Here is a 72,089-nt window from a genome sequence, read left to right as displayed (position 1 = left end):
CACTCTACCACTTCACAGCGCCACTTCTGGCTTTTTTCTGAGTAGTTTATTGGTGATAAGAGTCTCACAGCCTTCCTTGTACTCATGAACTTTCCTGCCCAGGGTTGCTTCAAACATCAATCATCAGATCTCAGCCTCCTGAGTAGCAAGGAATACAAGCATGAACCAATGGCACCCAACTGACCTTTTGTATTTCTTTTGTATTATATCAGCATATATTTCTCATAGTTGCTGTAAGGATAAAATAAAACAATTCATATAAAGCATTTGGCATCCTCGTTGAAAGACAACTCAGTCACTAACATGATCTTCATTATTATTTCTCAGTTTACAATATGCTTATTATAAATGCAATATAACTGGAAACATTATCAGATCATAACTTGTTAACCTGATGGCTCTCCACATTTCAGAGGAAAACACTTCGTGTTTGCAAATACACTGAATTTCTTCATTCCCCTGTCTCTCTCCAACAGAAGAAAATAACGTATGTAGAAATAAAATACTAGCTTCAACTTGTACATATTATCCAAGATCATGTAAGTCATTACAATGTGTTTTTGAGAGTTGCCACTTCAGTGCTCTATAAAAAGCTTCCTGGAAAAAGTATTAACAGATGGCCTCTTACTCTCAGAGACTGTTAGTAGCACACCAGATGGCAACACAAATGAGAAGATTCAACTTAAATTCTCCAATGTGAAGGAAATGTGACACTAGGTTTTTAATAGGTATGCAGCATTAGAGGTAGCAAAGAAATGATCAGTTAAGTTAAAAACTCATTTTTTTGCCTTATTCCAATGTGAAATCTAGTCTTCATTGTCTTACCACCTTGTCAAATACTTCATATAAAATACTGGAAATGTTTTGACCAACACAAACAGAAATTTTATTTGAAATGACTGACAAATTTATGAGGTGCAAGGCTGGTCGAAAGACGGAAAATACAAGGCAGTGCCCCAGGGACGCAGACACTCATTCTTCCAGGATCAGCCATTACCTTGCAACATTTTGCTCTTGTTGTTAGAAATATTAGACCTCAGCTCAAGTGTCAAACTTTTGACAGGAAGGTAATAACTGTTCTAAGATACTTACCCTCTTTCCAGATGTCTGACTCACCTACTGGTAAATAAAAACATGGACTGGTTAGAATTTCCCTCCTCAGGAATTGCTACAGTACAAATTCTCCCAAGGGGTTTTGTGATCCAAATCAACCTGTTCCATGAGAGTTCAAACAAGGTCAAAAGAGCCTTCATATCAGATGGCAAAAGGACTCCTTCCTTGCCACATTGGGTTCCATGAGATATCAAAGAACCTCCACCTATCACTGTTTCAAAAGGACCACAGTCAAGTTGGCATTTAGCTATTCTATTCTCTAGGCCACTACAAGATGGCACAGTGTACACATGGATTCTTGGCAAAGTGCCAGGAAATAGGGCCTGCAATATGAACAAATAGCTTTGAAATATGCATATATATTCTGAGTTAATCATTTGGGGAAAACAGTGAATCACAATCCTGTTGACTATACAACACTTGAGCAGAGAGTTAAACCTGAATTTTAGCCTTGATTGCTGCTTCCCTCTTTTTTCCAAGTCAGCTCTTGTGTATGGCTAGAATACACAAAAAATATGACTGCCACAAATTGCATCAAATGTATACTGGAATAATTCAATCTCATGAATCCTCTGTACGTGTGGAGCTAAAAAGTGTTAACACCCTGTCTAAAGAAACAAATGTATAAATTGGAAGACAGGGTAACTAGCATGGAAAATAGCTTTAAAAGACACCAATTTGAATAAATTCACTATATGCATCTGTGAAATTATCTCAATGAAATTCCATATATTATTAATATATGCTAATTCAAAAATAAAATAACTTAATGAGGCCCTTGTTGGGAGGTACTGCTTGGGAATCATGAACATTGTTGCTTCAATGGGCATTATTTTTTAAAGGTTTTGTTAATTTTAACTGATGAGTAAAAAATATGAGTGTTTGTTTTGTTTTTTGCCTTTTCTACGGCTTGAACTCAAACCTGGGCACTGTACCTGATTTTCTTCGTTCAAGGCTAGTGTTCTACCACTTGAGCCACAGTTCCACTTCCAGATTTTTGAAGATTAATTAGTGGTAAGAGTCTCAGAGACTTTCCTGCCCACACTGGCCTTGAACTGTGATCTTTAGATCACAGCCTCTTGAGTAGCTGGGACTTTAGATGTGAGTCACCGATACCCAGAAATTACTGGTGTTTAAAAAAAAAAAAGTTGTCATTTGTGTCCATTACAAAGGAAGAGAGATCCTGAATGGAGGGTCACTGAAGAGAGGATGTTTGCTCAGGAATAGGGCCAAAAGATCATTCCTCAGTGGTGGAGTGAAACATAGACGCCCTCAAGTCAGATATTTCTACAAGCAATTTTTGGCTAAATGATTCTCTTCCCATTTGTTTGGGCACTTAAAATAGAAATAGATGTATTCCCTTTTGCGTATATACTACTGTCCAATGTTTCAGTAAGTTTAAATCTATCCCTACTTTTAGAACCCTGAGACAGCTCAAGACTGAACATCAGACCCTGCAACTACAGGGTTTTTGTTTTGTTTTTCGCCAGTCCTGGGGCTTGGACTCAGGGCCTGAGCACTGTCCCTGGCTTCCTTTTGCTCAAGGCTAGCAATCTGCCACTTGAGCCACAGCGCCACTTCCAGCTTTTTCTATATATGTGGTGCTGAGGAATTGAACCCAGGGCTTCATGCATGCTAGGCAAGCACTCTACCACTAAAGCCCATTCCTAACCCATGTAACCACAGTTTTTAATCTGAAATGCAACATCATTCAGGATAGCTCTCTAGAAATTCAATGAATTCCTTGAAATTATATGTATAACATATCTATGTGTACATATGAGTCCTTGGCATGTAGGGAAAAACACGGGCTCACTTGAATCCCCAAATAGTCAATGACTAACCAAGTTCAAAAATTAACTCTTTAGAATATGATGGCGAATAAAGGAATGATTCCAGAAAAATACTACCTTCCACTAGCTGTCCCACTTCAGTGGCACTTAGGGGCCTAGATAGCACCACTGAATTCTCCCAAATCACAATAAAACGGTGCCTAAACCATGCCAAGAAGGATCATTTCTACTATTCCCAAAAGTTGTTGGGAAAGGTTTTAGTTATTCCCTGACTTATTCATCAAAAAAAGATAGCCATTCTCAATGTCAAATGGTTCCTCTCTAGTCAGCTACTAATTCTTTATCACAAAGATAATTTTTTGTACTGTTGAATCTTAGTGTAATTGTGTCCTTTCAGAAATTAAAAACAGCGATCTGGTAGAAAACGAGTTCTGCTCAATACAAAGAAATGTCTAAGTTTTACTAAGTACTATATTAGGATTTTAAAAAATGGTAACATTATTCTCACAATAATTAAATAAAAAATCATTGTCAGTTAACAGCATAGGACAATGTATGCATGAACATACAAACCATGCATCTGTCCTTGTACACAAAGAAAGTATTTCTGTAAAGTCAAATAAGCTAGTAATAACATTGCATATTTATCATGGTGGTGAATGCAGGCAAAATCCCACAGAGAGAGCCTTCCTTTTGCCTTCAGCATTGGCTGCTATCCAAAATTCACAGACTATAAACAATGAAAAGCTTTCCATGAAGAAAACTTAGGGATAAAACTCACTTGGGGTCCCCAACTTTCTAAGGAAGTGCTCAAGCCATAAGTCAAAGTAACGTTTTCATCAGCCCAAGGTGGCAGGCAGGATAAATGACCTGGCCATGAATGCACACGTTGAGAGAAGACCATGAGAGAGGCCCTCAGGAAATACCTGTGGAATGTTGACTCCTTTCCCAACAGGCCTGGGCTGGACAGGAAGGCCCCAGTGAAGGTGTTACAGCACAGTGGGAAGCTAAGCTCCTCCAACCTTGCCTCATTCCAGTGAAACACAACGGCTTCACTGTTGATTTTCTGTTGAAACAAATTTCTCTTTTTACCAGAAGCCTAATCCAGGGTATGTGCTGCCTGCACTTTTCTTTAATACAAAGCTAAGAAGGTTGAAGATGACCTTAAGACAGGTCTAAGCATACAAGTCTACTGGCCTAGTCCAGGAGATTAAAATTTTCTCTCTGATTACTGCTGCTCCAGGTGAGCAGATGTCCATATAACTTTACACTATATTTTTCTGAGGTGTTGACGTTTTCCAGCTTTTGAAGATGTAAATTTGTGATGTGTGAAATGAAAAGTACAGTACCAGCTTCTTTGAAAATCTAAAAGAAAAAAATCCATTAAAAAATTCTTTCCCCCTGAGGTCACTGGGTTGAATCCGCCTTGGGCTGGTAGTTACCAAACTGCATTACTCAGACTTAATTTCTAAATATCAAATTTTCAGAGTGTTGAGAGACAAGAAGAGAAGGTGGTGCTTAGTGGAAACAAGCAGGGAGATGGGTTAGCCAGAACTCTCAACTGCTCAGATGACTGAGGTACATGTACCACAAAAAGGGCTTCATTATTTCCAGTAGGTAATGGTGTCTAATTCACTAGTAGCTTTTGAAAGTGACTCCTCTTTTAGTCTTTTTTCAAGGTGTAAACTACTGAAAACTGTTCTCGGGGTACAGAAGAGGAAAGGGTTACCTGCTCCTGTCCAGGGACTCACAGCCACATCCTGCATAGAATTTTGCATGCTTCTCACCTCTGAGACCAAGGTAAAGAGTTGGAGGTAAAATTACCCACAACTCCAAAGTTGGAGCTCAAAGAATTCTATACCACAGAAATCATCATCCCATGAAAAGAGCTCCAATGGATAGTTCATGGGTACTTTTTCATGTTTAATGAAAGCTTTTTCTGTAATGCATGTGTTAAATATAGGATTTGTTTTATTTATTGTCAAAGTACAGAGGGGTTACAGGTAAGGCAAGTACATTTCTTATCCAAATTGTTACCTCCTCCCTCCTTTTACCCCCACCTCCCCCCACCCCATTTCCCTCTCCCCATCTTGAGTTGTATAGTTGGTTTACGCAAATTGGTTTTGTAATTACTGGTATTGCAATGGTTTGACTTTTTATCCTTTGTCTCTCGATTTTGGTATTCCCTTTCCCTTCACTGGTTCCAGTACATGTCTATACAGTATCCAGGGCATGAAGATCAGTTACAGTGCTAGCAGGGGTAAAACCACAGGAAGGGAATACAAGATAAAAAAAAAAAAGAGTGCATTTTCCATGGCATGTTGAAAATAACTACAACAGTGATATACCACTTGTTTCCAAACTGTGGAGTTCATTTCGCTTAGCATCATCTTATATGTTCATAAGGGCATAGCTATTGGGCTCTTGTGATCTTCTGCTATAACTAGCCTAAACATGCACTAATTATTCCCTGTGAGGGAAACCATAGTGTCCCTGTTTCTTTAGGTCTGGGTCACTTCACTTAGTATAATTTTTTCCAAGTCCTTCCATTTCCTTACAAACGGGGCAGTGTCATTCTTTCGGATAGAGGCATAGAATTCCATTGTGTATATGTACCAATTTTCCTGATCCACTCATCTACTGAGGGACATCTGGGTTGGTTCCATATTTTAGCTATGACAAATTGTGCTGCTATAAACATTGTTGTGCTGGTGGCTTTAGTGTGCTCTTGCTTGTAGATGCCCAAGAGTGGTTCTGCTGGGATGTAGGGGAGCTCTATGTTTAGCCTTCTGAGGAATCTCCATACTGCTTTTCAGAGTGGTTGAACAAGTTTCCATTCCCACCAACAATGTAGTAGGGTTTCCTTTTGGCCACATCCCCTCCACCATTTGTTATTATTAGTTTTCCTGATAGTGGACATTCTTACTGGGATGAGGTGGAATCTCAATGTTGTTTGGATTTGCATTTCTTTTATGGCCAGTGTCTCTTGGCCATTCTTATTTCTTATTCAGAGAAGTCTCTTTTTAGGGATTTAACCCATTTATTAAGGGGGCAGTTGGTTCTTTCAGCATTTATTTTGGGGGGAATTTAAAAAAGAGTTGAGAGGATATTTTAGAGATGATATGAGAAAGAAGTGGTATGGTAAGATTATAAAAACTAATATAGCTTTTCTTTACAGATATAACACTTTCAAATAGTCAAATATTTATCAATATATTCCATAGGCATCTCAAACTTAATTCATCTAAAATATCATTATCTTCCTCCACAAATCTGCTGTTTTTCCTCTGTCTCATAGATTGGCTGTAGCATGTACCTACTCACCTAAACCAAATATGGATAACAATGAAGGGTATGAAAAGAGGAGAACTAATTTTCACAGTTTAAAGATTTAATAACTGACATATTCAAATTTGTCTTACAGACAAAAAAGCTCAAAAAATTATATAAGTATAGGGCATTATCACTATCTTTACCACTAAAACAACTAATATGGATTCAATATTAGTTCTATAAACAATATAGTGTTTATGTAAACATGTGTTTATAAATTATAACTAAATTATAATTTTATAAACATATGGTACTTATATATAATATAAATAGCATATAATATAAATAAGATGTAATAGTCATAAACATAAATATAAGTGGAAAGAGAGACCCACAGAGAGAAGGAGAAAGATACCAGACAGATGATTCGATGAAATCATGGATGGATGGGTTTATGGATAGATGGATGAACCATTGGATGAATGCACATATGAACGCAGAGATGAGTGGACAAATAGACCAAGGAACCAAGGAACATACAGATGGATGAAAATATAGACAAAAGAGGAGCAAATGGAAGGGTAAATGGGAGACAGTAGAGGTGAATAGATAGATAAAGATAAAAGAACAAGTAGAAAAATAAATTGATAGGTAGATGGGTAGGTGGAAACATGGATAGATGAATGAATGGATGAATAAATACGTGTCCAGTTGAATAGATTGACAAATGGATAAAAATATGAAGATTTGGATTGATGCAGGATATAAACAGATGACTGATGGGTAGATGTCATACAGATGTATATATATATAGACAGACAGATAACAGAGAGATATACATCAGACATAGATGCACAGACAGATGGACAGATAGATGCACATATGGACAGAGGAATGGATGGAGAGAACATATGAACAAAGAGACCTCTGACAGAAAGACAGATATACAGATGGACAGTCAAAATATGATAGTGGATAGACGAATGTCAGACAGACACAGAAATTATGAGAAGGCAGATAACAGGTGAACACACAGACATCAGACCAAGAGCTGGATGGAAAGATGGACAGAAAGACATGTGTACAGACAGAAGGATGAATGGACTGACAGACAACAGATGGACAAATAAACTTCTGACAGAGATAAATGGATAGATGGACAGAGAAGCAGATATATAGACAGATGGGCAGAGATGGATGGACAGATAGACAACTGAGGGACAGACTGATGTCAGACAGATGGAAGTATGGAGAGACATATCAGAGAGACAAATGACACACAGATGGAAAGACAGACACAAAGACAGAGGGACAGGCAGACAGGGATGGATGGACAGATAGACAATTAGACAGATGGACAGACACATGGACAGATGGACAGACAGTTGTATCAATGTACAGAGAGACAGGCAGACAGACAGAAGGATGGATGGGCAAACAGACAACAGTCAAAGGAAAGGACAGATTAACAGATAGAAGACCACACTGACACCTGTATGGACAAATGGACCAGACTGAAATAGAAAGATAAGGCAAAACATTCTCTATTGTAACAACTATGTTAGAATAACCAGTCCATATTTCAGTATGAGGTTAGAGCCTCTGGAAGATCTCTAGGAAATAAAAATGTATGATTCTATAAACCACTCTCCATTTCTTAGGCTGAAAAAAAATTTATATACTCCATCGATGACTGTAAACTTCATGAGTGTTGCCAGTGGAAGATCTCTTATCTAGCTTGCAAAATGATATCCTTTCATCCTCAACAGTAGAAAGAAATCCTGTAAACCCCACTCATTATCTCTCCATGATAGGATCTGTACAAAGATACATTTTCTGTAGTTATATTTGCTGCCTTTGAAGAAAAATTAACTTTGAAGATTCACCCATTTTTAAAAGTTTTATAGATCAAGCAGATTTGGTGGTATCTCTACAAGCCAAGTTTGGTTACAAGGGGCCATCACTGATATACCACAAATCACTAACTCCTACAGGATTAGGGGCTGTAGATTTTCCAAGATAAGAAGCTCTCATTTTATATATGGTAAATCAGGGCGAAAGATGTAGAATGACCTGCTCAGGATAATCCCACAGTCAAGGGCTCCCAATCCACTGACATTCTTCCCATGACACTAGCATGGAATCAAGTTCATTCGGATGCCACATTAGTCATAAAGGAAAATAAAGCAGAAGATATCACAACACTTGACTTCTAACTACACCATAGTAAGAAATACATAGTAAGAAAAACAGCATGACAGTGGAGCAAAAACAGACAAATATATGAAACTCACAAAATAAAAGACCAGAAGTAAGCCCATATGACTACAGTCAGCTGATTAATAACAAACATGACAAAAATGTATCTTGGGAAAAAAGACAGCCTCTCAAATGCCACTTAAGGAAAATGGACATCCACATGAAGGAAATGAAAATAGAACCTTGTCTCTTATCCTGTACTAACATGAATTCAAAGTGGATCAAGGGTTTTCATGGAACACCTGAAACTTTAAAACTTCTACCAGAAAGAATAGAGGAAATGCTGGTATATATTGGCATAGCAATAACTTCCAGTAGCTCAGCAAATTAGAGCAAGGATTGAGGGTTGGGAATATGGCCTACTAGCAATAGTTCTCGCCTCCTATACGTGAAGCCCTGGGGTTTTGTTTGTTTGTTTGTTTGTTTAAATTTTTATTGCCAAACAGATGTACAGAGAGGTTACAGATTCATACATTAGGCATTGGATACATTTCTTGTTTTGTTAGATACCTCCTCCCTCATTCCCCCCTCCCCCTTTCCCTCTCCCCGCATGAGTTGTTCAGTTGATTTACACTAAACAGTTTTGCAAGTATTGCTTTTGTAGTCGTTTGTCTTTTTACCCTGTGGCTCTCCATTTTGGTATTCCCTTTCACTTTCCTAGTTCTAATACCAGTATATACAGTTTCCAATGTACTCAGTGAATTGAGCCAGACACAAAGAAACATAGACTCTATGTTCTCCCTCATAAGGAATAATTAACACAGGTTTAGGCAAGTCACAATGAAGCCCTGGGTTTGATTCCCCAGCACCATATATATAGAAAATGGCCAGAAGTGGCGCTGTGGCTCAAGTGGTAGAGTGCTAGCCTTGAGCAAAAAGAAGCCAGGGACAGTGCTCAGGCCCTAAGTCCAAGGCCCAGGACTGGCCAAAATTCAAAACAAAACAAAGAGCAAGGATTGAGGGCTTGGATTGCGGCTTAGGGGATTGTGGCTTAGTGCTTGCCTAGCATGCATGAAGCCCTGGGTTTGATTCCTCAGCACCACATACACCAGAAAAAGCTGGAAGTGGCTCAAGTGGTACAGCACCAGCCTTTAGCAAAAAGCTCAGGAACAGGGCTCAGGCCCTGAGTTTAAGCCCCACAACACATAAAATGATGCTAAGTGAAATGAACTCCATGTTATGGAAACGACTGTTATATCACTGTTGTAACTACTTTCAACATGCCATGTGAAACCGTAGCTTCTATTGTTGATGATCCTCTTGTATCCCCTTCCTGTGGTTGTACCTGCACTATCTCTGTATCTTATCTGAGTACATTGGAAACCGTGTATACTGGTATTAGAACTAGGAAAGTGAAAGGGAATACTGAAATCGAGAGACACCGGATAAAAAGACAAATGACTACAAAAGCAATACTTGCAAAACTGTTGGTGTATGTACCCAAGGCCTAACGTATGAAACTGTAACCTCTCTGTACATCACTTTGACAATAAATAAGGAAAAAAAGTTTAAAAAAAAACTGTTTGGTGTAAACCAACTGAACAATTCATGGAAGGAGAGGTAAAGGGGGAGGGGGAGGGGGAATGAGGGAGGAGGTAACAAACAGTACAAGAAATGTATCCAGGGGCTGGAGATATAGCCTAGTGGCAAGAGTGCCTGCCTCGGATACATGACGCCCTAGGTTCGATTCCCCAGCACCACATATACAGAAAACGGCCAGAAGCGGCGCTGTGGCTCAAGTGGCAGAGTGCTAGCCTTGAGCGGGAAGAAGCCAGGGACAGTGCTCAGGCCCTGAGTCCAAGGCCCAGGACTGGCCAAAAAAAAAAAAAAAAAAGAAATGTATCCAATGCCTAACGTATGCAACTGTAACCTCTCTGTACATCAGTTTGACAATAAAAAGAAAAACAAAAAAAAGAGCAAGGATTGACAAATGCAATTGTATCAAACTAAAAAGTTTCTGTAAGGGAAAGGAAACAGTCACTGTGCTAAAGAGATGGACTACTGAATTGGAGAAATTCTTTGACAGCTATACATCTGATAAGGCACTAATAACAAGAACATACAAGAAGCTAAAAATCTAACAACACAATTAATAAACGGACAAATGTACTGAACAGAGAGTTCTTGAAAGATAAAATACTACGGATCAGAAAATTCATGAAGAAATGTTCAGTATCCCTGGCCATAAAAGAAATGCAAATCAATACCATCAAATAAAACAGAAACGAACTGAAGTACAAAGTATATGAAGGTAAAATTGTGATAAGTCAGCAACTAATTGGCTAGTGTAATAAAAAAAGGAGAAGTAAGAAGAGGAAGAGGAGGAGAAAGTTATGGTAGTTATTGTAGGACTATATGAGATGAAAGATGGCAGAAACAGAAGAACAGCAGAAACTCAAAATGTTTAAGGGGGCTGGGATTATGGCCTAGTGGCAAGAGTGCTCACATCGTATACATGAAGCCCTGGGTTCCATTCCCCAGCACCACATATATAGAAAATGGCCAGAAGTGGCGCTGTGGCTCAAGTGGTAGAGTGCTAGCCTTGAGCAAAAAGAAGCCAGGGACAGTGCTCAGGCCCTGAGTTCAAGGCCCAGGACTGAAAAAAATGCACCCTTAAAAACGTCTTCTCCCCCCCGGGCTGGGGATATAGCCTAGTGGCAAAAGTGCCTGCCTCAGATACACGAGGCCCTAGGTTCGATTCCCCAGCACCACATATACAGAAAACGGCCAGAAGCGGCGCTGTGGCTCAAGTGGCAGAGTGCTAGCCTTGAGCAGGAAGAAGCCAGGGACAGTGCTCAGGCCCTGAGTCCAAGGCCCAGGATTGGCCAAAAAAAAAAAAAAAAAAAAAAACGTCTTCTCCTGACATGTAGTTAACTGTATCCACTATCATTTCCTTACCACAAGAAATTCACATGGCCAGGATGGACCCCTATGGGTACAGATGTGTCATTTCCCCCAAGGTGAAGAGGTGGGCTCTGAAGGCCATAAAGCAGTAAGGGAGGATGCTTTATCCTCTTGCATGTAATTGCAAATGGAGAATAACACACTACCATAGCCAAAGCACAGAAGTTGTTTTACTCATTCTATTTATAAAATAATATTTTTCCTTTTTCTTTATATGAGTCACTGAGGAAAAATTCCTCATTCCTCTGCTGACATTGAGGGCTTCTTGAAGCCTCTGTCAACAGCATATTTGTAGATGATCTCAGAGGATCTATTTATGAGGATGACTCAACTGCTCCACTAGATGTTGATTCATGGGTATTTTACTTAGGTAAATGTTGGCAAGAGTACATCCAAAAGCCTAAGTAATTATGCAAAGTAACACTCTCTGCTGATTTGCATGAGGGAAAGTCCGTGAATGAGAACTTTTTAATGTCATATCATGAAATTGTGTGGGGTCATTTGTTAGCACAGCATTATCCAATCCATACTGGCTAATTTCAACTATCTTTCATGAATATTACCCAAGGAAATTGATACTACAAATATAGTTAAGTAACTTAGAGCTGGGGAGGTAGCTCAGTGCATACAGTGTTTCCCTATAATATGTAAGGCCCTGAATTTCATCCCCAGTACCACAGAAAAATAGAAATAGAAAGTCTCCAATGAAGTAATTTTCCACAAGTACTTTAAAAGTACTTATTTCTTTGTGAATAATAGATTCCTCAAAACAACTTCCTAATCATAGTTTGAGTGAAAAAAAAAATATATATACACATAGCGCCTTCACTAATTCGTATGGCTACCAAAATCTTTCATTTATGCCACATTTTGTTGGTTTTTTTCAGTTAAATATTTGCAAAAACATACATTTGCTTTATACTGGGGAACGTGTAGTAAACAAGAAATAAATCATTCCTAAGAAAGAATAAAGCCTCATGGAAAATATGACAGGCTTACTAACAATAGAAAGATGGATTGGAATTAGCTTGGGATAGTATCTAGCAGTACAATCTTGACTAAATTGAGTATTTTAAAAGGATATTTATTCTAATTTAAAATTTTAACTTTATAGTTATATAATACCTCATTCATAAAGACTACAATTCTAGTACTTTTATATCCATTTTCTCATTTTATTCTTACAAATTGTTAACAAGAAAGGTGAATTCATTATTTTCTCTGTTTTGTAGACTTTTTGTTTTAGTACTGAAGACTGAATTCAGGCTTTGTGCTTGCTAGGCAAGTGCTGTACCACTTGAGCCGTTTCCATTTCCTGAATCACTTCTTCCTCTACCCATATTTTCTGAGCTTACCACTGTAAAATGCCAATGCTATGTACCAACTTGGTGATACCATGGTACTCAGGCTTTAATCAACTACAGTCTAAGGAAGTTATATTTTGGTTAATATGAACAAGGACAAGGGGAAAAAGAAATTCTATACACTGCTGATGGGAATGAAATTTAGTGCAACCGCTATGGGAATCAGTAGAGGTCGTTGCTAAAAACACTAAACTACCACATGATCCTGCTACAAAACTCCTGCATGTATACCTGAAGGAATACCAACACATTCAAGTTTACAGCAGTACTGTTCATGAGAGTCAAGCTATGGAATTAATAAACAAAGGGAATATATTCAACTGTATTTTTCATCTATAAAGAAGAATGAAAATGTGTCCAAGGAAAATAGATGAAATTGTATATTAATATTCAAATTACTATGTTTTAAGTAAAGCACATGACACTCTATAATGTGATTAGGGCTCATCTAATTGAAGACCTTAAGGGAAAAGGACTGACTTTCCTCAAAGAGGAGAGAATCCTATCAACATATTACTTTCAGCCTAGAGCTGCAGTATCATCTTCTTTGAGTTTCGAACTCAAAATTCTGCTGATCTGCTCCACAGACTTCAGACTTGCCAGCCTCCACTATTAGGAGTGAATTCCTTAAATATAGCTGAGTTGAGGGGGGAGGAAATATGTGTCCTTCCTATTGTTTCTATTTCTCTAAAGAATCCTAAATTAATGCAGCCTCCAAAAAAAAAACCTCATTAGACCCAACTAGTTAATCCTTATGTTCAAGGTTGATTCTGGGGGAGCCCAACCAAGACATGGGTTTCCAGGCTAAGATTCTACAGCAAAGAAAAGTTATGTGGCGTGCTAGATTCGTGACCATTTAGAGCTCGAGCTGTAGAAGCCCTAACTCTTGGCCAGCACTGCTGGATTGGACAACACTGATTTACCACTTCCCTTCCTACATGTCTGGCAGTCATTGTTAGTTGATTTTTTTCTACTCTAGTTCCATTGTCAAGAACTTCATCAGTACACAGTATTAGAATCCTTCTGCAGCTCAAGTTAATAATAAGTGATGTTCAAGAAGGGCTGCATTTTCTATCCCCATTCTGGATTGCAGTACAGAGCAGACTGAATCCAATTGTGGATTTCAAGCTTCTTCCCACCCCCATGCCACTCCCATTCAGCACACTTTCATGTTCATTTAAGCTTAATCTATTTCCTCTTCCAACAGACAACCCTCCACTTCCCAAAGAACAGCTAAAAGAACTGGAAACTGAAGTTAAATGGCACCCCACACTCCCCAGATCTGATATTCTATACACAGCTGATCTATCTTGCCCGTGGCTCTTTCTAACATTGCCTGGCGAAGCATAGAAGACTTGACATTACCAAGTAAGAAATGAATGAATGAATGAATGAATGAATGGACACTTTTGGGCAAAGGGAGTTATTTCAACATCTCTTACTCCAGTGGCCTTTTTTCCTTCTACAGGAGAAAATGAAGGAACAAAGAGTCACTAAGTCAGTCCTATTATTCCTGCATCTCCACACATGCGCTAGAGTTCATTCACATATTTGTCAAAGTGCTTACAGATGCTGCAACTTCTCATATTACAGAATCTAATGAAAACCATTGATTTGGGGAAGTGGATTTTCAAGATAAAATTGGACTAGATGACAAGCCCTAGCAAGTTAATATAAGCCAAATGAACTGGTACGGGGCCTCCTGACCTGGTCAGGCCTCTTGAGATGATCTCCTGGGACAAAGCCATGTCTATTGTTCTGGGCAGCAGCTAATAGATAGAGCCCTGGACAATGTCTGCCTTCAGCCTCAGGAAAAAAAAGTGCAGAAGCCAACACAGCTGTAGCCTATCAAGAGAAGGAAGCCATAGAAAGTGGCCCAGGTGGCAGGTGGAGTAGGAAATGATGACGGAGTCTGCAGAGCCTTCAGCAGAGGCAGGCACTGCTTCAACAACCCAGGCCTGGCCTCTGATCCTTCATGCCATGCTTTGACCTATCATTCTGTGAGAAGGGAAAACACAGGTCCCCTGGTGAAACAAATAGGCTGGAAAGTAAGCCAGTCAAGTTGAGCTTCCCTCCAACATGCCTATATACCATTTCCCAAGGTTACTTTTCTGAGGCTATAAACAGTAACCAAAAATAATGTGGATCAAGGATGAGGATACCTGGTTTTTCTGGTAAGCAGCACTACTCGCATAGAGGGGCACGTGCAAGGTCAAGGACTAGCAAGTGCTAGGTGATAATGTAGCAGCCTCACGAATTTAATGGCTGCATTTGGGACAGACAGAGCAGTTCATCTGATTGTGGAGCACCCCTTGCATCATTAAGGGGCAATTAGTTGGCCCTGCCTGTTTTCCCAGCCCTGGGGCCGCTGGCTGTTACACCGGAACCTGGAAGGGGTGGTCCTAGATAGCCCCGCCTGCCTTCCGGGTTCCGCGGCTGACCCCGCCTCCCAGCCTTGGGACCACGTGTGGCTAAGATGGCGCCGGGTGGTGAACCCGGAGGCGGTCCTGTGGGCTGTGACATAGAATTAGGCCGCCTCTTAGGATTGGTCCCTCGGCCCTTCCACCCTTGACGGACAGCTCAGGCCTCCCCTCACAGTCCCTAGATAGGTGCGCGTACACCCCGCCCCTTCCTGCCGTTTTATAGGCGGAACAAAGCGCCTCCCAAATAAAGCGAGATTGCGAGACCTTTCTACCCAGCTGTCTGATTGTCCTCCAGCGGAGGGGGGCTGGGTGCAGGCAGTTCGTCGACCCTTCACCTTTTTTTGGCTCGCCTCTGTCAGCCCGTGCTTCCCCGCCTCTCCCGCTGGCCAGGAGAGAGCTGGGGGTGAAGGACCCCGACACCTGATCTCATCCTATCCTAACAGAAACCCAGAGACACAGGCAGGATTAGTGTGCTCTTTTATACATGAGGAATCTGCTAACACTCAGAGAGATTGACGCACTTATCTAAAGCCACACAGCTTGTTTGACATGGAGATAGAATTCACACTTCAAATTCAAGGAACATATTCATCTTTCATGGTTTCTCTTACAAGTTCTCAAAGAACGATTAAGACCTGATGCAACAAAAGTTTTTCCAAATACTGGTCCCAAATTTTGAGAATATAGTGGTAAATAGGATGCCACAAGGCCTGTGCTTTCTGAACGTGACATTCTAGTAGGGGAAATGTATGATTTCTTAATAACAACATAACTCATGTTCATTAAGTGATAGATGACACACAGTAAGTATATCCAGGTCAAATGTGAGAGATGGGACAGGTGTAAAGATGAGGTGTGCAAATTATGCTCGTTAAGGCTCAGAGCCTGTTGAGGAAATTGTATTTCCTTAGGCTGTGCATATGTGAGTTCTCGAACAAGCTGCACAGTCAGAATGGTGTCTGGCATCAGCAGGTGATATCTTGCATGGAAATCCCACAATGTGCCCCTTGTCAAAAAGCCCTTCCCAAGCCTGCCCTCAACTGTCTCTCTGGAAGTAGTCTAATACCAGGCATGTCTAGGATCTGCTGCCTCCAAGAACTCAGGAAATATGCACGTATATGAGACTATTCAAAGCACACTCTTTAAGGAAACCAACTAAATACTGCAAAGAATGTATCTTGCTAGCCTCAACAAAAACAGCTCCCATGTACAGAGAAACTGTCCATTTTCTATTCTACAGAGTACACCACCTGAGCTGGGAATATGGCCTAGTGGTAAAGTGCTCGCCTCGTATACATGAAGCTCTGGGTTCGATTCCTCAGCACTGCATATATAGAAAAGGACAGAAGTGGTGCTGTGGCTCAAGTGGCAGAGTGCTAGCCTTGAGCAAAAACAAACAACCAAAAAAAAGAAGCCAGGGACAGTGCTCAGGCCCTGAGTTTAAGACCCAGGACTGGCAAAAAAAACAAATCAAAAACAAAACAAAACAGAGTACACCAGCTGGAAAGGACATCGCTTAGACAAGCAAAGATTAGGGCCAGAAGTACTATTTGGCCCAGGTCACCTTGTGAGGCAAGAGTAGGGTTAGGGTTAGTGTTAGAGTTTGGGTATTTGTACTGAGAGATGGTAATGGACAGCCAGAGACTTGAAGCTCTTCCATTGCTCTGGTTGATCTAAGAAAGAATAAGCTGGGCCTTGTGAACATGTGTCTCTGCCAATTTATGGAGGTCTCTAGCCAGTGGGAGAATCCTGCGAGAACTCACAGGAGGTAACATGGATATATAGGGAGCTCGGGGACTTAAGAAGCCTCACCTTCAAACCATTTGATGCGCCATTTATAATTCAATGCCAGTGCCACTTCACTGCCTGTGATCTCCTCTGCTGGCTGCACAGCGTGAAGCCTGTGTTTATACCTGCAGACCCAGCCTCCCACTTCCTAGGATCTGGGGTGATCATGTCATAGTGTCAATGCAGCATGAATACAAAGCCTCCCAGAAGCAGGACATAAAGGCCACTGGTTGAACCTGAAACCCAAAGCTGGTGTGCCTATGTAGATATTAGAGTGAAGATATAGCCAAACATGATGTCCAGTGACAGCCTCTGTAAGCATTCTCTTCCTCTGAAATCCCTTCCAACAGGCAGGGCTGAGCCTATTGTTCTCCAAGTAGACATGCGCACCTGTTACCACTCACGTGGTTTCTGTGCCCAGCCTCAGCTCTGACCATCCCAACAGTAAGTTTCCTGGGAATAACTTCCCATGGCCACACCCAAGTGTCCCTCCAAGCCAGCCAGTGAAATCTGAATTGGAGATAAGTAATATGTATGTAGTATAAGCATGCTCCATGCCGTCTTTAGTATACATTTAGAGTGAGCCATTGTTGCTTGCCTATCTGCAATTCGTTTTGAAGGAAGCATCCTGAATTTCAGCAGGCAGGCCAATTCCTGTAGCTGATGCAGTGGCTGCCACCTGCTGCTAATACTGACTGATGGAGAGGAAAAAAGGCGTGAAATCCTGTTTTCAAAAGTATTTTGGAATAAATAGTACAGGCTTCCACTGCAACACTTGTGTCATTTTTGGAGGACGTTTTCACTACAGATAAAGCCTGTGCCTCTGGGCTGCCAGTGAGACCCAGTCCCACAGGAGGGGAAATAAGTTCCAAAGCAGTTAGAAAACAACCCCAGGGGATCCAAGACCTGAGCTTCATCTGCTGGGTCTTTTATTGTTGTTAATTCATAACCGTATCTTTAAAATCCTAGACCAGAATTCAAGAAAAATCAGTGCCTCTGACAGTCATTCCTTACTCCTTGGGGATAGCCACTCTGTCAGTTGTGCGCCCGGGATGCGTTCTTAGTGCCACAGCGCCCTCTAGTGGCATCAGAGGGAACCACATGCTGTGTTTGTCTTGGCTAAAACCACTGGCATAAACACCAGGGCAGAAAATACCAGTGCCCTTTGGATGAGCAGATGCCTGGGTTGTGGGGCAGAATTGTAGCCAAAAAGCTCAAATCCAAGGTACACCCTGAAAACAAAGCTCTTCCCTGCCTCAGTGAAGCTCAGACAAGACAGGATTATATTTCACCTTCATGCCAACATGTAACGTATCTGCTGACCCAATTTTACAGATGTTCTCTTCAAAACGATCTTGGCTTTGTGAATATTTTCTCACTATCAAGCTGTGATGACAAGAATGTCAAAAAGGCTCCTTCAAATAAAATAAAAAAAACTGGCTGTACAGTCCAGACTTTATTCTTATTCTATCATTTGGCTGAACATGAATGCATCATTAGTGGATGTAGGAAAGTATGGAGAATTAGGACCTCAGTCCCCCTCAAACCCTGTTGGTGTCATTCTGGCAACAACTTTGCTTCATTTCCTAAATGGAGCTATTACAAATCCATTGCTGAAAGCACACAACTGCTATAATCTTCGTTTACATATATGTAGCTCAAGGCAAATTCTCTTGCCTTGATTTGAAAGCAATACAAAGAAAAGAGAAATGCGAAATCTATCTTTTAAAATGCAGCATTTGAAACACACACACACACACACACACACACACACACACACACACACACACCTGTACCATTCAGTTACATACAAAGGCAAATTTCCAAATAGCTAGTCACTAGCCTTCCTCCTTTCAAAGGCTGATTTTGTGACACTTCCATAGCTTTGATTTCAGCTGAAATCTACCATCTGGCTCAGGAAACTCAAGGCAGGAACTGTGAGGCCGCAGTCCTGTAGCCTCACCTGCCAAGGACCAGCACCTAGACTTCCAGCAAGCTGAGGGCAGCTTCAACTGGCAAACTGTAAAGTCTGGGTCTAGCGGCTGGCCTCCTGGAGGAGAGAGCAGCAGCTCTCACCCATGAACAGAGATGTGCACAAAGCCTTCCTAACACTCACTTGCCTCTGTCTTTCTCAACCCCTTTGAAGACAATGCCTCTCACTCATTCTTTAGGAAACATGGAAGCACCTACAATGTGGCAGTCATGGGGTTAAAAGATTAAAGAAATGAGTAAGAAATGCTTCCTCTTTCAGAAATAGATAACTGCAAGGCAATGAACATAGTGCTACAGTAAAGACAGAAAGCTGCATGCCGTGCACCTTGTTGATGGGAATGTGAATGTGTGCCACTTCTTTGGAGGGCAATCTGCCACAAACGTCCAGAGTTTCACACGCACACACTGTATTCATCAAGCATCTCAGTTGCTTGAGTGGCTCTCATAAATTTAAGCAGAAATGGTGGGTGATGGTCATTGTTGTTTGGGGTTGCTAGTTTCATTTTTGTTTGCACAAGCTACTCATTGGCTCAAAGAATCCCAGGGAAGGTGATAGTCTCAAACCTCAATAATAGATAAAGACAAAGGTGATCTGGAAACTGCCAAAATCACACCATAAAATTGCTTAGCAACAGCCACGGGTAGGCCAAAGGAAAGTGAAATTCTAGTATTTTATGTATCCACAGTGATAAGCAGCCTCTGTCCCCTGCCCAAAATAATAGAGTAGGAAATTTCCCAAGTCAAGGAACATTTATGATGCAGGCAGCCAAAATTATGGCTCATGCCTACAATTCTAGCTAGTCAGGAAGCTAAGATCTGAATATCACAGTTCAAAGCCATATTGAGCAGGAAAGTCCTCAAGAGTCCTATCTCCAATTAACTACCAAAACTCTGGAAGGGGAGGTGTGGTTCAAGTGGTAGAGACCAGCTTTGAGCAGAAAACCAAGAAGACAGTGGCCAGGCTCTGACCTCAAACCCCAGTACCTGCACCAAAAAAGAAAGGAAAGAAAATCAACTCCTACCTGGTCATCGTGAGGCATGTCGATAATCCCAGTACTAAGAAGGCTAGGTGGAAGAATCAAGTTTCGAGGCCAACCCAGGCTACATAGCAATATACTTTTCTGCAAAAATAAAAACATAAAGGTCATCTCCCCAGCAATATCCACACAAGCTGCCTGATTCCTCAGGGAGAAACAAGTTGGGTATTTGAAGGGAAAACAGCTGCACAGTGATATCAAGATTTGTTAAATGACTTTATTTACTTTAAAGAAGCATCAAGTAGTCCCCAAACAGCAGCAAGAACTGCACACACAATGCTAATGGTAAATTTAATGTGATTTATTCATACAATAACTCAGGCTGCACTTAACACAAACACAAAGGTAAGCTTTTCAATAGCGTGGAATAGATGAATTCATAAAGCCTGTTAAGTAAATAATGAGTTGAGAATATAAATCACCTGCAAATGGTTCTTTCAGAAACACACATGAAAAGACAATAAATTAGAGCAAATGTCTTATCAATGCCAACTTCAGGCTAGCTACAAACCCTGTTGCCTGCATAAATCATGGTCTCTTCTACAGATAAGAAAGCAAAAGTAGGCAACCTTTGCCTTCATATCTTTCTTTGATTGCTTCCCATCTCTTGTTTCCTAGCATGTGATACTCTACCAGAACTTGTTAGCACTGGGGTGAGTACTGCCACATCACCATGTGTCCAGTTCCAGAAAATTCTCTCCCTGAAATCCCATCTGGAGCCAAGCTATGTCATCTTTGTTATTTCTAGCCTAGAGGCTGCCTTCATCACAGGATGAAGATCACCCCCTAGAATCTACAATCCAAAAAGAGCATCCTTTCATTACTCTCCAGGCAAGAGTGATCTCAGGCAGGATATGGAATGACCCCCTAGGAAACTCTGATCCCAAAGAAAACTCATATCAGATGGCAATGAGGAACTTTCCTTATAGTGGTGACTTAATGGGTGACCTGAGCAGACAAATTCATAACAGCCTACTCAGACCATGTCCTGACACTTCCCCGGGAGAACCAAAGGGACCCCAAAGGCAGTCGACAATGAGGGAATCTATGTGGAGAGCCCGTCAGCCACAACAGGTCATCTCTAAGGCTGAAAGAGACAGACGCTAAGGAACAATGTAGGTTCTAATTTATCGCAGATCTCAGGCAAGAATGTAAGGGACATCTCTCAAGAGCTGTAACTGGTAAGGTGGTTTGGGGGAAAGCAAGGGGTTGGACATGCTTTTGAGACTTCTCCCTTCACAGTAAGATACACAAGTCTTGGGAACCTGCGAAACAGCAACAAGTTGGGGCAAGAGAGAGAAGATCCATCTGCTTGCCTCGTCCAGAAAGCAATCTTTCCCTTTGTAGTCCAGGTAAGGATTCACCAATCACCTGGCTCGCCATTCAACACACACCCTAACACGCAAGTGATTAAAATTAATGTAGACTAGGTATATACCCAAAACAATAGCAGGGACTTGCAGAGATACATGTATAGCTATTGTAATGGCAGCATCATTTGGGAAAGTCCAAGTGTCTGTCAACAAATGGATGAAAAAGTTTTATATATGTACACAATGGAATATTATTCCATCTAAAGGGCAAAGAAATTCTGTCAGTTGGTACGATATGGGTGAACACTGGGGACATTATAAAAGTCTGTCACAAAAAATAATACTGCATGACAGTATTGATAGAATAGTCAGAACCACAGACATAGTAAGCTGGGGCAAGGAGAAAATGGAGAGTCAGTGTTTAATGGAACAGCTTCAGTTTTGCAAGGAGTTCTGTATCCGCATAATAGCATAACACTGTGACTATACTTAATGCCACCAAAGCACAAAATGGTTAGGGTAAATTATGTATTACGTGTATTTTACTAGCTTTTTATCAGCTGGTAAAATGACAGAAGAGATTTTTCATTGTGATATTTCCATGTATACATACAATATCTCCTAATTCACACTCCCTCTTCTCACATCTCTGTTCTTAAAACAATTTCGACAGGTTTCATTGTTCTATTTTCCTGCATGTGTATGACAGTCTTTGATTACACTTATCCTCCTTCACACTCTCCATTTACCCTTTCTCCTCTTTTTAATGCCCACCCCCAAAGAGAATGTTATACATTTCTGCCATTAATTTTCTTTAGTATATATAATTACACAAAGGGGTTTCACCATGGCATTTCACCAGACATATTTTACTCTGATTTAATGCTCACTATTCCTGTTTCTTTCCATGTCCCCTTACCACACTATTATCCAACAACTTCACTGTATTTCCAATGCCATTTTCAGATACACACACACACACACACACACACACACACACACACAATGCATTTTGATACTCTTCACCACCCAACATTCTCATCATCCTCAAGTCCCCCTAAGCAGTCCCACAGATAGAATCATATTATGCATATCTGTCTTTTAGGAATACAATTAATAATTTACCAATTTTAAATGCATTTATTTTGGGTTTTTTTGGTAATTTGTGTTGTGTGTTTGTTTTCCAGTATTTTTCTGTTTCTCTCTTCACATTCCTTTTTTAAAATTACTTTCCTATGACTAACACCTTTACTCTTTTCTGCTGACTCTCCATTGTCTATCATTTTAACCTCGTTCTTTCTACCAATTCTACTCTTCTCCAGATTTCTACTTCACTGAAACTAAACCAAAATCATCACCCCCCCCCCATACATTTTACGCTACTCCCTTCACTACCCCTAACTTACCCTCCTGATTTACTTCCAGGACCTCCAGACTCCATTGACCCCTGGTTATCAGAGAGAGGGTATCCCTGTTCAATCTGAGTGAATCAAAGGGGTTCATAGAGAAATCCCACCAGTCCAAAAAGAACTTAATATAAAAACAAAAATTGCACATAGGGTTATAACAGTAAATAAGTAACTACTGAATACAGGGCTCAGGGTTGGTTGGTATATTGAAATTGTATTCTTTAGGGACACCAAATCTGATATTATATTAAATGCACTTATAATTTGAGAATTTTTGTCAAAAAAGGTTAGTGTGGAAAGAGTGGTAGAATCATTGGAGCTACTAACAGTAACTACAACCTGGCAAGAAAAAGCATTCCGTGGAGGGTGTGGCTCAGTAATACAGTACTTGCCTAGCATCCTTGAGGCCCTGGCTTTGATTCCCAGCACTGCAACTTTTTTTTTGTTATTATTTAAGCCATTCTCTGTCACACACCTGTAAACCTAGCAATTAGGAAGCACAAGCATAAGAAAGAACTGTGAGTTCAAAGGCAACAGGCTATGGAGACGTTTTCTCAGAAAGAAATGCTAATGTGCTACAGCAAAAGTGCAAGACCAAGATTGTATGCGGTCAATTGCAGCTATGCAAAACCAAAATGGTCTTATCTGTTAGTATGCATGTGGGTAGGAAAAGGAGTATAAGTAAGTATAAAATGTCAACAGTAGCCACATCCTGAAGGGTTAGCTTCTTTGCATCTTTATCATAGAGTGAAACAGAAAATGTGAACATTTAACACATAAAATCTCAGTTTTGCCCTTAGAGTGGGGTGGAAAGTCACAGTAAATATAAAGCAGAAACACAGAAAAATTCCAAGGATAACAAGTATTTTCACTCTCTAGAAGGAGGATGTTTCCATGTTTAATATGAAAAGAGGGGGGGGGGGGAAATCACACCACAAAAGACCATTTGATCACTTCAGAAAGTGAGCTCCAGAAGGAATATTTACAGCGCAAATTCACAAAACTGGAAATTCAAATATGCAACATTCATGCGCAGAGAATGGTGAAGGTCATTCGTAAACTTGGTTCACAGTTCAAGCAGGATACCACTCTCAGCTATTATTGGAGGAATGTGAGGTGCTTTTGTGGCATTACGGGCTTTATTTGTCAACTTCATTTTTTAACTTTAGTGCTGTAAGGCAGCAAGAGAGTGAGAGGAGAAAATAGTTATTTTTTTGACAACTTGGCACTAAGAGACTATCCTAAGGGAATAGTTTGAAATACACACAAAAACATTTTATTCACCAAGTTGATCATTACAGCAGTAACCATAATATTGAAAACTTGGAAATAGCCGAAATTTCCAACTACTGAAAGATTAAGTAAATGACAATAAAACTACACAATAAAATAGATTACGAGTGAAAGTTGCTTTACAAAATCTGTACTATCCACACATAATACTTAAAAGAATGCAAATTGTATCATAAAGAATATAGATCACAGAAATGTTAAAAAATCATACACCAAAAGACAAGATATTAAGTGGCAATCTCAGGATAAAATATTCACACATTTTCTCACCTTTCACTATGTTTCTGTTTTCCATTTTTTTTAAAAACACAGCAATTTTATAATCAGAAAAAGAGTACATTTTTTAGGTAAGGCAAATCCCAAAATTCTTTATTGGTGTTCATTTCATCCCACAAAACACTCAGCCTCTTGGCCTTCAATGTACAGAAACCAGGCTGTGAAGAATGGTTATGAATGGGCTGGAGCAGAGAAAAGGGGGCACAATCTATGTCAGGTGGGAGGTTCGGAGAGGCAAGGGAGAGTCAGCCAAGGGCAGGGGCATTGTGGAGCCAGGGAAGACTCTGACTGGTCAGCGGAGGTCTTTCTAGACCCATAGTAGGCACTGACGGTGTTCTCAAAGGGCAGGGTCAAGAGGGATTTTAGGAAGACACATGGATTCCTTTGGGAACAGGGGAGGAAAAAGGAGGGAAGGTAAACTACTTGAGAGATAAGGGGAAAGGACTGAAGCAATGGTGATGAGAATGAAGAGAAAGAGGCCAATGGCTATAGCAAATCCCTACTCTACACCTAAACCACATCTAGACAAGTCTTTGTTGGCCAATTCAGGATAGAGAAACACCTTGTAGAAGGAATTTGCCAGCATTCAACAGATCGGGCTAAAAACCTAGACAGAATTCAAAGCAAGTCTTTGCAAACTACCTGTCAAGATAGAAATGTGTCTACTGAGCACTTAAAATATAGGTATCTTTTAAAGTTTATTTTATTTCATTTCATTGAAATTCAGATAGTCAAGTATGCGTAGCAACTCCAGAGTTGGCCAGTAGAGTTCACCTTAGGACTTCCTCAAAGCAGAATTCAGAGTTTTTATGCTAAAACTATGCTTTTGAGAAATAAAGAAATAAACTTAAAATTTAACATTGTAAGAATAAAGTGGGAGATAAAGCTGAAGATGCCAAAAAATATGTCCTAAGGAATTTCTAGACTGTATTGTAAAAATTATAGTGGAAATAAGGAAAGCAATAAAGAGACAGGAACAGGAAGCCAATGCTGAAGGAAACAAGTTACAAAAGCTCAAGCTTCTTGAAAGAAACGAGTTCTGTGACCAGGAGAAATGAAGAAGCCCTTCACTCCTCCAATCAAAACTGTTGTTGCCGAGACAGTCACTTAACTGTTAAGCAGACCATAGTGTTGTTATATACACCTAGCAAAGACCAAATTAGTTTTCTTTTAAGTTTTTGTACTGATTTTAAGATATATATGCATATCTATATCTCTATAGACATATAGTCTTTTATGGGTTACAATTTAATACGGTGCACTTTGCTATTCGTTATGTTTTCTTTCACAAACATGCACCTTGAAACACCAAGACACAGTAAGCAGAAAAATCCTAAAAGAATCCATTTTACTACAAGACTTACTGTATTACATTTATTTAGAAAGGAATTTATTCTTCTGATGACTACAAATAGTTGATCCACTTCATCATGTTCTAAATGCAACTTGTAAATATTCTATTACTTTAACATGATTTGAATTAAGCTTATTACTAAAAGCTGCCTTTCTGAATATTTTCATAATTAGGAAATACACAAATGAAAATTACCTAATATTGTGCTAATAAAGTTTACACACTTTAAACTTTAATAAAATGCTTTAATTAGCGATTAAAAGGAGAATATTTTGTTTCTGAATAAATTGATGTCTATAATTAATAATCCATAAACGAGAACATTAATATGAATTTGCATAACCTCAACCATAGATAGAGTTACATTTTTAATGTTTTTCATTGTGAATAACAGACCTAATAGATGGCCATTGAGTTCAAGGGACATTTTTGGTGTCAAATTATTGAAATGTATCTGAAAATTTTTAATATGAACTTCCCATATTACCTCATATCTCTATGGCACTGAGCATCATTTATTATTTGATGAAGTAACACATTGATCATTTCATCATATTTTATCTTTAGATTTTGAAATCTGTGGCTCTTAGAATTATCATTTAACTTCATGTTTGGAAAAGAAATATAATTTTGTGTCAAGATATTTTGAATATATTGGCCTACCTAAGATGTATGTATTACTAAATGATAAACAAAATAACCAGGAACTTAAAGTCAATCCTAATTTGACATATGGTTACTTTCTGAAATAGATTAGACAATTTCTTGAGTATAATATTATGTTCTATTATCATGGTCTTGATATTTTAAGACAGAACTTTGGTTTGTTAACAAATGACTAAGCTATAACTACTTTAAAAAGGAAAAGGAGTGTTTCAACCAAGTCCTCATCCAACTACTAATTTCAAATGAATAAAGGCAAAATGAAAAGGCTTGTCACATAAGCCAAACTGTTAGGTTGCATCCAATATTATGAGTATTGACAAAATAATCATCTGTCCCCTCAAGGGGAACATATTTTATTTGCCCTCTGTGGCTGATAAAACTCAAGGCATCAATGACTGGAGAAATTCTCTATGTTGGGAGTCATTATACACATTGTGATCCTGTAATGGGTCAGAATCCACAAAATACAATTCCCCTGCATGGATGTCAGTAAAGTTAGCCAGAAATTCATCAGGACTGAAGCCAACCCACACAGTATACCTATAGTCTACGGTGCGTATGGAGTAGCCCATGATCTTTATATCTTTTAAACTTGGCTTGTCAGAATTCCATTGAGGGGAATCGGCAGGCCGGGGATACTGGCTGTAGGCAATTGACTCATAGGGATTACTATGGAGGTATGGATCCTCTTCCACGCCATGGAATCGAAAATGATTCAGAAGATTCTGGCCTTCTCTGCACAGCTCAACATGAAATGAAGGAATGGGGCATCGAGGAGGAACTTGCAGTCCTGCGAGTCCGGCCAGTGTAGGGAAGAGAGACATGAGTTCCACAAGGTCTCTGCTTTGCCTGCCTGAAACAGGAAGTGACACAGGTAGATGTGGTTCACTATAGAAGCCTGACAAGTCAAGAATGATGAGCCACCAAGCCTGCTCTCAGCTTCATCTGCTTTTGCTTTTGTTCTTTCGTTTTGTTCAAAACAGTTCTTTTTAGCAAAAGTTTAAAAACCTCAACACTTCACACTCTACTAGCTACTCATTCAATCAAATTGCAGGATGCAAAATTAACAAGTCACCAGCACTTTGCAAAGCCACTTAACATTTCAAACTGCCAGTATAACAATTGAATAAAGCAAGCTTCATCAATTAAAGCTCAAAATACAGGGTAAAACTCTGTTGAATATGACAATCTGAGTCTCAGTGTCACCCCATAAATAGTCTTTACTTGATGTCTGCATTTGACCCATCTGTGTACATGTGTGTTTATGTGTATATGTGCATGCACGCATGTGCATGTCTGTGCTGATCCTGGGGCTTGAACTTAGGGCCCGAGCACTATCTCTGAGCCTTTTGCTCAAGGCTAGTGTACCCCACTTGGGCTACACCTTCGAACCTCCAGGCTAGCTCCAAACCATGATCCTCAGATCTATCTCCTGAGTAGGTAGTATTACAGGTGTGAGTCACTCGAGTCTGGCTTGGTCCATCTTTTTAGTATGGTAAAATATTTAAAGAGGCTGAGAATATGGGATTAGCGGTAGAGAGTTTGCCTTGCTTGCATGAAACTCTTGGTTCCATTCCTCAGCACCACATAAACAGAAAAGGCTGGAAGTGACGTTGTGTCTCAAGTGGTAGAGTACTAGCTTTGAGCAAAAAGAAGCCAGGGACAGTGCTCAGGCCCTGAGTTCAAGCCCCATGACTGGCACCTTATGTAGGCAGGTGTTTTCAAGGCTTTGAAAGACTGCATGTGTAAGTCAATCTGTGTCCTTCCCTATTGGGAGCCTGGAGTAGAATCACTTCGTCGATTTTACAAATCTAGTAGTTCATTGGGTCAATGACCTGTCAAAATGGAAACTATTATTCTCATGAAGGACCAAATCTTCATCAAAGTATGGAGGTTAAGGATTCCATTCATCTATTTGAGAGACTCTTCCCCGACATGCGTAATCCTGTCCTCTAAGCTCTGGAGTATACTTACTGGCACCTCTACAGAACTTCCCACCTTGGGATGTTAACTGCTCTTTTGTCCCTCCACCTCCTGAAGCTCTAGCTGTGCTTCTCATTTCCAACCCTGAGAATAGGAGGTATTAAAAACAAACACCAAAAACATGGGCTGATGAAACCATGTCCTGAAGGAATTCCAACACATCAGGAAGAGACTATACAAGCACACAGCAGGTGATTCCTTAAGTTGATCTGAATGGAAACTAAAGGCATACTTAGTGCTCCACCATATCCCTTCAGTGTATTTTATACCTGGAGCCACCAACTCTGAGGCAGGATCAAAAGGGTCACGATAAGGGAAGAGTTTCTCGCCTGCTTCTGGAAGTGAAGCCGTCTTGCCTGGAGCATAGAACATCAGAGGCACACGAGTAGTGACGTCAAAATTGCTGTATTTGGCCCATTCTCCATGTTCCCCTAGGGACCACCCTGAGTCATAAAAAGTACACAATGACAGAAAATCAATAACTGTACCTAGCTTTGCTTATTTTACACATCATTTCATTTTCTTTTTTAAACACCAGAGGGAGTAAAACCTCATTATCTTGCAGAAATTTCTCTAGAAGTACTACAAAAAGGTAATTTCACCTGAAGGTCTCTTTATTCAAAGTCAGCTATCTGCCTTAAATGAGGAAACCTTTAAAAACAAAAAAAATAAAATATCTTTTCAAAATAAACAACTTTTAGATTACACCGACACTAGGCTTTGGGAGACCTATGGGTCCCAAACATGCCTCCCTTGCCAAGATGAGTGAATCCAGTTTTGTGCACATGAAGAACATACTCTACCACCCAGTTACACCCCAGATACTCATTCTTAATGATAGGGACCCGAAAGCACCAGTGTTACCAGTGCCCTGTCCTGTGTCTATTGTTTCATAGGTTGTTCTACTAAAACATGAGCTACAGAACTGTAGCCTATGAATGTCTATCTCCCTCTTTTTTGTGTGTGGACCAGTCCTGAGGCTTGAACTCAGGGTCTGGGCACTGTCTCTGAGCTTTAGTGCTCAAGGCTACTGTTCTACTACTTGAGTCACAGCTCCACTTCCAGCTTCTTTTTAAAATTAATTTATTGCCAAAGTGATCTACTGAGGGGTTACAGTTTCATATGTAAGGCAGTGAGTACATTTCAAACTTGTTACCTCCATCATTTTTCTCCCACCTGCCTCCCTCCACAAATCCCTCCCCCACCCCATAAGTTGTACAGTTTGGTTTACAGCATATACTTTTGTAAGTATTGCTGTTGCATTGGTTCACCTTTTACCCTTTGTCTCTCCATTTTGATGTTCCCCTTCCCTTCTCTAGTTCTGATAAGCATATATACATTACCAAGGGTACCAAAATAAGTTATGGTAACATCAGGGGTAAATCCATGGGGAAGAAAGACAAAATAAAAAGTCCTAATTTTACATGGTATGTTGAAAATAACAACAATGATAGACAACTTATTTCCATAACTTGGAATTCATTTCTCATAGAAGCATCTTATGTGTTCATATGCATATAGCTATTGAGCTATTGTGATCTTCTGCTAGGACTATCCTAGACGTGTACTAATTACTACCAATGAGGGAAACCACAGAGTCTATGTTTCTTTGAGTCTGGATCACTTCACTTAGTATGACTTTTTTCCAAGTCTTACTATTTCCTCACGAATGGGGCAATGTCATTCTTTCTATTAGAAGCATAGAATTCCATTGTGTATATGTACCACATTTTCTTGATCCACTCATCCACTTCCAGCTTTTGTGAGTATGTGTAGTTAACTGGAGGTAAAAGTCTCACAGACTTTGTTGCGTCACCTGGCTCCAAACCAGATCTTAGCCCCCTGAGCAGCTGGGAATACAGGCATGAGCCCCTAGCACCTGGTAATTTTGCTCACTTTTAAGACATGCCATACATGGACAATACAAAACTTTTGATAAAAGTCATTAATGCTGACTATAAAAAGTCCTTAACATTGATTTAAAAGAACAGATCACTAGAAGTGTATGAAATTTTATGACACCTCCACATCTAAAAAAAATAGACTTTTACAAATAAACTCTTTTGACCAAATTCATCCTTATTTACCCTTTCCATTTACTATCCTCTCTTCCATGAGTATATACATTCTCTCAATCATTTTCCCCTGGTATCATTCATATTGTCACTGTGTACTTATTACCAAGAGTTCCCCATGGCATTTCAGACAGGTATATAATATATTTTTACTAGAACTACCCTCCCTATTTCTTCCAGCGGTGCATATTTTTGGCAGAACTAAGGTTTGAATTCAAGTTCTCCAAAGAGTCACACCTGTAGCCTTGTTTTTAGTGTGTGTGTGTGTGTGTGTGTGTGTATGTGTGTGTGTGTGTGTATTTGGTGCCCCTTTTTGAGATATGGTCTCACTTCCTACCTTGGCACAAGTCTGGATCACAGTCCATATATTTTGTCTTTCCTGTTATGCTGGCATGTGCCATTGCATGCAATTCCCCTCCATTCAGATGGCATCTCAGGGAGTTTTTTGCCTGAGCTGTCCTAGAACAATGATCATCCTAATCCTAGCTTCCCATGCAGCTTAGAATGACAGGTGTATACCACATGACTATTAGTTGTAGAGTCTCATAAACTTTTCTGCCCAGGCTAGTCTTAAACTGTGTGATCCTCCAGTCCTCAGATACTCAAGTAGCTAGGACTATAGGTACGAGTCACAGTTGCCCAGTATAATAAATAATAGTTTTTATATAGTGTGGAGAAAACAGAATCATCTCAGAACGATTCAGGCAGAAAGAGTAGGTAAGGATAATATGAACAGTGCTGCCCCTAGCAAGGAGATGTTTTATTTTCCGTTCTTGGGTATGCTTAAAATATTTCAAGTAAAAATAAATGTTTTAAAATAACAGTTCTATGTTTAGCAAAAGTTCCACATTTGAAGCCACCAGCACAACAATGTTCATCGCAGCACAATTTGTCATAGCTAAAATATGGAACCCACCCAGATGCCCCTCAGTAGACGAATGGATCAGGAAAATGTGGTACATATACACAATGGAATTTTATGCCTCTATCAGAAAGAATGACATTGCCCCATTCGTAAGGAAATGGAAGGACTTGGAAAAAATTATACTAAGTGAAGTGAGCCAGACCCAAAGAAACATGGACTCTATGGTCTCCCTCATAGGGAATAATTAGCACTGGTTTAGGCTAGTCACAGCAGAGGATCACAAGAGCCTAATAGCTATGCCCTTATGAACACATAAGATGATGCTAAGTGAAATGAACTCCATGTTATGGAAACAAGTGGTATATTCTTGTTTTAAGTTAATAAGATGATGCTAAGTGAAATGAACTCCATGTTATGGAAATGAGTGTTATATCACTGTTGTAATTATTTTCAACATGCCATGTGAAACAGTATCCTTTTTTTCTTCTCTCATATTCCCTTCCCATGGTTTAACCCCTGCTATCACTGTATACTTTATATACTGGTATTAGAACTAGGGAAGGAAAAGGGAATACCAAAATCGAGAGACAGAAGATAAAAAGACAAACCATTCCAAAACCAATACTTACAAAGCCATATGGTGTAAATCAACTGTACAACTCCTGGGGGGAGGGGGACACTGGGGGAAAATGAGGGAGGAGGTAACAAGTTGGATAAGAAATGTACTCACTGCCTTACATATGAAACTGTAACCCTTCTGTACTTCACTTTGACAATAAAGAAAAAAAGTTCCATATTTGGAAATAGCCTAAGAAGAGATAGAGAACTCTCCTACCAGACAGAAAAATGGGATGTAAGGCGTCCAGTAGAGCCTTGCTGGGTTCTAGTAGAGTCATGTTATATCCTCTCAAAAAGACTGAAAAGTCCTGAAGTCTTCTAGGTTAACATAAGAGTTAAAATACTTCCATTACAACCAGTGGACACCAGTGGCTTACATCTATAGCCCTTACTCAAGGTGATGAGATTTCTGGATCACAGTTTGAAGCCAGTCCAGGTAGAAAGGCCCACATGACCCTATCTCCAACTAACCAGCAAAAAGCTGGGCTGGGGGTATGGCTCAAGTGGTAAAGCACCAGATGTGAGCAAAAAAGCTGAACAAGAGTGTAAAGCATGGAGTTCAAGCCCTACCATCAGCACACACACATACACACACACACATGCATGCATGCTTGCGCACACACACACACAGATTTCCATTACACAAATAAGGTTGATGTTTTCCTCATGAGTTCACTAAGAAATTAAAAGTTCCTTCATCTGCACCTGCCCTCACCCAATATACAAGACAGGTTTCAAGACCGAGTGGATCACAAAATCATCCCAAAAGGGTTGAAGGGGTAGCTCAGTTGCTAGAGCACTCGCCAATGAGCAAGAGTGTTAGGTAATGAGTTTGAGTCCCAATCTGAGACAAAAAAACCTTCTCAAGGGATTAAGTAGACACCAATGTATAATATAGCAATTTCCCAAAGTATGTTCCATAGGAAAGTTTTGAGATGTTTTGAGTTACTCACTAGAATATTTCCAAGTTCTTACCATGATCAGACATAAATGCAATGATTGTTCTGTTGGCCAGCTCAAGATCATCCAAAGCACCCAAAAGATGGCCAACCTGTGTATCCAAATAGGATACAGAGGCAAAGTAGCTCTGGCGTATTTTCCGCTGCAAATTAAAAAAGAAACTTTAAGACTACCTGCAGTTTTCCTCACTGTAGCATATATAGAGATGATGTCTGTTTGAACATTTTGCCCATTCCCAATACCTCCATCAATGCCCTTAATAACTTAGTTACTTCCCTTCAATGTCACAGAAAAACCTGCAGGTCCAAAGTCATATTTGTTTCTGAGAAAATCAGCCTTTGCTTTCAGGCACACATCATAACAAATGGATGTCACTTACTACTTCTTCCCTTCTGTCTTTTTCATATGATCTGGTTAGTGCCAGTAAATGCACATGTGCAAAGAAACTAATTTCTCAGCTCTTTCAAGCCATAAACTAGATGTCTTAAAACTCCAGACATTGAGTTATCAGCCTCAGTTTCTGCTGCCTTATCAGCTGGACATGTTAGCTTCTTGTCTGTCAGTCACGGGACCTGCTCCATATTATATTTGCGGTAAAGAGAACAGATATACATCTAAGAATATTATGCTAGGTCCAGCATACTTATACTATCTGCTAAGTAAAGTCTTCTGTCTGTAACACAGAGCTCTTTTGTGTTCTGGAGACTTAACCCACCTCCATCCAATGCTGATCCCTTGAAGAAAGGTAACAAATAAATAAGGAGGCAAGGTCCTCCATGGTAAAGAAGAAATGTTACTGTTGGGCAAATAGGAGTAAGATGCCCTAATCAGGGGGTATAGTATATGGATTTCTGTGGTACAAGAGAGAACAAGACACGCTTTGGCTAGAAAATAACATGGGAAGGAAGGGGGTGACAGGCAACACCAATACACTAGGTCAGGGACAGATAATAAGGATGCAGCAAGCCCGTCCAGGGGAGCCCAACCTTCAGACCTAAGGAATCACCGAGTTCTTTGAAGGTGAGAAGGTGATCAGTGCCGCATGGCAGCAGTGTTCTATGACAATAGCAGCTTTCAACAACAGCACTACACTGCTGCATGTGAGAAGCCTCAGCACACTTGGTGAATGACAATCACATAGAATACCCACTGCAGGGGTCTAGAACAAAATTCTGAGTGATTCAGAAGGCAGAGTTCATTTAAGAGGAATTTGAGGAGGCAAAGGAACAGGGGAAAGGAAGGAGATAAGACTCTAAATGGTTTATATCAGCTGATGGTATGATTCAACGGCATGACAGTGAATGGGTTGCCAGAAGAGGAGGAGGTGGAGGAGGAGACAGAGGAAGAAGAGAAAGAAGAAAAGACAGGCTAGGACTCGGGGCCAGATCACACAGGAACGTATGGAGCTGAAATCACCATGGCCATATGCCTGAACACAATTTTGAAAATCAGGAGTGAGGCCTAAGCTAGAGGGGTACGCTCAGAGTCATCTACAATCAGTGTTCATATGAAGCTAGAGGAAGGGGGGAAACCATACAGTGGGGGGGCCAAAATTGATCTTGAGGACAGGATCTTAGTGGGAGAGGAACAGCGAGGCCTGCCAAGTATACTGAAGCAGAGAGTCAAGAAGGGCTGTAAGAAAGCGAGAAGGTGGAGAGTTCCGTAAAGGATGGGGGCTGATCAAGAATGAGAAAGAAGCCCAGAGCTTCGAGTAGGCGAAGGGTGGATTCTATTTACCAACCAACTCAGAGCCCAGCCAATGGAGGCAGAAGTCCAAGCAGAGGATGATGATGAACAAATGAACACAGAGACTACCAACACAACCAGAGTTGATCATTCTTTACTGTTCTTGAAGGGCAGGGGAGAAAGGGGAAGCAAGTGGAAGGGAGCAAGCATAGGCAAGATGCATTACTTCAGGAGAGACGTGAACAGACACACTGGCTACAGGAAAAGTTGGTGTGAAGAAATTAAAACCTTGCAGTACAAGTGGGAGGACTCAAGCAAAGTGCTCACTGGAACATCTGGGGCGTCTCTAGCCCATGGTAGCATGGATTCACTCCAGCAGCCGTCATGGCTGGACTGTCTCATGATCAACGCTCTGCAAGTAGGAAGAGCATGCTGAAGGACTGGGAAGAACCAGAAGTTGCCTGCCACAGTGCCTTGGCAATTTAGAGAAGGAGTAATGGCATGCTTTGGATATCCGCAAGATACATTGACAGTATGAATGAGACACTGTGATGAGGTAGGGGACCGGAACAGAACAGGCCCAAAAGTACCAAACTAAGAGGCTGAAGTGAGGAATGAGACAAAGTCTCTCCTTCCTAGGAAGTGCTCTACCATTTGACCCATTCACCCTTCCTAGTCCTTTTGCTTTCAGTCTGTTCTTCACATAGGGTCTGACATGTTTACCTGGGCTGGTCTCAGACAGTGATCCTTATTCCTTTACCTCTGGGAAAGCTGAGCTACCAGGCATGTGGTGGCATACATGACATGTTTTTGAGAAAGGGGCTTACTAATATTTTGCTCAGGCTGCCTTCAAACCACAATCCTTCTGTCTCTACCTCCAAAGTAGCTCTCATTACAAGTGTGCACTAGCACACATCGTTAATTAATAAGGTTCTTATAAGACATGATAGATCTTATTAATATGATACAATAAAATCTAGTGAGGAAAGTTGCTACATTGATGAAATCACACTATCATTGCCAGATACATGCATAAAGTATGTACTTGGTACCTGAAAGTCCACAGGAACTGGGCCATAGGGCACACTGATATTTAATGCTTGGACATCTTCCCGCTCCCTAATGTCCATCCAAGGGTTGTAGGCCACAGGAGGCAGGCCATCAGGGATTTGGGGATCAGGAGCCAAGGTAATGTTCTCCAAGGGATATAACTTCTGAAATTCCTTGAGAAAAAAACACACAAAGCCACAAAGCTATCATTCATTTCACAAAGGCACCAAGCTATGACGATGGGTGTTAACATTGCCTTATTTTCTATGTGGTAGCTCTTGAATGCTCCCAGGTGCTTGTCTCCTGACCTGGAGGTCAGGAGATGCCAATAGTAATGAAATCATGGCATTCTATCTCCTACAAACCAAGCACCAACAACTGTGGTTCCGCATATAGACAGATGCTACCCTGTCCCCCCTCACATGTTCCCAATCCATAAAGGTGGAGTAATATGTTGTAAGTTCCCCAACATCCCTCAGCTTCAGCAATCTACTAGAACTAACAGGCCTCAGTATACAGTCACATTCGAAGTAATACTTTATTAGGATGAAAGGATACCAAACATAGAAAGTAAAGGAAAATTGTTGGAGGGGAAAGAATGCAAGAAAGCACTGACAAGCTTCCACAGAACCTCTTCCCAGGGAAACTACACGGAATGCAACCTATTGTCCCAGCAATGAGTTGTGTAATAACACACATGAACTTCCCTGGCTCACTAACACCCCACCCAACAGTTTGGATTCAGGGCTCGGCACTGTCTGCCTAGCTAGACCATATCAAAACTGCAGACTCTGGGAAGGAAAACAGACTCCAGCATTTAATACCATTGGACTGAATACCATGGGCACAGTTTAAACCATTCTGTCACTTCTGGAAATGGTGAGAACACTCTCAAAGTGAAACTTCTCAGATACCACCCAAGGACTAGGCCTTATAAAAATGCCTTTCAAAGACTTGCAGCCAGACCAGTTTGGGGGATTCTTTTCTGAATAGAGGCAGAACTTGGTCTCACAGGCTTTTGCTAAGGGAGCTGACAGCTCCTTGTGGAAAATTAAGATCCCCTGTGCCAGTCAAAGCAAAATAGCATGACTGCTAGATTCTATTCTCATTATAAGTAGCGGGCGATTTTTGTACAGTCAAAGGCTTGGCTGCTCTAGCCCAAGGAAAATGTAAAGAGGAAATATAATATAGAGGGAAACTGAAAAAGGATAATAAAAAAGAAAATACATGCTCTAAATAACACAGAAGCAAATATAGGACTTGAGATCTCAACAACCAATATCCTGTGTTTACAAGGTCTGACTAAACAAGGTCCAGGAAGAAAGGCATTTGGTGAAGAGGGTGTCATGGAATTGTTTCCCAAAGTACCATCCTTAATTCTCACAAACTTTGCTGTCTCTGACTCACTTCTCTATGATGATCTCACCATCCAACCCATAATTGCACAATGCATTCAAGGGAAGGTAACAACATCCTTCAGCAAAAGGAAAGGAATAGCTAAGCATTTCATACAAGCTTCATGTGTGTCCTGAAACTACTTCTTGGACATGATCTATGATGCCTATCTTTATTCCACTAGGTATACTGGTACCCAGCAGGCATCCCTGATGACTGCAGATGGTGGTATATGGACATCTTCAGTATACAAATACCTCTCTCAACAAACAACACAGCTGTAGTGGCTGTACTCGATCAGCCTGCAGCTAGGTCTTCACCTTAGGATATCTGAAGGGGATGTGTGGCTTATGATACCCAACAGCCAGGAAGAAAGGACTGGCTAGTGCTTTCATCTTTTTCAATAATCGTATGGCTTCTTCAGTACTCTGTATGTCGGGCAAGGTACCCTCTGGTACATCTTCCACATCCACAGGGCAAAGCAGGTTGGCGTGGAGTTCTCCATCTTGTCCCCTACATGTCTTTAAAACAAAATATTTAACACCAGCATTTTAACTGCAAGAAATAGATTGCTCAAAACTCAAATTTAATAGATCTGTCATCAACCCCTAGGTGCTGTCTTTCAAATTGGACAGACACGTATGATATAGAATTCAAGCAGAAAAGTGTTTCTATGTTACCAGAAAGGGACTAGAAATCCACTATACTAAGCTTTGGTGAAGAATTATCTGACTCTAGGTGGTAACTGACTGATTAAAGGATATCAAGTAAACAAATTCTGAAAAACAGAAAAATAACTCAACAAAAAGATAAGTCAATTCAAATGACCTAAAGATTTAAATATGCATCTGTCTTTGATTCTCAGATCTAAGCCTACTGATTAGCTAGGATTACAGGCACCAGAAACAACAATAAATAAATAAATGCAAGAAAAGAAAATTTTAAGTTTTAACTAACAATTGAAATTGGATATAATTATAGTATATACCTCAATTTCTTAAATGTGAACTCTAGTTTCATTAATACATTGCGAATTCCCCCCCAAGCCAAGACTAAGTTTCTTTGGAAATTCTTTTTTTTTCTGTAAAGTCTTAATTTTTTTTTCCTTTGGTGTGGACATGTTCTTCATTTTTAAGATTTTTTTATTAGTACACAGTAGTCATATTAAAGGGATTTTGTAACATTTCTAGATATGTGTATAATGCCTATCAACCTCATCTCCCATAATTCCTCTCTTTTCTTAGAACAATTTCAATTTGTTTCATTGTAATATTTTCAAAAATGCCAAAAAAGTGGTTTGGTCATATTCACCCTCATTTACTTTTTCACTTCACCCTTTACCCTCTTGCTGATATTCATCCTGCCAACACCCAAACAGCCTGTTTTACTCTCCTCTCATTCATTTGTTAGTGTATATGAATTGTATTGATGGGTTTTACCATGGTATCTATCACATGTATATATTATATTTTAGTCACAATAACCCTCTCTATTGCTATTTCCCCTGTCCACTCTATCCCAGTATTGATCAATAGCTTTCACTGAGATTTTTAAGATCATCTTCATATATCTTCATGCCATCTTCAAATATGTTGATATTATTTACCCTCCATCATTCTCTTCCCTCCTCTCCCCCTCTTTACTCCTCAAGCAGTTATAATTATCTCGCTCTTGCTCTGTGTGTGTATGTATGTGTGTGTGTGTGTGTTTAAAGTGTCTTTAAAGTATAAATTCATCAGATGCTAGTGACTCACACCTGTTATCTTAGCTACTAAAGAGGCTGTGATCTAATGATCATAGCTAGAAGCCAGCCTAGGCAAGGAAGTCCATGACAATCTTACCTTCAATAAGTCACCAAAAAGCCAGAAGTAGAGCTATGGCTCAGGTGGCATAGTGCCAGACTTGAGCAAAAAAGCTAAGGAAGAGTTCAAAAAGCTAAGCAAATACACAAGGCCTTGAGTCAAGCAGCAGTATTGGGACAATAAATAAATAAAGCCTAGATTTCACAAATGAATGCTATGAAATTTTAATATCCATATGAGACAGTATATCTTTCTCTGATTCAGGCTGAGGATCCTAGAACTTAGGTTTTCCTTATCTCTCCCATGTCTCAGCAACTATAGCCCTCAGTTCAGAGAAAGAATCAGAGCCTCACCCAGAGTGAGCACCAAGGAACTAATAACAGTAATAACAATAATAATTAATAATAATAATGGGATATTGGAGTAAAAGGAGAACTCTTTGGAGAGGTGAACCAGCAGGAAAGAGAGGGGAGAAGAGGCAAAGGAGAGTGAGAATTGAATATAATAAAAAAAAATTACAAGCCAGGCACTGGTGGCTCATACCTTTTATCCTAGGTACTCAAGAGGCTGAGATCTCAGCATCGTGGTTTAAAGCCAGCCTGTGCCGAAAAGTCCATGCGATTGTTATCTCCAAATAACCACTCAAAAACCAGAAGTAGAGCTGTGGCTCAAAGTGGTAAGAGTGCTACCCTGGAGCAAAAAAGCCCAGGACAATACCCAGGTCCTGAGTTCAAGCCTCACAACTGACAAAAAAATTACATACATGTATATGTACATGAATATATATATGTATATGTATATGTGTGTTGTGTCTTTTTGTGTATAGCATTGTCAAGCCCAAGAAATACTGTTTGAACAAAAGGGAAAAGAGAGGTAGGTAAAGAGTATAATATAGGGGAATGAATCAGATGAAAGCATATTATACACATCTATGGAAATATGCCAATGAAACCCAGTTGTACAATTAATGTATACTAATAAAAAAGAAACCATTAAGTAAGTCTGATGCTACTACAGACTAAGGTTCTAGGACAAAAAGTACTCATCAGCTTCTAAAATGAAGTCACTGCTTCCATCCACCCTAATGTTAATGATCCCAACACTTACCTCTACAAGCCATAAACACAAATGAGATTCACAAACCTCATATCATAATCAGCCTAAAAGAATGTACAGTACATACAATACTTCATTTGCTAACAAGAAAGCGCTTCCTCCTCAGACCTGTAGCCCTTTCACTGTCTTACCTTAGTGTTTTCATACTTCTCTGAGGAGGGATGGTAAGGTGGAAAAGACCAGCTATACGGAGAGTCATCACTATGATTGGAAGATATACCTTGAAAGAGGGGAAAAAGCTATTAATTAAACATGAAGGATCTTTCAATGGCCACTGCCCCAAAGTAAAACTTTGTAAACAAGTAGAACCTCCTTTCTTTGGCTCTGAGTTTTCCTCAATTATTAAATCTCCTGATCCTCAAGCCACATGATATGTTCCCACTAAGGACAGCTCTCTAGATCTCCAGTTGAATTCCCAGTTCCTAAGCCCTTGTTTGTGCTAGGTTCTTTAGAAAGGACCCAGAAAGGAAGACAGCCAGCCTGTTATAGCAATACAGATCCTTAGAACCAAGCTGGAACCTCCTCAACCACCTCAATCACACAGCAGAAACATCGGCACCAGTATGAGGCAGGTGAGTAGACCGTGTCTCAGAGAAGGCCCAGGCCACACCTTGCCCAGTTCCACTTAGATATTAAATGAATCATCTCAAATTCACACCCATGCCTTCAGATTCCAAATTCAAGTGTTCAATTGTGAAACAGAAATCCACCCCCAAAACTTAGCAGTTTACAGTCTAGCTACAAAGGCACATAAAAACAAGAATAGTTAATTTTTTTAAAGACAGATTTCTGTTAAAAATGTAGACATATGCTAATTAAAATGGTCATTTAAAGTTAGGTACCAGTGGATCACGCCTGTCATCCTAACTACTCAGAAAGCTAGATCTGAGAATCAAGGTTCAACAGCAGCCCAGGTAGGAATGTCCTTGAGACTCATCTCCAATTAACTACAAAAAGCTGGAAATGGAGTGATGGCTCAAGTGGTAGAGTGATAGCCTTGAGTACAATATGTCAGGAATATTACCTAGGCCTTGAGTTCAAGCCCTCCAGGACCAGGAAGGAAAAAAAGGAAAATGGTCATTTAGAAAGTACAGACCATGTAACTTATTTACATATATGAAAATCAGGCAATGATTTTCTGCTGAATGTGTTCTGAGGAAGAGGAGTGGTGATAGAAAGGAAGAAGGTTGATTGGGAAACATCCTTTACATATGTGGCAATGTCACTCTCCCATACAACATGGGCTCACCAAATTTTTTTTTAATTATTGCAGTGTCTTTTAAGTAGGGAATTCCCAAGATAGAGTACATATTGGTCAGGTGAGGATTGGCAAGAAGTCAGTGAGATTTGTGAGGGTTTTATAGGTCAGCACTGCTGATAGGGGTAGCCAGGATGAGAGCAGCTTGACAGGCAGGAGCAAGGATTGGGGCCTCCAATAAGGAGCACCAGAGAAGAGAAGAGGGGGTTCGAAGACAGGAGTCACTGAATGACAGCAATCAATCATGGTGGAAAGAACTCTAGAAAGCCAACAGACCTAGGGTTATATGCTATGCCTTAGCACCTATGTAGGCTTGAGCAAGCTACCTGTCTAGTATGCTCTCAATTTCTATCTCAAGAAATGAGGATGACAAACAAACACCTGTTGGCTATTGAGAAAATTCAATGAAAGGCCAGCACAGTAAATGATACACATCTGGCAACTGATGGTGCTACTGTCGTTCATGAACAGGCCCAAACGTGGCAAAAAGGTGTTGAGAACAGATCCAGTTGAAATATGTATTTCCTCAAGAACTACAAAGATTTTGTTTTCTAGCTATGACACAGTACTCAGAATCTAGTCCCCAAATCTACTCATCAGGAAGAATGAGGACAAAGCAACAGTACACAGGCCTTGTCTTTCCATCTCCAAGTACAATCTCCTCCTGCTGCTCTACTTCCTCCTCTCACTAAAACTCAAGCAATGGGTATAGTGGTTGGAGCTGTAGGAAGTTTAATTGATGGGCTTTTGGTGCTATAATTTCTGGTAGATTTACCCAGACAGGCCCAGACATAATCAAGTGAGTACTATTCTCAACCTGCACTTGCACATGGGCTCTGGAAGAAGGCTGTGAAGCCTGCTCGTATAACACAGTGTACAAAACTCTCAGCTCCCAGTCTCTTAAGTAGCAAGTATGATAGGTATGAGCCACCAACACCCCCCCCCAAAAAAAAAGGCCTCTTGCTTATGCTTCAATACTGGCATTCCTATAATGAAGATAGCTAGTTTATCAAGCAGTTTTTGTAAGTTGAGAGCTGAATAGTAGTGTACAGACCCTGGATACCAGCTGACATTCTAATGTTACAGAGTGGGGGCTAACCCCAACCAAAAGACAGTCAATTCCCTGAACAAGCTCCTCAGCAACTCTGGCGGCATGCAACATCCTCAAATGTGCTCATCCCCATTCCATATTTACAGACAGGGCATAAGGTCAGGCCCAGAGTGGACTCACCCACCCAACAGGGCTACCTCACTAGCCAGTGACCTTTCCATCACCTAAGGAGACAAGGGAGACCCAGAGCATCACTTCTAGCTTCAAAAAGGAAGACAAACTTTTCTTCCCTTTTTCACTTTTGGTGCAGACATGAAGCCCAATTGGGAAGTTGTTTATCTCCAAAGGCAATATTGACCAAGAAGGCATGCAGTAGCAAGAAGCCTCTGCAAAGGCTGTCCAAATCCAGTAGGGGATTTCTACATTGAGGCAGGGAACCAGAAAACCCAGATTTCAGGCATGCAGCAGTACCAGGGTGAAAGACTTTCCCAACCGACATGGTCACGTAGCCATTCTCCTTGAAGTACTGGGGGATGGTAGAGAAGTTTCCTGAATGCTCTCTCCAGTAGGAGTTGAAGTCATACAGGCGAGTGGTGTCAGGCCTCCGCCCAGTGAGGAAGGACACACGACTTGGGGCACACACTGCTTGCTGTTAGGAAGCAGAAACAGGGGTCAATGTGATCACAGCAAAACATGTCTGAAATCTCTTAGGTAACTAAGCAACCTTCCCAGGTCCTCAGCAACAGCCTGGCAGCTGAGTCATGCAGTTTTCAAAGGCAACCAGTGGGATATGGGCCTCACCCACGTGCCAGATATTTTACATCTTCCCAGCAAAAGAAGGTAGCAAAATCAGCCGAAGAACTGCTGGTAGCATTGTGCAACAGAAATTCTGCCTTCTGAGAGAAAGTTGGCCAGAGCCATTCTGCATTTTAAAAGGCCACCCTCCACGCAAGGAGGAGGACTAGCATTGAAGACCCAAGCTGCCTTGGGAGTGGACCACTCAATTCCCTTGATCCCTGCTTTGCAGTGAGTGCTTCTCTCTTCCAAGGAGGTTCCTGGAACAGTCAGCACCAACTGTAGGTAACCAAAGGGCCGCCCACTTGAGGTGGGTAACAAAGCCTACACCCATGTCTACAGGTCCCGGGACATACCTGGGCAAAGGCATTCTGGAAGAGGAGGCTGTGAGATGCTAGCTGGTCGATGTTTGGAGACTTCACTATGTTATCTCCATAACAGCCCAGGGAGGGGCGCAGATCATCCACGATGATGAGAAGGACATTCAGAGCACCTGCACGGAATGAAGGGCCTTAGTGAAGTCCCCAGTAAAGCCCCCCTGCCCCAACACCTTGGAGATGGGGGGGGGGGCGGGGGGAGAGGGCCTAGAGTCCTCAGTGGCAGTGTGAGTCGTTACCCACTGCGTCAGGGGAAAGAAAAGAACTTAGTAATCGAATGGGTAAAGGGAAGGGAGGACAGTTGGGAGTTGCATGAGGAAACAGGAGAGGGGAAGAGAGGAAAGTTGAATGGACAAAGGGAAGTGGGGAAGAAAGAGAGGAGAAGGCAGAGAGCCGGACTGAAAGGCCTGAAGGAAGGAGAAGGATGAACTGATGGGATGGAGTGACACAGGAAAATAGAAGGGGATCTAAAGGAGAGCGCTTGAGGGAAAGATAATGGAGGGAGGATGGAGACGTGGAGATAATGCGAGCGCGATGGATAGAGGGTAAGGCTGTGAAATGGGTGTTTGGAAGGGTGCAGAAAAGAGAGAGAAGGGGCGCGGGAGGCGGGAAGGGAGCGGGGCAGGGGTGGATGCAGGCAGGGAACGAGGGAGGGATGTTGGAACTTGGGAGGCGGCAAGGGCTAAAATAATCCCGGAGAGCGGGGAGCGAGCGCGGGCGGCACCTGCGGTGGCGTCGGCCTCCGCCGCCGTTTCTGCGGCAGTGCAGACAGAGCTCCGGAGCAGGCTCAGCGACAGGAGGAGCCAGCCGGGCGGCGACGGCCGCATTTCCGCGTCCGTGTGCCGGTGGCACTGACAGATCAGCTGGAGCGGGTGGGCTGGCCCACAACCGCAGCCATCACCGCCGCGCTCTGACCCAAAAACACGGCTCCTGGGCCGCCAAGGGCCCACAGGCCCGAGGCTCCCGGCAGTCTGCAAGTGCGCCTGTGCGCCTCTCCCTCGCCCCGCCTCCTTGAGGGCGGGGCTTGGCAATAAGGTGTCCCACAATGGGCGGAGCTGCAGACAGAGTACAGCGTTGGCCCGCCTACATAGCAACTGTATTCAAACTAACTTCATTTCGTTGAACATTCTTAAAGGACTTGCCTAATTTCACTAAATGCTAAAACATTTAGCTGAAAGCATCATAAAATCAAGTCTCTGATTCTATATCTGATGCCCCAAGTCTGACACCCCTATGTAGCTCAGGATATAAGTGAGAATTAAAAGGGCCAGCCAAAACAAGCACACCTATCTTTCCATATAAATTTTATACAAGTAAATATCAAACAAATTTCTAGAACATTAATAAATCAGTGACTGCCTCACTTCCAGTTAAAATTAAGGAACTCAGTACATGTACTTACTACTTCTTGGAAGTTGTATGCATCTGAACACTGACCATAAAAAGAACTTAACAAATCAAGTTTCTTGGATAAATAATTATCTTGACAAAGTCATGCCTGTTCTCAAGAAGCACAAATCTTTAAGGCATAAAGCCAGTTTAACGCATCTCTGAAGGGCTATTCACTTCAAAACTTCCTAGTGGGTTATGTGAACCATTTTTTGTGCCAGTCCTGGGCCTTGGACTCAGGGCCTGAGCACTGTCCCTGGCTTCTTTTTGCTCAAGGCTAGCACTCTGCCACTTGAGCCACAGCGCCACTTCTGGCCTTTTCTATATATGTGGTGCTGAGGAATGGAACCCAGGGCTTCATGCATGCTACTCAAGCACTCTACCACTAGGCCATATTCCCAGGCCCATGTGAACCATTTTTGAGACTATGTCATAGTCCACATTCTTCATTGGCCTATTCCTAGTCACTTCCCACTTGATTTTTCTTCCCCTCCCTTACATTCCCTTCCTTTTCTTTCCCATCTCCTGGTACGAATTCTAGGAGCACAGCCTAGGACATTTCCTTCACACCAATGTCCATTTTAAAATCTGCTCCCATTGGGTCCCAACATGCAACAATTACCAGAAAATTTGGAAAATAAATGGAATACTGATAAAAGAAATGTACATATGTCTGTCCTGTTCACTCAAAAGGACAAAGTTCGTGTACCCAGTTTATGGAGTTATCAAGGTTCCTTTAAACATGCAAATCCAATACAAATCCTTAAAACTGTATTGCATGTGTGCATAAAAAAGAAAAAGCTATGCCAGTCTCCACTGGCTCATGCCAGTATCCAAGCCACTCCAGAGGCTGAGATCTAAGGAGTTCAAGTGGTAAACAATTAATTAGTCTTGAAGAAAAATTCTCCAGCCCAGCCCCCAGGCACTGAGTTCAAGCCCAGGATTACCACCAGAAAAAGAACCAAGTGAAAGCAAAATGGTAGGAAAAGTTAAAGAAAATGTGCCTCTGATGAAGTTCAATAATAAGCACATAGGATTTATTACATTATTCTCTCTGCTCCTACATACATTGAATACGTTTGAGTAATCCAAGATCAAAATATACAGATGAGGGAAATAAAAGGGAACTACAATCCCATCCGCCACAGCAGGAAATCAACAGACAATGTCTAAACTTAAAAACAAAATAGTTGCTATAGTTCTACATAGGCATAGTACTTAGAGGCAAACAACAAGACCTGGAAAGTATAAACGTCCTAACCCATATTGCCTCAAAATACATCCCAATTTGGACACATACTCTTTACTAAGGTAACATGTTAAAATGAGTTAGCTGGAGTGAGCCAGAATCCAATATGATTAGTGTCCTTATAAAGATAAGGAAATTGGATAAAGATAAAGCCAGAGGAAAGATGTCCCTCTGAAGATTTAAGGAATGGCAAAACTTCCAGAATATCATAAGAAGCTGAAAAAGAGCAAGGGAAAGTATGCATCCTTCCTCTGTTGGGTTCTAAGAGTATGTAGTCCTACTGACCCTTAAATTCACCCTTCTAACTTCCAGAACTGTAAGACACAGTTATTCTAAAATGCATATTTTGTTGTACAGGCACTTTATCACAACATTCCGTAAAATCTAATATAACTTTAACATTGATAGCCTATGGGGAATCTCAAGTGAGATCAAGGTTATGTTTAACAGTTGGCTTAATTCTGATGTTACTAACTTTTGTTCTGATATCAACCTGATGTTTGCAGTTTTGTAGTAACAGAAAGACAAGACCCAATTAAGTTGAGAGGACCACTGAGCCACAGGCAGTAGGTAAGAGCACAGATGCCCTGAAACAAACACAGTTGGGGGAGATGAAAGAGCAGACAAAGTAGAATGAGGTTTTACTTAGTGGGATATGATCAACACTTTCAGAGGCCTGTGAACCAGGTATCTGAGTCCTTAATGAATGAATGACAGGGCAATTTGAGAATCACAGGAAGCTGGGGGGGGGGGGCTGCTGTTCTGCAATAATGGGAGCTCTACAACTTACTTTGAACTTTGCAGAGCCAATTCCATAAAAATCACAAGTGCAGTTGCTTGTACTCCTACAATGAGTCCTCACCTTTCGCTACTCCTCCAGAAGGAATGGGACTGCACACATGGATAAATTGGCAAATACTCTGACCCACACACAACAGCAGTAGAATGAAGACTGAGGGGCCAATTCAACTCTATCACTTCAGTTCCAGAAATGTTGGAAAGACACCATATCAAGGCAGGGTCTGCCCTCTCCTATCCTTGTGGTATCCCTAGGGTCACCACTGCGTGTTGAGTTTCAAGGTGTATTTGGACTAAAGAGCATGATGGGAATTTTTTGGATGAGAAAGGAGAGTCCCATGCTCCACTCAGATGGATGTGGCAACCACTCTCATACAGAGAATTACGTTTAGGGTCCTGGATTCTGGGGGCATGGGAAATAGTATCCTGAGGAGGAGTCTGATGAGGACCTCTAATGGATCTGAGCAACAGTACACTCAGGAGTGTCTATCCAGATGTACAAGGACTCATTTCTCAAAATGTCTGAAAGCAGAGATAAACACAGCCAAGCAAGACACTCGGAGCCTTGTGGTAGCAGTTGCAGCCCTGGGTTCCCTGGAACCTGAACAGAGCTAAAATGAGTTACAGCACAACCAGACTCTCTTATTGCCCTCCAAGCACAAGTGAAGCCCCAGGGAGCACAAGGAGACAGTTCAGAGACTGAGCGTAATGGTAGTCTTGATGTTTCCTGAGCTCCTACCCTGAGTCATACACTGTCAAGTATGTTGAAAGATGAGGTGATTTTTCTCATAGAAGAGGTTAAAGCCTGGTGTCTCTATGGAATCCTGTGCCATCTTGCTAACAGCTATTCTTTTCATTTCCAGCCTGTTCATTGCATTGTCTTGACTTGCCTTTACTCCTTTCCAGTCCCTTCCATTTAATTCTGGGCTAAGATAGGTGGTGGTTGGGAGAAAAGGAGAACAAAGAGATGAGTCAGTTAGGGTGCACACCTCGAGGACAGAGGACAGAGGAAGGGAGATTCATCTGGGTGACGGTCACTGGGGTCCTAGGTCTGTGACAATGATATCCACATGTGATCACAAATAATTCAACTCATTCAACTTCAGACACCATGGCTGTGTGACAAGCACCTTTCAGGAAGGAACTAAGCAAATATGGGCCCACAGCACTTGGCTTTGCATGACCAGGAAGCTAGGAGTATGGGTGAGTGTGGCATATGACAAGTAGGAAAAGTAGTTGGCCCTAGACTGTCACTCTACTAAAACTAGCCTATTCACCACAAAAACCCAAACTAAGCAGGGTGGCCCTGTGTCCTCTGTGGGCTCGGGCTTTGTCTAGCAGTAATCACAAACTGTGCAGTCTATGCTTTCCTCTAGATGTCCCCTCTGACTCCATGAGCAACCTAAAGACTCAGTGAATGAATCCAAGACATATCAGCTCCTTGTGTTTTGTGTATTGTGAAGCAGGGCATCAGTGACCCATGGTTACGTGTAGAAGCAGAACACTGCAGGGATTTCAGGGCACTTCGCATATGACAGTCACATTGCTTATGAGCCTTAAGTGCTGAGGTATGACATGTGTCTATGTTAGGTCCAGGGAGATAGAAGATGAAATTTGCCCACCTCTCCTTCCAGCAGTCTTTTGCTGGTTTTCTATTTGGTGGAATCAAGGCCCTGGAGACTGTTAACTACTCCTGCTGAAGAGCCATCAGAATTATCCACTTACCACCCACATTGCTCAGAGGAACTGGCAAGGTGATTTCTGGTAGGAGCTGGGAATGAGCCCTGAAAGGATTCCAACCTTACTCCAGAAAATGGAAAAGTTGGGCTGAGGTTTGCTGAGTGAGAACATGTGGAGCATGATGCCAACAATTTCCCAGTGTGCCCCCAGGGGGATGGCTTAGTTGGGGTGGTTCTGTTGTCCTGTGAGCTGGTGAGTATACACACACCTGGGTTCCCCTACAATACCTTCCAAGTGGTTGGGAGGGCAACGGGGCCAGGAGTCAATATTCCATAGCATAGGGGAGATCTCCACTCTACTACCTGTACGTAGGCACATATACACATTCATTTAATAAAATCCAAACTGGCATCATGAAACAGAGCTGGGTGGGTTACATAGAGTTAATCTGCCTGTCTTGCTTCACATGTCTGTTTGACACTTAGCAGCCTAGGCAGGCTGCTTACCTCAGCGTGGATGAAGTCTTGCAGGAGCTTGTCACCTGGAGTAAAGCGTCTTATTGTCTGTAGGTTTACCAGCAGTAATCACCATCTCCAAGTATATAATAGGGACCTGGCTGTCACTTAGTTACTTTTACTGCTCCATGGATGTTTGGGCTCTCTTCTGTTCATTTCTGTAGCCTCCATGTACCTTACAATGAAGCCATGAGCACTAGAGAGTTCCCAGATGACTTAGTTCCTGATCAGGTGTAATCACTGGAAAATCAAGCTTGCTGACCAAACTGAAGCACAAGTACCTGACTATGACTTCCAACCCCAGGATATTACTGGACCCTTACTTAGGAAAAAGGAGTAGATACATTCCAAACCTGATCCATTTGGGGCAATAAATATCATGAGTCTTTGTCCTCAAGACAGCATTACCCCCACACAACCAAATCATATGGTATCTATTCCCAATTGTGGCACCGAACTATAAAAACTAGTGAGCTGTGAACTGCTACAGCTCTGCTAAGCAGTAACCAATAAGTGCTACTCCTACATTAAGATGTCACCATCTTTCTGCATTAGTTCTTACGGATTCTTGCTAATGTTTCAAGTACCTTGACCCTTTGAGTAAAGGAAATGTCTTAGTGTTGTCCATTGGTCTTGCTGTGTTCTGCAGGGAACAAATGTACTGGTGATAGCTGTTGACTGTTGCATATCTTTACTCCTTTCCCAATCTTGGAGTCAAAATTCATGGAATGGTTGAACACCATCCCCGGGGCATGTGTCAGGCCTAGGACATGACACTGTACATTATCAGCTGAGCGTGAGCAGCCAGCAATGGTCTGATATGTCCAGGTTGAAGGGGACATTGCATTAGGAACCGGAGTAGCCATATGTCCCTTCTCTTGTCTCCACTTCATGGGAAAATTCCCCTTGTGATTATGAAGCAAGTCGTGTTTACCTTGTAGCAAATGTGCTAGTGAAAGTTATTTGTAAGGATCCTGCCTTCCCAATCCCCTACCATGTGGGAGTGATTGGAATGTCCTGCCCTGTGAGCCAGGAAATGGCCACAGTCCATTTCTTGCTGGATGGGCAGCTTGCAGGCCTTCGGAGTATCTGGGTAGAGCCCCTCAGCTGCTAACCAGCACTTCCTGGCAGTGTTGATTGAGGGACATCCACGAGGAAGTAATTCCCTGCTTCACCATACCCAAATTGCTGGAGAGGTGACTCCCCCACGCCAGGAGAGGTCCAGGCCCTGTCTGTCTCCTGACTCCAGACAAGGGCCAGGGGACCAGATCTTCCTGGGCCTGCCCCGAGCCCTGTGGAATCCTCTACTGGCAATGCTGCTGCTCAAATGAATGGCATCAAGGGGAAGCAAAGGGGGGGGGTGTGTGCCAGCAACTGAACAATAAAGAAGGTTCCAAACAACACAGACACAAGAATATCACTTAGTTTGTTTATTATATGACAAGGTGTTTCAAGACGTGTGTTGGTAAGATGGAAATGGTTTCATCCTCAGAACTGAGTAATTGTATGGGCCTTCACTGCCAACAACTTCAACTTCAGGGCTCTACATTGTCCTTGAAAGGTTTACATAAGTTACATTTTTGTAACCTGTGGGTCCCTCTTCTTCCTCCTGCTATTCATCATCATCTTGATCTTTGTCACCTTCTAGAGGGTCATCTGCCTCCTCTGGGAATAGCAGTGCACCCAGCAGGAAAGAATAACAGATGTACAAATCCGTTATATACTGCATTTCCAGAGCTGATTGTGAAGTGCTAGGCTGTTCGTCATCGCCTTCGTTTTCATAATCATAGAGAAGTTCAAAGAGGTTGTTGCTTGAAGTACCTTCTCCACTAGAATCAGTTGGTTCCTGGAAGTAGGTGTTTCTCAGGGGGAAGCCACAGTAATAGAAAGGCATATCCCTCCTGGATCCCGGATCATTCATGCACTCCATCTGGAGATCTTGGTTAAGTTCCTGCTGGGCATCCAGCTGGGCACTTGACATCTGGGCCTCCTCTTTACCTTCTTTCATCGGACTGGTTTTATGTGTTTCCTGCAGATCAGTGTATCTTCTATTTCTTCTCATGCAGATGTTTTTAACAAGAGCAGGGTTGTCTCTCCGAAAATTGGAATTATGGTATGTCTGTAACAAAATGAAACATTTCATTCTTTCTTAGATAACAGGGTCATTGCCTCCTCCCCTTCCTCAATCATAAAGGGTCATGATAAAGAAAAGAAATGTTATTGTTGTTGTTATTTTCAACATACCATGTGAAGTTATGCCCTTTTTCTTTTGTCTTTCTTTCCCGTGGTTTTACCCCTGATATCACTGACACTGATCTTAGTACTGTGGATATTGTATATATGTGTATTAGAACTAGGTAAGTGAAAGGGAATAGCAAAATCGAGAGACAAAGGATTAAAAAGACAAACCAATGCAACAGCAATACCTACAAAACTGTATGGTATAAACCACTGTACAATTCATGGGAGTGAGGGAAATGGGAAGGAGGGAAGGCTGAGGAAAAATGAGGGAAGAGGTAACAAGTTGGATAAGGGAATACCAAAAATTGAGAGAAAAAGAATAAAAAGACAATTCCAAAAGCAATACTTACAAAAACCATTTGGTATAAACCAACTGAACAACTCAGGGGGGAGGAGAGAGGGAAAGGGGGAGGGGGAGATGGGGATAATGAGGAAGGAGGTAACAAGTTGAACAAGAAATGACTTCATATGAAACTGTAACCCCTCTGTACTTCACTTTGACAATAAAGGGGGAAAAAAAGAAAAAAACTGAAGTCTAAGTGACCAAAAAAGAAATATACTTACTGCCTTATTATGAAACTGTAACCCCTCTGTACATCATTTTCACAATAAAGAAATGGAAAAAAAGAAAATAAATTGTAGACTGCTAGCAGGTATCGCTCTGCCCTTCACCACAGGCTCACTAAACATAAAGGGTTTGTAGTTTAGGGTGGCAATACATGGATAGGACACTAAACAAACAGAAAGTAAGAGACAGGGCTGGGGATATAGCCTACTGGCAAGAGTGCCTGCCTCGGATACACAAGGCCCTAGGTTCGATTCCCCAGCACCACATATACAGAAAACGGCCAGAAGCGGCGCTGTGGCTCAAGTGGCAGAGTGCTAGCCTTGAGCGGGAAGAAGCCAGGGACAGTGCTCAGGCCCTGAGTCCAAGGCCCAGGACTGGCCAAAAAAAAAAAAAAGAAAGAAAGAAAGTAAGAGACAAATACTTATAACTTACCATCACTTTTTCATTCCCTTGGGCCTGAACTGTTGAGTTGTTTGGACGGATCTTGGTGAATTCATGCAGATTCAATAGCCGGATGAAACTCTTCAAGGTTGAGGCATGAAAAACCTTGTCTGTCCCTTCAAGGTCAAGAACTTCCTTCTGGAATTGTTCAGCATGGATAATTACGTGATCTCCTTCTTCATTCCAGGTCACTGATTTGAATGCTTGGTTCTCTGCTACTAGCCATAATTTTCTTGGGAAGGAGAGGTAGAAGTCAATTTTGTCTTCTTTGTTGTCCTCATTCTCTGTGTTCTTATTGGATTCAGTGTTTGCTTCGGACAGCGTTTCCTGGATTGTGGCTTGGTCACCTTGCAGATCCATACTGGCTCTTGAAGCCAGGGTGAGATGAGGAATAGGATGGAAGGCGTCTTCTGGCTTATTGACAACAGGTGGCGCCAACTTCCCTTCAAGGTCTTCTTGGGTATTATCTTCTTGCATGATCTTATCCATGGCCATACACAAGTAGCAGGAACATTATTTTTTTGAAGTCTATGTCCTTGTAGGACAAAAATGTCCTGAGTCTCAGAGGCCTGTCTAGAAAAGGCTCCTATTTGTATAGTGTAGTTACTGGGGCAACCCTCTGCTGACATCACTGTCTTTGTGTGTCATGTTTTGTCACAAACATAGGTTACAACCAATCAGGAGATGGCATCTTGGCCAAGTGTGGGGAAGAGGGAGCAGCAGCAGACCCCAGGTCTTTTTCAGTCTCCAAATGTATAGACAAGCATTTGGAATTCCCAGACACATCTCCTGAGTCTTCTGACAGGCACCCAGGGTCATAGATCCCAGTTCTCTTTGAATTGACAAAGCCATATCCCATCACCCTTCCCACTCCTAATGAAGGGGGAGGCCATTTTCTGCCTGTGCTGCTTTAGCCAAGAGCCAGGCCCCAGTGAGTCTAACCTGAGGTGCTATTTGGTCTACCTGGGTCAGATTCATTGCTGGATGTCTTTTCCTCTAAGGTAGATTTTTTTTTTAAACTTGCTTGGTAACCCACCTATTTTCCTCACACAACTCCAGTACCTGTCCTCCTGCCACTGTTTTCTTGCTCCAGCTTTAGATGAGCCTGAGAGGTATGTTTTACAGCCACTTGTTCAGAGTGTCCCTACCATAGGAAAACACCCACTCATGGGCAGACAGGAGAGTCCTTGTTCCTCTGTGATAGTGTTGCTCCAAGATCTGGAGTAAAATGGAATGGTCACAGCCTTCGCTGTGCTTTGAGATCTAAACTGACCTCTGCCTGTTTCCAAATCTCATTTATCTGTTTCTCCAGAATTGCCATTTATTTCCATTTCATTTCTGAGGTCCAGTCTTCATGAATCTGTCCTAGGGAAAAATCATACTGATAGGCTAGGCATCAAAAACCCAGAATGAATATTCACAAGTATTCATGAGGAAAGCAGTGAGCATGTATGTGACTGAGTAAAAGACTCCAATGGCACAAATGGTGGTCTCTGCCCACATAGATGAAAGGATATATCGTTGGTTTTTCATTTTCAGGTACTTGTGACCTAGATGTTGTCCTTTATCTTTTTCACTTAGGGTGGTGCTTTACCATATGAGTCACTGTAGGTGGATAGTTGGAGATGAGTCTAATAGACATTCTTATCAGGATGACTTTGAACTCAGCCTCCTGAGTAGCTAGGATTATAGACATAAGTGACCAGGACCTGGCCATATCACTGTGTCTATGTGTGTATGTGAGCTGGTCTTGGGACTTGAGCTTAGGGCCTGGACACTGTCCCTCAGCTTTTTTACTCTGGGCTAATGTACTATCTATTGAGGCACAGCTATAATGATATTTTTGACTGATTAGATGTAAGTGACTAAAAAACTTCCTGACTAAGCTAGCTTTGAACTGCAATCCTAAGATCTCTCCTTCCTGAGAAGCTAGGATTATAAGCATGAGCCAATTGTGCCTGGTTATATATTAACATTTTAGGTGAAGACTACTTATGAGAAGATGGTATTCCTTCAAACTTGCCTTCGTTCACTTAACATGATGATCTCCCTATCTATCCATTTTTTCTGAACAACTCATAATTTATTTTTACTCAATCTTCATATTTCTTTTTCCCCTTTAAAATTTTTGTTTTATTGAAAAGGAAATGTGCAGAGAAATGTCATAATTACATACTTCCTTATTGCTGAATAATAATACATTGTGTGGTGGGGTACTGTATGTTTTCATGGTTCACCGATCAAGTGTTCAGATTTAGTTCATTTGCCCATGTATTGGTTAGCTTGTTTAGTCTTTGGAAGTTTTCTTTTTTGAGCTTCTTATCAATGGTCCTCAATTTGTTGTCCAATGTGCAGTAGAAGAGTATATTTTTCACATTCTGTAGGCAGTCTTTTCAGCCTACTTTTTCTTCTCTTGTACAAAAGCTGTTAAGTTTAATACAAATTTATTTGTCAACCCCCCTCTTACTTGGTGAACTATGGTTGTTGTAGTAAGGAAGTTATTGCCCATGCTCTAGATTCAAGTGTTTTCCTAGATTACTTCAATATACCAAAGCAGCTCTCCTCATTTTTAGGGACATCAATTCCTAGGAGGATTCCAGGGCATTTAGGATTGCAGTGTCAGTAGTTGGTTGTTACATATTGCCCACTCATGATGGAGGCCTATGTCTGAATTCCCTCCTGATACCCCAGAAGCAGAAGGGAGGATGCCCTGAATCTCTCCACTCTTTGGGCTCATTGGGATGCTGCTGATGTACAGTGCAAGGTCCTTTCATTTTCCTTTGAGTCTTCCCCTGCACCCCAGGCAGGAACCCACCCTATGCTAACCTGAGCCTTCCTCTTTCACATTGCACAGTATGAAGGGATATGGGAAATGTCCATCCAATAGCAGGGGCAGAGCTGGACCCTGTGTGTTGTGAGTCTGGGACCTTCAGTCTGGCCTCGAGCCCTAATAGGACCTCCAATTGCTGAAACCAAGCCTAATCTGGCAAACTTGAACATCTTTCAGACCCAGATACCCATCTTTCAGACCCAGAAGGGAGAAATCTTCAGCACTTCCCACTTGCATGGCTCCCAAAGTAATCTTAACCCTACTTTGGTCCTTACCTTGACTTCCAGGAGTATCTGGATCCTCACAGTGCTCGCCTGAAGCTCTACTGCTTTTACCCAACTCCTATCGTCTCTCAGACTGAGGTGCCATAGTCACTAATCACCTGTATGGTCATTCTTCCTGGGTCCTCCCTGACCAACCGTGGGTGCAAGCTTCCATGGGGTCCCTCTTTTCCTGGAGCCTAAGCTCCTTCCACAATCTAGGGCCTGTCGTACATGGGACTTCAGGGACTTTCTATCGTCCTTTCATAGAACACTCACTGAATCCCTGGTGAGCTCTTCATTCCACAGAACTGGACTAAGGTTGTGAACCCCAGGAGTTTCTGCTGTGGAGGGAGTTGGGATGGGTATAGAAAACTGGAGGAAAGTCAGGGACACTGAACTGAGCAGAGGAACCCTCAAGTCAACTGACCTGTGATGAGGTTCACAGACTTAATCCTTAAGTGCACCACACCTCTGAGGCTGAAGTCAGGTAACTGCAATTTACTGCTGTGCATGGGGTTCCCCAAGATTGACTCAAGGGGCACAAAGAATTCTCCAAAATCTTGTCTCTGCTGTACCTCAAACCTCTCCCCATTGTCCTGATACTGCTTGAACCATTGTCATCTATGGACCACATGGTCTCCTGGGAGATGCCCAGGGTCCCCGGTGATGGGATGGGATGAAGACCTTGGTCAGGGTGAACACAGTGTCTGGGGCTGAGCAGAGAGATGGAATCCATCTCTGTCTGTTCTATGAGATGCAGTGTGTGTGTTTTTTTTCATTGAATTTAAACTCTTTTCTCTCATTATTATTGCAAACCAAATGTATGAATGCTTTTATTGTGACATTTCTTTGAAACATTTTCCAATGCTGCAATGAGTCCACATTTGGGAATTTTTGGAAGTGAATTCTGTATTTTTGTGTTTTAACATAGGTTTGAGGGCAAGAATGCTACTATAAGACTATGACAATGCCCCCAAGGCTCCAATATTGTGCTCTTATTCCCCAGGTGGAGGTATGTTTTGGAATGTGAGAACATCCACAGGCTGGAGAAGTATGTCACTTAAGGCATACCTTTGAAGGTGTTACTTGTTCCCCAGTCTCTGTTTCTCTATATACTTACTATATACAATGAGAGGAAAAACTCTTGTGCATGTTGTCCTATTCACTACTGAGCAAACCCCAATGAATGTATGTTCCATTTCAGCAAAATAACACACAACATACAGATAGATGAATAAAAATGGGAAGACAGAAAGACACAGGGACACATAGATGAACAGAACAACAGAAGGACAGGCACATACACAGAGGGGTGAATGTCCAAATGAACAAATAAAGGAGCAGAGGATGAAGGGTCAGAGAGAGGGATGTAAGGACAGACATTTGTATAAATGGCCCATTGAAATAAGGCAAAAACAAAAATGTTCTCCATTATGACAACTCTGTAATAGGACAGAAAACTAATGAGTCCACATTGAGTATGAGGATAGTGTCTATGGGACATGTCTAGGAAATAAGATGGCATATTTGATATGGGTAACTGAGATATCAGAAAGGGTTATGCATATGTATAATATACAAAGTTCTAAAACCAATGAAACAAAGTCTCTGTCCAACATGAAAGAAAACAAATGGAATGAACTTGAATAAGAAAAATGAGATGGAGTCCAAGGAATAAGTAGGATAAGATAATGGAAAGTGGAGGCTCAGGAGATAGAGTATGGGACTAGAGGGAAAAAGTTAAGAGATTCAGAGGTCCTGAGTTCTAGCACAAGAGACAACATTAAGTTAAAGAAGGTAGGTAAATGAAGTAAAATGATTAATATTATATGATTTTCCTCTCAATGTGTAAAAACAGAAGATGCCGTCATTCAGTGGATTCAAAGGCCTACCCACTTTCTCGATGCCGACACAGAGGATAGAAACTAATGCAACTGTAGTAGTGTATATTGGTAGAATGAAACCAGACCTGAGAAGGGAACAAACAGGGAAACCCAACTTCAACTTAACAGCAATCATCACGGTCAGGGGTGTGAAATACAACTTAGGCCAGAGTGACTCATGAAAGGTTTATAGGTTGAAGTTCTTTGCCTCTGAGCTGTTACTGTATTTCTTCACTCAGTGAAGGAAGTCAAACAATTGGTAGGAAATGTGGAGAACTAGGAAGATTGCCAGTTTTAAGACCATCCCAAAAATGGAACAGAGAAGATGTACATAAGGAATTTATTCCAGAAATAATAGGCAAGTAACTTTGAAACAGAAAAATAATGAGTCAGGCTGATGGCTTACTGAGTGATCAGCAAAATGAATGAGACACACTGAAACAATCATACACTTTTGGGAAAGTTATGACATCAAAGGAGAAAAGACCCCATCATTCCAAGGGCTAAAGTGGCTGTGTAAATTTTCACTTTGAAAATCTACAAATAAAATTCCAGACAAAGTCAATAAAGATCGTGGAAAGAAGTAATTTTCAAAAACTTCAAGCATTTACAACTGTTTCTGCTATTCAAACTTGTGTTACAAAGAAACTCAAAGAATTATCTAAGTCTACAGCATTATCAGTGCCTCCATCACTGATAGAAATAAATGATGATACAGAGATTCATGAAGTCATGGATCTATGGATGGATGGATGAATGGATGGATTGACAAATAGATGGGTGTGTAGTTGGGTGGATGAAAAATATATTGATAGTTTTACGGATAAATGTACACATATATCAATTCATGGATGAATTATATGGTGATAGATAGATGTATGAGTGGTTGCAGGATTGCACAGATGAGTACACAGACAAATGGACAAATGGACCAACAAACCACGAAATATAGAAATGGATGAAAGTGCAGACAGAAAAGGGACAGAGGAGGCACCAATCAATAGACAGACAATAAATTGATAAATAGATCTAGCCAGAAGGACAGAGAAAGAAATGAATATATTGATAGGTTGATGAGGGATCTGCTAAATGGTTAAATGGATGTCCAGTTGCGTAGACTGACAAATGAATAGAAAAGACATAAAGAAAGAAAGCAAGAAGCATGTGGGATGATATTACTGATTATTAGATAGATGAATGAATGGAAAGATGACAGGTGGAAAGGCTGACAGATAGATGGATGTTGAAAAAGATAAACAACTGAGAGACAGACATCACACAGAGAGACAGACAGTCCCAAATATCAACAGATCAAAGGATTGATAAATGGAGAGGCAGAAAAAGAGACAGACAGACACAGATGAATGGGCAGAGAGATGGATAGATGGACAGACACGTGTACGACAGACAGACCTATGGATGGAAAGACTTACAGGCAACAAATGGAATGACAGACTAACAGAAGGATGGACAGACATATGGATAGGCAGGCACATGGATGGACAGAGAAGAGATGAATGCACAGAGAGAGCACTGATGGATAGACAGACCAACATACATATGGGCAGATGGTTAGACAACACACGGACTGACACACATCAGACAGATGGAATGGTGGTCAGGGAGACAAATGCATGAATGGACAAATGGGCAGTCAGAAAGACAGATGGACAATGAAATGGACAGACATATGGGTACACGGATGAGTGGACAGACAGACTACAGATGGAAACACCAATGGACAGACTGATGGAGAGACAGATAAAGGGTTGGATGAACATACAACAGATATCCTGACATCCTGACATCAGACAGAAAAATCATACAGACACACAGGTAGGCAGAGGGATGGATGGAGTCGCGGATTGATAGATATCTATGTATAGCTGGGTGAGTGAACAATGTCTGAATAAATTTATGTATGTATGCATGGATGGATGGATGGGTGGGTGGATGGGTGGATGAAAGCATGGCTGGATTATTGGACAGATGAATTTATAGAGGAATATACTACTTGAAAAACATAACACGGAATATAGAGGTAGACAAAAAGTGTGACAAAATAGAGAAACATATAGGCAAGGACTGACAAACCAATAGGCCAATGAACAGAATTAGGCTTAATGCTAGATAGACAGTTAAAGAAACTGATAGGTAGATGAGTACCTGGCTAAAAGGCTTAATGGATGAAATACATAAATGTATGAAACCACTGCTCTATTCAACCTGATGCAGTGACAACACTCATTCACTTAGTGTCCTGCACACTGGGGGTATGTGAAATAATGTGTTGAGGAGGAGTCAAATACAGATAGCACTGCCTCTGAAGATGCTAAGCAACAGTACACTCAGGAGTGTCTGTGTGCAGATGTGCAAGGCATGAGTGACACCCATTTGTCAAGATGTCTGAGAGTGGGAATGGACATAGTCATGCCAAGGACACCTTTAGCCTTGTGGCAGCAGTCCTAGCCCTTGGTTTCCTGGAACTTAGGTGTAGGGGATGGCTATGCCGTTAAGACCTGGGGCGGGTAGCTGCTGACAGCTAGCCCATCCCACCTCCTTCCGGTTCTGAGACCAGAAGAGAAGCCAAACCAACCCCCACCTCTCTGTGGGGAGCACGTGTGTCATGATGGCGCCGGCTGAGCCAGAGGCGGAGCCAAGAGGTCTCCGCCTCTGTGGGAAGTTCCGTGACATCACTGTGATGGACACGCTCGTTAGCCTATCGTTGGCACCTGGCCAGTCCCTCTCCTTCACGTGTCATTACTGGTATAAGACTGTTATCCCCTCCCTCGAATAAACCAGAACGCCCCTTAAGGCTTCTCCGGGACCCCACGTGCCCGTGTCTTCCTTGGCAAATATGGGAAAGGGGGCAGGGCGTCCTGTGACCACACGCTGACCGAGGCTGCACGTGGACCTCGCCACCACAGTCAATTCCTACTGGCCAGGGGAGGATGTGTTGAGAGCGATAGGGGACCACACGGAAGAGGCGATAGGCCCAGGACCACCACGCGGACGGAGGTAGAGCTAAGCCCGGCACTTAGGGAAGCCAGAAACTCTTCTTTCTCTTCAAGCAGAAATGAAGCATCGGGGAACACGAGGAAGGGTACAGAGCAACATGGAAGCCTTAAAGTTTGATGAGCTCCTATCCTCAGTCACACTGTCAACTATGTTATAAGAAGAGGTGATTTTCATCCCATAGAAGTGGGGACTTGTTTGCCTCTGGGGTTTTGTGTGATCTTCAGAGCACGCCTTCCTTTCCTTACTTTCCCTTCCCTTCTCTGAAGTTCTCTCTTCCTCTATTCTTTCAAAGCTGGCACTTTTCCTTCATAGCCTTCACAGGTTGTGAATTCAGCCCTGAGTGGACAGACAGCAGAGTTTGAACAGAATAGGCCAGGGCTGTCAGAATTGGAAAACAGAGGTTTTATAAAAGCTTCCACAAGGGGCCGCCAAAACTCAAAGGTTAACTACTTCAAAGGTCATTTATTTCCCTAAGAAGGTATTTGTCATGCATGAGCTTCAAACTAAGTAACACAGGAATGCCTATTAAGATCACAGGACATCCTGATGTGAGTTAAGAGAAAAGTACACAGTCAGGAAACAGAACCTATTCATCTTATCAATCTATCAGCTGAAACAGAAGGGGATTCTGAAAAATGAAAAAGCAAGACACAAGAAAGCAACGTCAGGCACTAGATGTTTGGTGCCAAGATCTTATAGCAATCAGGCAGGAGAACCAGCAGCGAAAACACTGACATCCAATACTCCAATTCTCCCTATTTAACCCAAAGACAGTGTGTAATGAAGATAAGGCAAGGTGGCTGACAAGGGCCATTTTCCCATGACATGTTCTCTTTCTCTCTTATGCTTCCTTTCTAATAAACTTTGCTATCATTTGTCATTTCAATCAAGTCTTACCTGAATCCTTCTTTTGCCAGACACAAGGATCAAGGTCAAGTGAGTTGACCTAAATTCTGTCCACAAGAGTTCACTGTCAATGGGCTGCGACCAGGTCTTTTTCCAATTGCATGGCATTTGTCTGAATAAGAGTCATATGTGGTCTTTTGCTGTCATGCTTTAATCTGTTCCTCTCTGCTGTAGGAAGGCTTTCTCAGACTTATCTTTACAGAATTCCTCAGGGAAGAGACAGGAGGACGGATGGTCAAACAAAAGCTGTTCTCACACTTAATGGAATCCCCCTGTGGCTTGAGTGAGGCCAAGGGCTTCGAGTCCCTTAGGCCTGCAGACGAGAAACCCAGAGCCAGCCCTATGGGCTCTGTTTGCACGCTTACCCTCTTTCAAAAAGGAATCTGCAGGTGCAGTATCAAGACAAACTTCATTTCCTTCTGCCAGGGAAACAGTTGTTCAGTTCTGAAGGAAAATCCAGGCGGCCAGACAGGCTGGAAACACTGCAATTAAGGGAATGCATATAGAAGAGACCACAGGTAAATTTAGAATCATCAACAGTAAAAGAGACAAACTCAGAAATTAGAAGCAGGAAGTAAACTGAAAATCAAGAGCAACAAGCTTCCCTCCCATCATTTTCTCCAAATAAATGTTAAGTTACAAGAACAGGAAAACATAAGGGCTTGAGAACCAACAAAATCTCCAAGTGAGTAAGAGGCCTGACAGAAAACTGAAGTACACATCTGGCAAATGGGAATCCTGAAACACCTACTATCTCTGCATTTGGGTAAGCCTAGCATGTGGTTTGCCAAGAATTTCAAGTATGACTTTACCAAGACGTGAAGTTCTTGTGTCCAGCACTCTGTCAGTGGCTTGTGACTTTATTTTTATTTTTATTTTTTTTAGATTTTTATGCCATTTCTAAGCTTTGAACTCAGAGCCTGGGCACTGTCCCTGACATTCTTCTATTCAAGGATAGTGCTCTATCATTTGAGCCACAGCTCCATTTCTGGCTTTCTTCAGTTGCTTATTGGAGATAAGAAGATCACAGACTTGCCTGCCTGTTATGGCTTCAAACCGTGATCCTCAGATCTCAGTCTCTTTACTAGGTAGGAGCCACCAGCACCCAGCTATTGAGGCTTTACTTTTGTCAGTGCTGAGAGCTGAACTCGGGGCCTTGTACTTGCCAGATAAGCATTCTTACACTGAGCTAAATCCACATCTCTTTTGTGGCTTTTTATTTGAAGTAATGTGCTATTTGAGAATAGCACAGATGTCATGCTTCTAGAGTCAGCCTTACAGAACACCAGCATTAAAAGGCTTATCAATATGAGAAACTTCTTTAAGAGGCCCTAAGAGGCCAGTTTAAAACACTCCAGGGAAGAAGGTTTATCAGAAGGATTCTTGCTAAAAGGCATGTGCAGTCCCATATGTACTTTAGGTTTGTCTGGTTTTTATTTTTTTGAAAGACCTAAAAACCCACAGCGGAGATTTTTCTACACTGAATCCTGCAACCTAAATGTTGCTTCTGAATCTTTAACAAGAGAAAGTTTAATGCCCCAGTTCTAGCCCTAACCTTGTGGCTCAGAGTAGAAACCACCTGCTTGCTCTCACCTGCATTGTTCCAAGCTTTGTCATTGGTGGGATTTGTAAAATTTTTGTATTATGGTCACTGGAATCAGACTGCACAAATTTTAACAAGAGCTCCTCCTCTGATCCTTAAGGCCTTCTACACTTCCTTAGGTATTTGCAAGAAGTGTGTGTTCCACAAAGAGTACTTGGAGGCTTCCTCCCCCCACCCCAATCCCCCAACCTGGAGTCTTCTTGTAGACTCAACAAACAGGGGCTTTGGGTACGAGGTCTTGCCAGCCTGGCCAGACTATAACCCATGTAGTTCCAGATTCAGCCCTTCTGGCTTGCCCTAGCTGCAGCCACGCTGGAACCTAGCATCTGCAGCAATGGCTGACACACCTAAGCCCTGTGCCATAGCTTCTGAATTTCATTGAAATGTCATCTGTGATAGCATAATTGTTAAAGGCATGAAGCTGCAGCCTGTGATGTGTGCAATTTTAGCCTGTGTTCAAGTGTACAAGCCCAGAAGCCTTAATGACTCAAAGTAGGTCGAGGGTTTCATAGGGCATTTTCCTTAGAACCCCTTCCATGAACACGGAGATCTATGCAATGATGGTTTTGCATTTCTAGTGTAACTTGTTTAGTTTATCAGCAAGATATTTAAAGAGTAAGTTCCTATGGAACATGGGAGCTCATGCCTGAAATTCTATCTACTCAGGAGACTGAGGTCTGAGGATCAAGGTTTTAAGCGAGCCCCAGCAAGAAAGTCTATAAAGCTTGTATCTCCCAGTAAACACAAAACCCTGAGAGTGGAGGTCTGTCTCAACTAGTAGAGTATGCGCCTTGGACAAAAAAGCTCAGAGTTCAAGGCCCTAGTACCAGCACATTCACACACAATAAGAGTGAGTTCGTGAGTTCCTGAAGGGACACAATGGAATGGTGACATTAACACTTGATGCATACTCATCAACCCTAAATCACACAAAAGTTGTTCCTGTCTCTATTTCCTATGATATTCTTGTGGGCCAAATTCATCCCAGACTTTTCAACTGATGAGTCCCCGTTGATGTCCTAGAGATTTTATAACATGTTATCTGAGATGCACAAAATGAGGGATGGAGAACTTATTCCTGGACCAAGCTCTGGAACTTAAGCCTATAGCCCCTTAACCAGTAAGTCACAGTAGCTCCAAACAGGTCCTGGTCAGAGAGCTAGGCTAGGTTTGCTCACCCCTGTGCTGCCATGGGGTTCACACAAGCAGAGAACACGGAAGGTTATAAAGCAAAGAGGCAGGGTGTGCACAGGTGACAGAACTTCCTGCTCACAGGCTAGCAGGAAACCAAGTTTGCAAGAGAAAATGTGAAGTTTTCACTACATTTAACACTGTTACCCAGAACTTGCAAGTTTGGACTCAGAAGTCTCCATGCCATCTATTTAAAGGCATTAATGGCCAGTAACACTGGGTCATGGATACCACTCTCCTCATTTTACAGGATTAAAAAAATACAGAGAATATGTCTAGGCTCACAGGAGTAGTACACAACAGTGCAGGTGTTAATGTCCAAAGCTCTTCATGTATCCCTTGCACTCCATTAATTTGGTGAAGAAAATACCTACTGAATATGGGACTGCCATAAGTGCAAAGAATCTTCCTCACATTAAACCTGGGTTGTGTGCCAGTGCTTCAGCTTTGAGGCATCCTGGCCAGCTAATCTCCTTGAAGTATACTCAACTCAATCCAGATGCTTCAGGGGAAGAAAAGTGGAGTACATGAAAACAAAAGTCTTGTTTTTCCTGGCCTTACTTGGTTGTGAACTCAGAATCTTGGGCAGGCATTCTGCCACAGAGGTTTCTTTATGGGGTGTGAGGTGCGTCCCTTATTTTTCTGATAGGGTTTTTTTTTTTTCTGTCTGGGCAGGTCTGAGTCACTGACCTATTCATGCTTGCCTTGTAGGTGAGATGACATACTCAGACTACCACACCTTGCTTTTTATTGGTTGTGATGGAATTTCCTTAAACTTTTTGAGAAACACCTAGGATTGCAAGCACCAACCATTACACCCTACTGAAAGCAGGACACTTGAAGACCCTTCTAGAAAATATACTTTTAGACATCTTTCCATCCAGTTCCATACAGGAGGCTTTCCTGGGAATGGCAGGCTGCAGAGCAGTCATTCAGAACAATGAGACATGAGAGGTAAGCACTTCCAAAGAGTGTGTGATAAAAGCACACCCCTGAGTGCTGGAGTTGCCATACTTCCTGTCAGCTCCAGAGTCCTGAACTATGCATCACCACAGAAGTGTGCAGTGCAGGTGGACCTGGTTTTGTGTATCTGCACTGGGAGCCCATGTAGGATGCAATTTCCTGACACAATACTTCATAGGCATATGTTGCTGATATAAACTACTGCTGCTGCTGCTACTGCTGCTACACACACACACACACACACACACACACACTCACACACAACTAGCCAATCACTCCTCTTTTTAATAATCCTTTGTGCTTCTTCTTTCTCTCAAGGAAATGTGTAAAAGGTGCAATTCATCAGGAGAATGAGATATCAGAAAAGGGAATGAACATAGACCATAAGTCACTAACATCATTACATGGGTACAATATACAAATATTAATACCAAATGGGATAAAATAAATGCAGGATTCTAAAGAGCTTTTGTTCTCATGGGTTTTTGGTTGTAATACCAAAAACACTTAGCTCAATCTTATTAAATAAGTTTTGATCATCAGAGTTATATGTGTAACTGAATTATGCCTGATTCATTGTGCGTATTTAAACCAAGGCAACAGAGTATGGTCAACTCTCCATACAGATAAAGAAGAAAAAACAAAGTACTTCTCAAACCTGTTGGATTATCTGTTCATTGTCCCTGCTATCCCACATAACTTGGGTATGGAACACCACACATACTTGATTGAAATCCATGGATACAATGTGGCCTCCTATCCAGCAAATATTCAGACTAATCTTTGCATTATGTGCCTGTGGGCTCACTGTCCTCCTTCTCTTGTCCAAGTGAAGGTATTACACTGTCCATCAACCTTCTTCAAGATTCAGAGCTCAGGTCAGCATTGCCATATCTCTTCTTACACATCAAGGCCTTCCTAAGAATACACATATATCCCCACCCCATCAGTAGTCGAGTGCTTTTTACTGTGTACAAATCCCACTCACATGCATCTACTCCTGTCATGTTAACCCCATGTTAACACAGATGGAAAGTATACTTATTCCTTTTGGGGAGATTTTCATATTGCACCCATTTTCTGAAAGAGTAAGGTAACACTCAGAGGGGAAAAGTACATTTCTCAGACTCAGAGATATGTGAACATTGGCTTTAGCACTCAATCCTAGGTGTGCAATCACAAATAAAGCTTCTGCATGAAGTTTCTGCTCCTGCTGTAGGGGATCGGGGCATAAATATCCAGTCTGGGTAGATTCTCTGACTAGATCATCTGTTTCTATGTCTGTATGTCACTAGCATTCTGTCACTCCATCCTCTCTCTCTCCCTCTCTCCCTCTCTGTCTCTCTGTCTCCCACTCTCTTACACACACACACACACACACACACACACACACACCTTTCCTGTATAGGCAATGGAGGAAACTTCTTAAGCTCCTGGACCAGTGACACCACAGTGATCTGAGGACATCAGGCCAGGTTTTGGGGGGTGAAGCAACAAAGAACAAACACCGTAGTCAGAGTGGAAGCTCTGTACTGCCGAGTTTCCTTCTCTCATAGGGAAATTGTCTATGACTGAGAGGAAGATGCAAGTAGACAAAGAACATGACAGACTCAAAGCAGTCAGGGTGAACTTACATGTTTTCCACTCCCAGGTCACCTCTTCTAGATTGTACATGCACCCAGACTCTCATATAATCCCTACAGGTGGGCAGCCAGTGTCACTCATGCAGTTACTTCATGGCAGACCTGGGCTGAAAGCTCCTGTCTCCTATTTCTCAGGACAGGCTCAATAAGAAAAGCAACATATTTTTTGACCAACTAGAGTGATAGGGGAAAGGTTATTGGCAAGGAAAATGACAAGCCAAGTAAGTATGCCCTACAACGAGACCCTAGTTTTATCTAGAGAGATGTGAAAATGAACAATCACTGGACTCTGAGAATTGGACTTGCAGGTTCTGAGGTCAGAAGTGGCAGGGGAAGGCCATGCACAGGAAAGTGCGACAATGAAGCTAAGACTAACACATACGTTAGGGCCTCCAGAGGATCCTACCAGACTCCCGTCCTCAAGTAGGAGGCGATATCTGAGTCTCTGGCACTGCACTTCTTGTAAGGCTGATAAATGTCCTATAGCAGGCAGCAGAGGCCACAACATCACTGGCACAGGAAGATGGGCCCAGCTCACCCGCAGTCTCTTCCACTAGCTCCTTGTAAGTCCCATGTCAAGATCTCTTTGGCCCACAGGAGACCTCAGCCACAGGGTCACTTTCCCTCTGTTCTGGACAAGTGGCTGCTCCCCTCACCCTCTCTCCTTCTTGTGGACCTACATTCATGTAATCTATGGCAGGTACCTAGGTACCATAGCAACCTCTGAGAATTGCAGTATTGGGTCGGTAGTCACCTAGAACCTTTGTGTCTGTCCCAAAGAAGGCCAGAGGACTGGACAGAACCTTCAGCATGAGAGAGACAGCAATGCTTGGGGAGAGTAATACATTGAGCAGCAGCCTACTGTTGTCTCCACACTGCATTGCTCCACAGTAAACCTTGTCCATACAAGGCCTCCTACCTCCAATCCCCGCCTTGCTCAACCAGAAACCCTTTCCCCAGTCGGCTTCATCCCTCACTGCTCTGCCCTGTTGTACCGAAAATCGCACCCCACACTACTGCCTGCTTCTAAATCATGACTTGCTGCGGTGCAAAACCTCTATCCAACCAGACTACACCTGGTAGCCCCACTCTTTCCTGTCAAAGCCACCCACAACCAGCCTTCCTGTCCTTTGAAACCCCATCCTGGTCCACGTGAATCCTTCCTCTAAGCTTCCCGCCCCCCATCATAGCGCCTTCTTTCTCCAAAGAAAACTACCCTGCCTAGTTGTCACCCACATTAGAAGTCTCATACTGCTTCCATGGAAACCCTAGGGCGATCTTTATTCCCACCTTTGGAGCCCTTCACTGCCTCTCAGGAAACCTTGGCCCTCACTACCCACTTGCCAGCAAGTCCTACCCTGCTACACTGGAACAACCCTACAATAATCCCTCCCTTGAAGGCTGGCCCTGCTCCACCAGACACATGAACTCTGATTAGGGTAGTCCCTTGTAGCTCTGCCCTTCACTCTCAAACTCCTGCCCCTATCCTATCCGCTTCCACAAAGCTCTACTTGGTCCAGTGGAAACCCGATTCAGTGAACCTCCTCCTTCGAAACCCCAACATTAACCAACCTTCATCCTTGTAGTACTGGTATAAACCCTCACAGCTCTGTCTGCAACCAGCCTAGTTCCAAGTAGAATGGTGAGTCTCATGACCATGAGGCATGTGATGAAAGAGCAGCTTTCCCTGCTACAATGTATCTGGTAAGTATCTGTGGAAGATCTTCTGCTTTCATGTGCCACCAGCTTAGATGCACTTGCCATTTGATCTGGGCATCCTCCTCAACATGTCTTCAGACAAGCAGTCTCAGGGACAATGTCATTTCTAGTGGCAGACAGTGAGAAACAAGGTGAAAGAGCCCATGGGCAGAGCAATGCTTAGGTCAAGAGACACAGTGAACAAATAAGACACATGAAGATGTAGCTGGCTGTGCTGTTTGATGTGAAAACTGGGGGATATTGTTGTGTCAGGGATGGCTATACCTTTAAGACCTGGAACTGCGTGGCTATTAGCCACTCTTACCTTCCCCCCCCCTCCGGAACCGGAAAGTCGACCCAAACCAGCCCCGCCTATCACCTTGGAGCACATGTCTCATAATGGCGCCGGCCTGAGCCCAGGGGGCCGGTCCTGGGGGAGCTGTGATCTCCGCCTCTGCAGGAAGTTCCATGACATCACCGTGATGGACAGTTCATCAGCCAATCGTTAATACCCAGTTAGTCCCTCCTCTTTCTGCCGCCATTACTGTTATATAAACCCCTCCCCTGAATAAAACTTTGGAAGCTCCTGAAGCTGACCCCGAGATGCCCACGCGTACCTGGCCTCCTTGGCGAGTATGGGGGAGGGGAGGGCATTCTCGAGGCCACACCCGGTCAGGAGCTTACCCGTGGCCCTCGTTCCCGCATTACTTCCTACTGGCCAGAGGCTTGCATGAGACCGAAAGGGGAACACATGGAGGGGGCAAATAGGCCCGGGATCTCCACACGGAAGGGGGTATAAAGTTAGCCCGGCATTGGTGGAGATCTTATTGTCCTGCTGGCCTTGATTACACGTGGTTCACTCTACCAAAGGAAATAATGTTTTGCCCTCATTTCTGGAGGGTAAAAGTCTGAAGGTAAGCTGTTGGTGAGGAGCACTCCTATATGATAGAAAGACTCTGCCCTGTCGCTATTACCATGTCTGCTGATTGGCTGGCAGACATTGGCACTTCTTGATCTGTGAAGAGTTGCTTTCATCTAGTTCTGCATTCACCTTCTCATGGTTGTTAGCTTGTGTGCATGAGTATGTCTAAGTTACAACTTTTTATTAGGATGTCATCCATGTTGGGTGTGGGCCATCCTAATGACTTTTCTGTCATGTTATTGCATTAGAAACACCCTATATCTCCATATCCGGTCTCACTGTGAGGTACGAGAGGTGCACACTTGGACAGGAATTGTATAGTGACATGTTGTAACGCCTTAGCCCAATTCACAGACCAAGAGTAAGGAACAGAGTCAGTTCCAAAGGTGGAATGAAGGTGTGTGGGGCAGCAGGGTTGTGTTGCAGTAGGAAGGAGATGAAATGGTCAGATCACGAGTGACCCCAGGGACTCTCATTAGAAGTGTTGAGTTGGTCCCGGTTCAATCAGGAGGCCTTGGAAGGTTTTAGCAGAGGAGTGACAGGACCTGCCTCTCCTAGCCCCATAGGCATTCTGACTGCCTCGTGACTGTTACATTGCAGCACACAAGCTCCTAGTTGAGGAGCACAGGCAGATCGAGGGGGGACTGGTGCTGCTGCATCAGAGAGGAAGTGGAAGGACATGGGGCTGCAATGCTGCTTGTGGACACACTGGAAGTTTTGGGGACCATGCTCGGTGACAGCTCATGGTTAGGAGAAAGAGAAGTGAGAGAGCTGGCAGAGTTATGGCACAAGCCCGGAGGCAGGGAGTCACCCTACAAGGACAGTTGTTGGGGGGCATGTAGTTGAGGTGTTGACCCTTGGGGCCCTACGTCTGTGACTGCACTGGGTCCATGTGGGATCACAGATGGTCCAAGTCCTGAGGTCTGGCTCGATGCAAAGGATGTGCGCTTGGAAGCTCTGTGGTAGGAACCAAGCAGATCTGGGCCTGAAGCGTTTGGGTGGCAGGAGCAGGGGCTGAGAGTACGGGTGGGGATGGTATAGGACAGGCAGGCAAAGAAGCAGAGGTGAGACTGTCACTCTATTAAATGCAGCTGCTTGGCTGCCATGTGCCAGCTATGAAGGGGAGCTTCCTGCATTGTGCTTCTAGATTCAGTGACTTCCCTGGCATCACTGTCTGCGCACTGTCCTTCCTGTGGCTTTCTCTACCTGTCTCCTCCTGTTCCATGAGCTCCGCAAGATGGACCCAAATTGTCACAGGCCCCTGTGTTTCTCCTGTGGTGGAGAAGGGTGTCAAGTGGAAGCATGGCATTCTTGAGGTCAGTGGGATCTCACAGTACCTGGGGGAGGTTGGTGAAAGTTCTAGCCCACTGATTGTCACACTGAAGGGCTGTGATGGGACACAAATCTGTGTTTCCACCCAGGGGGCTTGTGGAAGGTGAAGTCTGGATGCTATTCTTCCAACAACCATTCAGTGTTTTTGCTGAAGCCCAGTGAAGAAATGTAGTTTGCTAGTGAGTGCTATCTCTATGAATCACCGCCTTCCTCGAGCACCAAGGTGTTTTGGAATGGCCTGTCTCTCTCGAGTGAGGATTTGGGGTGCTCCATTTCTTGCTGGATGGGCAGCTTGCAGGCCTTCGGAGTATCTGGGTAGAGCCCCTCAGCTGCTAACCAGCACTTCCTGGCAGTGTTGATTGAGGGACATCCACGAGGAAGTAATTCCCTGCTTCACCATACCCAAATTGCTAGAGAGGTGACTCCCCCACGCCAGGAGAGGTCCAGGCCCTGTCTGTCTCCTGACTCCAGACAAGGGCCAGGGGACCAGATCTTCCTGGGCCTGCCCCGAGCCTTGTGGAATCCTCTACTGGAAATGCTGCTGCTCAAATGAATGGCATCAAGGGGAAGCAAAGGGGGGGGTGCATTTTAACAACTTGTGAACAGTAAGGAAGGTTCCAAACAACACAGACGCAACAATATCATTCAACTTGTTTATTGTCTGACAGGTTATTTTGTGATTCACGTTGATACAAATAAAATAAATGGCTTATTTTACAAGAAGCTCATTTTTACTTGTCTTCATTTGTCTACCAGATTCTTCCATGTTTCTTGATATATTCACAAAGGTCACAATTGCAATATGATTTTGGCTTCTCTTCCTCTTTCTGTCTAATATTCTGAGGCTGATTTGGATACCTCACTGGGAGGGATTCCATTGGCATAGTGACGTTGCGTGGGTTGTACATAGGAACTATAAACCTATAACTGGGGGTACCTGTGTAAAAGGGAGGCCCTTGCCATATGCCATAATTCACAGGCAAACACTGGATATTTGTAGGTACACTTGGCCAAACTGGTTGCTGAAGGATCTGATTTCCTAGCCGAGGTGCAGGAAATACTAACGGCTGAATAAATCTGGGTCTTGGGATGTTGGGGATTCCCCTCTGGAAAAATTCATTTCTTTCTTTCTCAGCTCTGCGAGCATATGGCAAGTCATTTCGCGGCGGGGATAACTTCACTCTTGGTGCAATTGGCCTCCATGCTGATTGCTCCACAGGTTTCTGGAGGGGCATTGGTATATATTGCTTTCGAAGAACAGGAAATGGAGGGTTTCCTTCTGGGCAAATATTCACGAGGATGCGTGGATTGCATGTATCATCAGGTTTGTGGAGTGGAGTTGGTATATCCTGCTGTGGAAAAACAGGGCTTGTAAAGCCTTCTGTGGAAATATGCATGGGAATGCTTGGATTGTTTGTCTCAGCAGGGTTCCAGAGGGGAGCTGATATAAACTGCTGTTGAAAAGCAGGGCTGGCAAAGTCTTTTTCTGTGGAAATGTCCCTGCAGATGCTTGAATTATTTTCCTGGGCAGGGTTCTGCAGTGGAGCTGATACGAACTGCTGTTGAAAAACAGGCCTTGCAAAGTCTTCTTCTGTGGAAATATCCATGCAGATTCTGGAAAGATTTGCCTCAGCAGGCTTCTGTGGTGGTATGCATGATGTACACTGC

General features: G+C 42.3%; 2 protein-coding genes across 2 annotated transcripts; both read right to left on the bottom strand.

Annotated features, from left to right (window-relative positions):
• Positions 1 to 25,686: 25,686 nt before the first annotated feature.
• Ids (iduronate 2-sulfatase) lies at positions 25,687 to 44,281 on the bottom strand. Its single transcript, XM_048335999.1, has 9 exons — positions 44,013 to 44,281; positions 43,268 to 43,404; positions 42,588 to 42,765; positions 39,939 to 40,027; positions 37,210 to 37,410; positions 35,497 to 35,667; positions 32,774 to 32,900; positions 28,510 to 28,683; positions 25,687 to 27,110 (listed from the first exon to the last, which is right to left on the bottom strand). Exons 1-9 carry the CDS (start codon positions 44,113 to 44,115, stop codon positions 26,638 to 26,640), a joined length of 1,653 nt encoding a protein of 550 aa, XP_048191956.1. The 5' UTR covers positions 44,116 to 44,281; the 3' UTR covers positions 25,687 to 26,637.
• Positions 44,282 to 50,531: 6,250 nt separating this feature from the next.
• Positions 50,532 to 52,658, bottom strand: LOC125344097 (heat shock transcription factor, X-linked member 3-like). Its single transcript, XM_048336700.1, has 2 exons — positions 52,161 to 52,658; positions 50,532 to 51,038 (listed from the first exon to the last, which is right to left on the bottom strand). The coding sequence occupies exons 1-2, from the start codon at positions 52,656 to 52,658 to the stop codon at positions 50,532 to 50,534; spliced, it is 1,005 nt and encodes a 334-aa protein (XP_048192657.1).
• Between the last annotated feature and the right edge of the window lie 19,431 nt (positions 52,659 to 72,089).

The sequence above is a fragment of the Perognathus longimembris genome, chromosome 28, assembly GCF_023159225.1.
Source record: "Perognathus longimembris pacificus isolate PPM17 chromosome 28, ASM2315922v1, whole genome shotgun sequence".
Taxonomy (NCBI): Eukaryota; Metazoa; Chordata; class Mammalia; order Rodentia; family Heteromyidae; genus Perognathus; species Perognathus longimembris.
The sequence above is the reverse complement of the archived record's forward strand: the minus strand, read 5'-3'. Positions and strand labels throughout refer to the sequence as shown.

What these genes read in the sequence shown, in the direction of transcription:
- Ids (XM_048335999.1), bottom strand. Translation starts at nt 44,115, where the DNA reads ATGCGGCCGTCGCCGCCCGGCTGGCTCCTCCTGTCGCTGAGCCTGCTC. An exon ending in GGAGGCCGACGCCACCGCAG is followed by an intron (nt 43,405 to 44,012) that starts GTGCCGCCCGCG and finishes CATTCCGTGCAG; the next exon opens with GTGCTCTGAATGTCCTTCTC. An exon ending in CTCAGAGTTGGTGGCTCCAG is followed by an intron (nt 27,111 to 28,509) that starts GTATAAAATACA and finishes TTCCTGTTTCAG; the next exon opens with GCAGGCAAAGCAGAGACCTT.
- LOC125344097 (XM_048336700.1), bottom strand. Translation starts at nt 52,658, where the DNA reads ATGGATAAGATCATGCAAGAAGATAATACCCAAGAAGACCTTGAAGGG. An exon ending in AAGGGAATGAAAAAGTGATG is followed by an intron (nt 51,039 to 52,160) that starts GTAAGTTATAAG and finishes ATTTTGTTACAG; the next exon opens with ACATACCATAATTCCAATTT.